At 37.6% G+C, this 61357-nt stretch overlaps 2 protein-coding genes across 2 annotated transcripts; one reads left to right on the top strand and one right to left on the bottom strand.

The window, feature by feature from the left end:
- The first annotated feature begins 36047 nt into the window (after positions 1 to 36047).
- LOC763809 (G-protein coupled receptor moody-like) lies at positions 36048 to 37097 on the top strand. Its single transcript, XM_030993292.1, has 2 exons — positions 36048 to 36753; positions 37087 to 37097. Exons 1-2 carry the CDS (start codon positions 36048 to 36050, stop codon positions 37095 to 37097), a joined length of 717 nt encoding a protein of 238 aa, XP_030849152.1.
- A 4818-nt stretch (positions 37098 to 41915) lies between these two features.
- On the bottom strand, positions 41916 to 49527 carry LOC584637 (galectin-3-binding protein B). The gene is made up of 4 exons (XM_784493.5): positions 49380 to 49527; positions 46227 to 46538; positions 43723 to 43753; positions 41916 to 43086 (listed from the first exon to the last, which is right to left on the bottom strand). The coding sequence occupies exons 1-4, from the start codon at positions 49447 to 49449 to the stop codon at positions 43041 to 43043; spliced, it is 459 nt and encodes a 152-aa protein (XP_789586.4). The 5' UTR covers positions 49450 to 49527; the 3' UTR covers positions 41916 to 43040.
- Positions 49528 to 61357: the final 11830 nt, after the last annotated feature.

Here is a 61357-nt window from a genome sequence, read left to right on the forward strand (position 1 = left end):
TATACGTCATTCGATTTTCTATTTTAGATACTCATACACAAGGGGCTGAATGTATAATTTATTGTCTAGTTGCTTATTTGTCCTTATGTCTTTTCGTTTGTTTATATTTTTTTTTTTTTTTTGTAGGGTAAGTTGATGCTACCGCTGGCTTTTTATTTGGTTTTTCAATAACATTCAAATTCAAATTCAAATTCGAATATATTATAATAGAATCCAAAACTTTGTATTATCTTAAAGGCAGGCTTTACTACTTCAGCTAGAAGGGATTAGACCTCTTAGCGAGCCAGCGAGGTCACTGTGACAGGTGGCTATCTCATTTACTCAGCTCTCATTTAACATAAGAAAAAGAGGATCATGGGGGACCAACATACACCGATTGGGGATTTTTTCTATATAGAGGGAGCAAGTAGCTACAAGTAGGACAGTGTGCCTTTAACTTACAAAATGAAATCGTTGAAAATTCAATATGAGAAGCAAATGGGAATGAATTATGGAAATTCCACAAGTTATAACTAACTCTCACAATGCATTCTGAAATGCCTTGTGTTCAGACGTTTGTTATGATAAAGAATTGAATTTTACTTTTTTGGAACTTCAATCCTTTTGTATTGTAATATTTATATGTATCTTTTGTTCGTTAGTTTTTTGTTTATGATAATTTACCCATAAGTTTCTGTAACTTTTCGATGATCCAACCACGTCGTAATGTATTTTTTATCTTATTGTCCTATCCATATTTGTAAGAAATATCGCATCGTACTCTTTGCATATTTTGTATGAAAGTGGGAAATAAAATCAACTCGATTCAAGTTAATGTTACTTTTGTTTAAATACAAGTTACCGTTCATTTTGTCGAGGTTTTCTTGATATCTATTATGCTTTTATAGATTTGTGTTTTTTTTTGTGACAGTTACGATTAAACGATATGTCACCACAATCATGTCCCGAATTATATTCAGTATTTTCCTATTCCTTTGTTGAGGTTTTGTTCCTATTCCGTGTATCCCAATTTTGTTTTGCTTTATTCCGTTTTTATTGGTTGTTTATTTGATGGTAATCCTTCTATTTAAGGATTTAAATCCTCATTTAAAGAAACTTCACCCATTAACATGCAATTATCTTTACGCTCGTCCACTCCTGGTTCTCTTGTAATTCCTAAAGTTGCAAAAACTTGGGGAAAGATCCTTTGCTCACGCGTGTCCTACCTTATGGAATAGCCTTTGTAAAGACATCAGCACGTGAACAACTCCTGATTCCTTTCAAAATCATGTAAACGCGCTTCTATTTAATTCTTAATGAATTTTAAATGCACATTGAGTACTCTACAGAGTGGATGTGGCCCTTTATAAGTTACATTTATTATTATTTATATCAACAGATCCCGTTAAGTTTGAGCTTTCTTCCTTATCCCCGTTGTTAGTGCACATCTTTACTGAATGAATCAAGCTTTTCTGCTTGGAGCAGTCTTGATGTCTGTCCTAGCTCAAAGGAAACCTAACATCTCCTCTGCAGATCATCGCTGATTAGCTACTTCCCCTCATGTCCCCTAGCACACGAGGAAAGGCGTTGAAACCCGTTGACTTCTCAATTCTCTCATTCCCATAGGCTAAATACAGGGAACACCAGGTTCCAGCACGCAATGGGTTAACACAGCATTATAACGTTTTAATTACTCATACTCGCTGCCCGCATACACGCATGCACGCCTTGGACGTTATCTCGATTGCGTTATTAGGGACTTTTAGATGCTGCATGACGAGAACATGGACTGCCCTTTTAAGGCAATGTGACGTTCTTTTAAGGCACTGGCAGTGACGTCACCTTGCCATAAAAGGGCAGTCCACGTTCTCGTCGTGCACAATCTAAAAGTCCGTATTATACATGATGTACCAGCGCTGATCGATCCGGAAATGTGAGAGTAATATCCCGCTTTCGAATAATTTAATTGTGAAGTGCGTCGGTACAAATTATTTCACTATCCTCTAACGAATAATTGCATTTCAATAGTCAGAATGCGAATTGCATACATTCCGTGTTATTAGGTTTGACAAGCCATAATTCAATTTAATTCAATTGTATGTCATTTCTGTTTCCAACAAAACACTGCAAATCAATTAAGATAATTTCCACAAACTTAGGAATACATATTGGAAACAAACGTCCCGAAAAAGATTCATCTGGACCTTTTGGGTTAAAAGTCTACTGGATCTTTAGAAGAAGTATTAGCTTAAATTAACATGTTTCCGAGAATGAAGAGCCTTCGCTTGGTAATCTTTCCTGTAATGCCTTGATGACGTATATATACTGACCTTGCTGATTCATTAAACCGACTGCATGCCAACTCCAACTAAACCGACCTATTTCGGGCCGTTCTGGGAAATGTAATCGTTTGTTCAGTACGCTCTTGGTCTGGAAATCGTTTCGCGAAACCGTCATAAGTTCAAGTTCACCGCCTTCTCCTAGCCGGCCATTCAAACGCATATCCAACTTTTTTTCTTATGTTTCAATGGGTTTTCGGCGAACTTGAAAATATGATGTCCGTCTCATCGGAGTGACCGGAATATAAGTGACTAATGCGGAACGGTGATAATCGCGTTGATACCTCAATCACAACGCCAGACCGACTCCGACTCATAACGGACTGAGTCAATCCATAATTTCTTTGCTACATATGTGTTTATCGATTGATTTTCTAAGTATACTTCGTTCAAGATATATTGTAAAACAGCATCTTAGGAACTAACACCTCTACAAGCTCTGCTTCTAGTTAGTTCCTCTGTTGTCGTGCTATTTTTTTTATCATGTTTGTCGTTTCATTGCATTTTTTGTGTGTAATATACTTATTCATTGTATTATGTTTTGCATGAGAAATAAAATCATTTGAATCGATTGAACCCACTCTGACTCAAAACCGACTGAGTGTTGGCTCTTGTTGGTTTGATCGGTTTGTTATCGGTCTTGTGTCGGGTTGTTTGGTGTGGCTCGGTCAACAGAGAACTAACAGACCAGGGGGTGTTTCACAAAGATCCTAAGTAGAACTTAACTCTAAGTTGGACTTAAAAATTATGGACGGCCATTGGAGTCTTAAAATGAAATATATTCAAAAGCAGATATTCAAGTATTTTAGACTTTTTTTTATAATTTCCACATCAAGAACATGAAATCTCCTTGATGATAGAAAATATGAATGATTTGAATAAACAATTAATGCCTTTCAAAATAACTTTTACAAAATATTTTCAAAGATGCTAATGGCTGTCCATAATTTTTAAGTCCAACTTAGTGTTAAGTTCTACTTAGGATCTTTGTGAAACACCCCCCTGGTCTGTTAGTTCTCTGTTGACCGAGCCACACCAAACAACCCGACACAAGACCGATAACAAACCGATCAAACCAACAAGAGCCAACACTCAGTCGGTTTTGAGTCAGAGTGGGTTCAATCGATTCAAATGATTTTATTTCTCATGCAAAACATAATACAATGAAGAAGTAAATTACACACAAAAAATGCAATGAAACGACAAACGTGATAAAAAAAAATAGCACGACAACAGAGGAACTAACTAGAAGCAGAGCTTGTGGAGGTGTTAGTACCCCCAGAAAACGGACCGCGTTTTCGTGTTTTGAATTACGTAAACAAAAGAATGTCGTCTTTATCATGTAGCATTTAGATAAAAATTCCGTAATTTTAATTACAAAGAACAAGAATGATGTTGAAAATAAGGAAATCTGAAAATTCTCTCGAGGCCCGGCAATTGGTAATAATCATTATCCAGTTGAGATTATATTTTCTTAAAGATTTGCCTCTGAACACATGCCAATTATATATGGTCTACAAGTTCTATTTTGTGTCGAGTTAATTCTTCGATGTTAGTCATCTCGAAGTTCAGATCTAAGATTTGAAATGTGGCTGAAGATTAATTATGTAGGTGCCTTTTGTTAATCTGTTGGTCTGATCTAATCTCATGAATCATAAAGAGGGTTAGTAGGGATTAATAAGGGATTAGTAGTGATAACCCCCGGATGAGTCAATTGACCAATGCACCGTCTGCCAGACGGGTCAGTGCAAAAGGGTTGAAGTCCAGTGAAATGAGTATAATATATCAAGGACATTCCAGGGTTCTTCTTCTTCTTCTTCTTATCCTATTCTCCTTCTTCTTCTTCTTCATCTTTTTTCTTCTTCTTCTTCTCCTTCTTCTTCTTCCTCTTCCTCTTCCCCTTTTTCTTCTTCATCTTCTTCTTCTATATGTAATTCCCTTTCATATTATTGTAATGCTTCCTCTTCTCCTAATTCTCCTTCTAATTCTCCTTCTTATTCTTATTAATATTATTACTACGACTTTGTCATCATCATCATCAGCATATACCTATTTTTCTTCTATATACTTTCTTTTCATATTCTTCTACTTCTTCTTCTTCTTATCATTATTATGATTATTTTATACTTATCATCAGTTTGATTTTGATCATTTCCTTCGTCATACTTTTCAGTAACATTAACTATTGTTGCTTTCGTTCCCTTTATTTTTAATTAAATGCAGTTCACTAGATCGAGTAAATCCTTCCTGCATCAATGTTCCTTTTTAGCTTAGAATAGTATTTTACTAGATCGATTGCACGCTGTAAATAATGTACTTGTTTATTGTTTATTAAGTTGTTTATGCTTCTTTTATCTACTCATTTATTCATTTATCTATTAAGAATTTAAATGATTGTTTTCGTTTATTTATGTATTAACTTATTTACTTATTGATTTATGCACTTATTGTGTTTTTTTAAACTAATTTAGTAATGGATTCATTTTGTTATATGTTTGTATCTATTTATATATCTGTTTATTAATAGAGGCATATATTTTTTTCTCCATTCGTTTATTTATCTAACTACCTATTTGTTCGTTGTTTCTTGTTATGTTGTTTTTATTTGCTATTGTTACTGCTTTCAATGTTGTTATTTTAGTTCGGTTCCCTCTAATTGGTTTCATGTTAAACTCTACCTCATTAGCCCATTGACTACTGAATGCATTCATTCCCATAAGCTCCATACAGTAGTCACCCAGTTCCCGTAGGTAAAGGGTTAATTAGTGTGCTGTGGTCTTACTGACAGTCTACCTCGTGCTCCTCCTCAGGCTCTGTAGAGCTAGCAGCAAGCCGCCATGAGTCATACCAGACAGGAAGGTGAGTCGCATAGAGACAAGGCCATAGACCACGGTATGAAGGGGGCAACGAGGGAGAGGGAGGGGGTGGTGTAGGGGTGAGAGAGGAAAGGGAGAGGGGTAGGACGGGGAGGGGAGCGGTTGGTCTTTGCCAAGGACGTATGCCTACCTGATATATGTGAAGGGGGCAACTGGGTGGGGGAAGGGGGTGAGAGAAGAGAGGGGGTGGGGAGTGATAGGGAGAGGGGTTGGTCTATATCAATGAAGTACCTGATATAGACCATGGTATGAAGGGGGCAACGAGGGCGGGGGAGGGGGTAGGGGTGGGAGAGGAGAGGGAGGGGGTATAGGGAGGGGTTACGGGGGTGGAGGGTGATAGAGGAGAGGGAGGGATAGGGAGGGGTAGGGAGTGAGAGGGAGGGAGAGGGGGGAGAGGGAGGAGTAGGGAGGGATAGGGGGTAGGGGTAGGTAGAGGGGTAGGGATGGGTAAGAAGGGGTAGGGAGGGATAGGGGAGGGTAGGGAGAGGGGTAGGGAGGGGTATGCAGGGGTAAGGAGGGGTAGGGACTAGGGAGAGGGGTAGGGAGGGGTTGGGGGGATGGCAGATAATGATGATGAGGTATCTTGGATGAAGGAGAAGAGGGTGCTCTGGAAAGGTGAAAGTAATTCTTTTGTGGAAAAGTGTCATAGGAAAAGTGTCCCCTGAAAAGAATGGCCCTTTCGATGCCTTCATTTTGTCAATTTGATTAATAACAGCGGTTGGTTATGCACCAAACAATAATGCCATCAAGTATGTATGTGTAGTCCCATACACGTGTCTATGTACATGTACAGTGCATGTGATATTTAGCTGGACTGGGCCAATTTCATATCATTTTGATGACTCCAAAACGTCATAGTATGCACCAATACTTATCTGCTACATGATCAACTTTTCCTACTCATTTGAAGACGTTTACTTTCACAGTGCAATCGCATGACAAGAACTCATGTTTATCTTTAAAGAACAGTTTTAGCTGTGAAACAAATTGTTAGCGTTCTCATACTTTCTTAGACACTAGCGCGTGGTTATACCATTGCCCTAAATTTGCCACACATTTATTCATAAGAAGGTATATTCAATCAATTATGTATTGCCTAAATCAACATATTTAACAACAAAACAAATCGTAAATATATACAGAAGATGAGAACTGTAATAAGGGTTTCAAGATACTTTAAAAAGCATAAAAATATTTTATGAGCGAGACTGCCCTTTCTATCGTCATTAATTTGAAGCTTGATGTTTATTGACTGAAAAAAAGTCATTAGTCATATTCGTTTGTTTAAGTATCGCTTTTGCTTCGGATGCTATATGTGATATAAAGAGGATATTTTGCAATGCGGAAATATTTTTTAGTTTAGATTGTATTGAAGTATCATAGAAACAGATGCCATCTGTGATAGTATTACAACAAACATTCACACACAAAAACATGTTTACCATATGTTTTCCTGGATTAAAATAAAATAATTATTGGGCATTTCCCGGATATGTGAGTGATAATGCTCTAAGATACTTGAAACATATGATGTCTTCCTGGTCATTGATTTGAGATGATGTATTGATTTCAGTATAATGTACCAGCAAAGCTGTCCATGGGTTTGAGCTTCATGAGTCTTTCCATGATGCTTCCACTGTCTACATTTCTTTCTTTCCTTCTGTCTCTCTCTGTCTCTCTCGCTCTCTCTTTCTATCTCTCTCTCCGTTTTCCACCGCCATTTTATTGTAGGGGTATGCCCCCGTGCCCCCTCCCCGACCCGTCATTTTCAGTATTTTTGTTTATGCATGATACACTTAATTCAAAAGGTAAGTATCGTACTAAAATAATGATAATAATATTCCGCTTTTATACAGCGCCCAATACATCGATACAACGATGTGTCTAAGCACTCCACAGATATATTATTACCGTGGTCATCGGATTCAGGCTATACCCAACGACGTTTCTGTAAGTCACGTAAAAAAGAAGGGAAAAGGGACCTCAATTCGATTTTCAGCTTAAACTTGAGATTAAGCTTATCTGCTAAATATCTAAGCAATGAAGCAAGCATTATCAAAACTCATTACGTTGACCATTAAGTAACGAAATATGAGTCAACACCATAGTTGATTACATTAGCGGTTTGGGATATAACCAATCGTATTCATTAAGCAATGTTAATTAAAAACAAATTATCACTTTAACGTAAGACTTTTATGTCGACTGTATAAAAAACAGTTAACACTGTATAAAATCGGTTATGATTGTATTTGAAATTATACGTTTTGCCTCACAACTTAATAACTGTTTCTTAGATCCATCGTTGTTTTGTATTAGATATGGGACCCGTTTCACAAAGCTTTTTTTTTCGATGACAAATGACCAAAATCAGTGACAAATCTGCTGATAACCAATCAGAAGCAAGGATTTCAGTAGCTTATAACAACAACTGTCACTTTTAACTGATGACAAGTTTCGTGAAACACCCCTGGACTATCATCATAGTAGGTGTGATAAAGTACTCACCGTCTTTTATCGTTATAGCTACACTTCAATCAGACCATGCCTGTATGTATGTATGTATATGCGTGTGCATGTGTTTGCATATCCGTGTTGAAGCAATCATGCCTATTAGATAATCAATTAACAATAGCATTTATAGTCATAACTTGGCAGAAGTAAATTTCTACTCATTAACTTTTGTCGTTGTATAGAATTAAAACTATAATGCATAACATGTATCAAATTCACCAATAGAGTATGATAAATATAATAAAGCAAAGAAAAGATTATCATGCCATTTTTACCGCAAATTGTTCAAATTCGGAGTTTTCTAGTGAAAAAGGGGAGAGGGAACTTATAAACTCGGCGAAATCTTAAACTCATCTGCACGAGCCGACAACAAAGCAGGAAGTAAAAAGAGGCGAAAACGTCACGGTTATTATGAGAAAGACTTACCTCTTTGACGGGTATAAGGCAGACGTCTGAAGACTTATCCTTTTTTGGATCCTGTTCCACGGAAAAAACCGTTGGCTTCACCATGTTGAAAAACTTACTATTTCCCCCGTTCAATAGTCTCACGATCAATTGAATCCACACACAATATAATAGTTTACTATCCAACCCTGTGATGATCGGTGTTATGTGTAATGCATTGCCTTGCGTGCGACGCAGGGGGTATAGAGATGGGAACTATATGATAGGCGCATAGTTGGTTCTGCGCAAGCTGTATTTTCAATGGTTAACATTAAACCCTCTCCGCGGATCAGCGCGAACGTATTAAACTCCCCTCGAAACATTGATTGCTAGTCTCGTATGAACTCGTATTGGAATATAGCCAGACTTTTTTTTCTACACATATCTAGTTGAGCATTCGCTTGCATACATTGAAATATGTATTTGAAATATCCCTTTTGCCTCTGCGGCCTTGATAACAGATAACGGAACATCAGTCGGGTATTTCTGCATGTGTTGTTTCATGTATATTATTGATTTATGGCGCACACTGTGTATAGGGCATGCATTATCCGGTTCATGTTGATCTGTCTTACAAAATCATCATTCTTGTGAACTTACTGTCCCTGGCGAGAAGCGGAGGGAGGTGCGTGTTTTTTGTGACAGGTGCGTGAAAATAAGAGGCATCTTCCTACACTAAAGAGTCAGTTCATTTTTGAGATAAAATATAGAAATCCATAATATAGCCCAACTGACTGTCCGAATATGTAGACCGTTGAAACGAATAAGTAATGGAATAAAGGGAGAGAGAAATACAGAGAGAGAGAAAGAGAGATACAGAGAAAGAGAGAGAGAGAGAGAGGGGAGAGAGAGAGAGAGAGAGAGGGGAGAGAGAGAGAGAGAGAGAGAGGGGGGAAGGGGCGGAAAGGTGAGAGGGAGGTAGAGGGTGGGTATAATATATGTCAATTAAGAATTATCGTTCCCCTACATGTTGATCGGCTTCGAGATTTCCGTAGGGGGAGCCCTTTCCCCATCCGTACACGACTATTATCTGTCATTATGTCATTGTTTATTATGATCAAAATATTATTGTCTTGCATTCAACATCATTACATATTTAGTTCAAGAATGAGAATCAACGAAAAATGGATTGATGTATGGCGATCGTTATCTATTATTTCGTTACTTATTATTATCATGATCCAAATTTCATTAACTTACTTTAACATCAATATAGATATAATTTCGAGTGGTTCATATCTATGCATCCTTCGTTTTAAGCCCTAAGGCACTACCTGTAGCTACATGCTCCCTCTATATAGCAAACAATGCCTAATCGGTGCATGTTGGTCCCCCATGATCCCCTTTTCTTCTTATGTTAATTGAGAGCTGATTTAATGAGATATCCACATGTCAGTGACCTTGCAGGGGGTCTAATCCCTCCTGGCCAAACTTGTTCGGACGGGCTTTAAGAGTAATGATCAGCACAAAAAATGACAATAAACCTGTTATACTCGAAAGCCTGAAATCAAACCATGCTAGACCTCGGTTAGAAGGTGAGTAACGTTCACTTTAACACGAACGAGTCACTAGCCAAACGGATGGATGAGTAATAGAGGCTCAATGATTTACCTCGGGATCGGTAAGGGGACGGAGAGGGGTAAAACACAAAACATCCGGAGGGGTAAGGGTAAGGGCAGAAACTGAGGGAGACGACAAGAGAGAGAGAGAGAGAGGGGGGAGGGACAGAAGGGAAAGGGGACGGAGAGGGGTAAAAGACAAACATCCGGAGGGGTAAGGGTAAGGGCAGAAACTGAGGGAGACGACAAGAGAGAGAGAGAGAGAGAGAGAGAGGGAGGGAGGGACAGAAGGGAAAGGGGACGGAGAGGGGTAAAAGACAAACATCCGGAGGGGTAAGGGTAAGGGCAGAAACTGAGGGAGACGACAAGAGAGAGAGAGAGAGAGAGAGAGAGAGAGAGGGGAGGGACAGAAGGGAAAGGGGACGGAGAGGGGTAAAACACAAACATCCGGAGGGGTAAGGGTAAGGGCAGAAACTGAGGGAGACGACAAGAGAGAGAGAGAGAGAGAGAGAGAGAGAGAGAGGGGGGAGGGACAGAAGGGAAAGGGGACAGAGAGGGGTAAAACACAAAACATCCGGAGGGGTACGGTAATGGCAGAGACTGTGTGAGAGGGCAAGAGAGAGAGAGAGAGGTGGTGGTGGGGGTTATTAGAGAGAGAGAGAGAGAGAGAGAGAGAGAGAGAGGGGAGGGACAGAAGGGAAAGGGGACAGAGTGGGGTAAAAGACAAAACATCCGGAGGGGAGGGTAAGGGTAGAGACTGAGGGAGAGGGCAAGAGAGAGAAGTGGTGGGGGTTAGTAGAGAGAGAGAGAGAGAGAGGGGGAGGAGGTATTAAGGGGGTAGTAAAGAGAGAGAGAGAGGGAGTGGGGGAGGGGGAAAAAGGTACGGAAATGGGGTAAAATAGAGGCTGAAAGTTTGACAGAAGGAGGCAGAGGGTGACAAAGGAGAGAGAGAGATATTTAGAGAGAGACAGAGAGAGAGAGAGAGAGAGAGAAGTAGAGAGAGAGAGAGAGAATGGGGAGCTGACTGAGGTAAACGTTAAAACATTTAGAAAGGTGCGGTGAGAGTGAGAGTGATATAAAGAAGGAGGATGAGAGGTAGGGAGAAAAGAGTAAGGGAGAGGATGCCATGGAATAAAGAAGGGTAAGAGGGGCAGAGGAGAGAGACAGAGGGAGAGAGAGAGAGCGCGAGTGAACGTGGCGATGAACTATGAAAAGTGGGTCAAGGCATGAAAGGAAGAGAGATCTAAAACTAATATTCCAATCTCTTAATATATTATTCTGCGTCTCTTCTTCCTCCTCCTTCTTTTTATTGTCCTCCTCACCCTCTTATCCTCTTAGTCTTTTTCTCTTCTTCTCGATTTTTTTTTCTCCATCTCTTCCAACCTTTTCTTCTTCTTCTTTTTCAAATGTTCCCCCCCCCCCTTTTTTTTCTTGTTCTTGTTCTTGTTCTCCTCTTTTCCCTTTTTCCATCTTTCTCTCTTCTCATCCTACTCCTTTCCCTCCTCCTCTTCATATGATTCTTTTTCTTATTCTTATTTTCATTTTTCTTTCTTATTTGTCACATTGTCAAATTGACCTTCATGAAAAGTCAAACTCAGGGGGACGACGTTGATGGATGTTTAATCAAGGGCTGTGTGACTAGAGCCCCGTCTTAACATGAAAATAAAGTCGCGGTGTCGTCCGGACGTTGTCCGGATGACATTTACCCCCTTCCAGTTAAGACGCGTCAATGATTGACGCGTCTTAACTGGAAGGGGGTAAATGTCATCCGGACAACGTCCGGACGACACCACTACTTTATTTTCCAGTTAAGACGGGGTTTAAAACGCCCTCATTTGGCAGCGTTACCTCTTTAATTTTGATTCAAACGCTTTGTACTATGACGAGGAATAAACAAGCAGTCAAATCTTTACCATCTTAATAAGATGCAATTTATTGTTATGTGTATCGTAACCAACTGACAGTGCCTGTAGTACGTCCCCTACTCTCTCCCCAATTTGCTACCCTTTTGTTGGTGACGTTGTCTCAACATATGGTGCTAAAGATCATCCATTTCCTGTTTGTTACTTCAATCTCAATATTCAACTGTGTATGATTTAGGAAAGGTAATCTTGTACACGACAAACGGCAGAGTTATCCACGACTTCGTCACAATCCATTGACCAAACTGCCGATTTGAGATTCACATATTTTAAACATGTATAGATCTCTTAGTCAGATTTATTTCAAACTTATTTTTCTGCTTTTATATGAACTAGCTTGCTTTATAGGTTAACTCACATGCCCTGGTACGACACTTACCCCTCTGACAATTGCACAGGGGTAATATCGTACAACAATCAAACTCCTAACTTCAACTCTGGACCTAATACTATTATGAGTTTATGAAACATAAACATAACCCTAAACATAACCAAAAGCCAAATTGTCACCCTAAGTCCCTAACCCTAACGATAATGTTTTGACGAAATAAAGTTCGGAGCAATTGTCCCCGAACCAGATGAATATTGTCGATTACGATATCCCTCCTTCGGATATGACACGGTAAACTGCGGTTTTATGTTATAGATTTATTGACTGCTATGAGAGGCATCGCTGTTTCTATAGGCTCAAAGGGACGTTCCATCATGATATAACCCCAAAGCGCGTCGGGGTGGGCTGCGCACAGAGAGGTTATAGCAAGATGCAACGTCCCCGAGAGCCAGTATAGAAATACGTGGTGGAGACTTTTTTTTTTTTTTATGGTCACTTTTTATTCTTTTCTCTCTTGAAACAAATTATAATCATAGTACAAATTACAATCATCATATGTAACACTCACTGCAAATGTGATGACATTATAAATCAGTATAAATTTTTGTCTTACAAACGACTTCAAAGAAAACTTACATAGTTAGTTCCTATACATCATATTCGACACAAAAATTCATATTTTCAAAGAAAACATATGCAGTTATATAATCCAAAATTTTTGTTTTAACAATGTAGCAACTTATACTTCTTTTATACTGTTGTCCTGAGAAAAAAGTTTTCTCTTTTTGTTAACCCTACCCTACCCGACCTCCCCCCCCCCCCCCCCCCCCCCCCCCCCCCCCCCCCCCCCTCTTAACCGGTGGACGACTGGCTCTGGGTTCCAATTGTTTGTCTAGTACTCAGGTTTTCCCATTTCGAAAAATGAATAGTGAGAGTTCCCCTCATTGCTGCCAATTTCCTTTCTTCTACTTTATCCCCTATTATACTATTCTTTATTTCATTAAAAGAGGGTGGTTTTTTAAGTTCTCTATTTCTATAAATCAGATATTTAACAAGAATTAAAACATGATTCATTAATTGATATTTTCCTTTATTACTCTCCTCTTTCCCATACAGAATTTCCTCCAAACTACAGTTGTGTATTTCAAAGTCTAAAAATCTCGTGCACATTCCCCACACTGATTGTGCAAATTCACAAGTATAGAATAAATGTTTATATGTTTCTTCATCTTTTTCGCAAAATGAGCATAACTTAGTCGAGACAAGACCAAAACGGAAGAGGTGATGGTTTGTATATAATATATTATGTATAAGTTTGAACTGAAACTCTCTTAATCGACTGTTAAGTGTACACTGTCTTAGTCTTAAAAATATGTTTTCTATTTCCTTACAGGAAAAACCATAGTTCCTTCCAATTCTCTCAAAAACCAAAGGTTTAAAATCATCTTTCTTTATTAATTGTACATAAATTTGTTTTGATTTTAGATCAGCTATATTAGTTGTTTTCTTCCCCAAAGTGAAATCAGTTCCAGAATTATTTTTTTCTTCTCCCTTTCTAAAATTATTTTTCCAACAAACTGGTAAACAGGCATAAAAGTGCTTGATCTTTTCAATTTCATTTACTTCAACACCTAAATCGATAAAATGCCTGTCACATTTTAGTTTACCATCGTTTTCCAGAATATGTTTTAATTTGTAAATTCCTTTGTCATACAACCTCTTATCGTATATACAACTTCCTTTATATCGAATAAGTTTATTATTAAAAATTACCACATCACCAATGTCTATACTCCTTATATGTCTTGTATTCACCCAATCTTCTAATAAATCCATATAAAATTGTGGAGCTTTCACTTTTAATAAACTTGGTATATAGTCACATGAAAATATCAAATCTCCACCCACGTGTTCAGTGACAAAGTTAAAATATTGTTTCCATTTCATGTCTTCATCTTTGTTTAGAAGTTTTTGAATCCACATAATTCGCTGCGATTTAACTTGTGCAGAAAAATTTAACATCTTTAACCCCCCTTGCTTATAGTCTAAGAACATGGTGTTTCTATTGATTTTATCTGTTTTTCCTTTCCATATGAAATCAAAAGTTAATTCATCCAGTGAATCATAAACCCATTTTGGAACAGGAGTAAGTGACGCCCGATAAAGAACTTTAGAATAAATGTGCACCTTCAATAGTTGAATCTTACCCATAAGTGTTAAATCTCTTTGCTTCCAAAAATTTAAAAGTGTTTTTATTTTACTTAAGATTTCTTTATAATTTAGATCTTCTTTCTTGTGTTCATCGAGGGAAAAGAAAATCCCTAAAACCTTAAGAAAGTCAACTATTTCGCCAAAAGCAAAATCACAATCTAAACGTTGACATAAACCTAACCTTAATATTTTAGTCTTGTCGTTGTTTATTTTCAGTCCAGAAATTTTTTCGAAATCTGCAAATAATACTTTTAACCTATTAATTGATTTTTTATTGCGAACAAAAATTGTCATATCATCCGCATAAGTTACTAGTTTAGTTTCCTTATCTCCAAAATTAATTCCGTCCACCAAATTATCTATTCGTAATTTGTGTGCCATTACTTCAATACACAAGATAAAGAGGTACGGAGAAAGAGGGTCTCCCTGTCTTACTCCCCTTTCTACTTTGAAATAACCAGTGGACCCTCCTTCAGTTAATACACAACTTAGAGTGTTCGTGTATAAAACTTTAACCCACTTTTGAAAGGATGGACCGAAACCAAATGACGACAGAACTTTTTGAAGAAATTGATGTGAAATTGAGTCAAAAGCTTTTTCGAAGTCTATAGCTAACAAAAAACCAGATAAATTGTAACGGGATGTATGAAAAATAATATCATCTATAATGCGAATGGCCTCACCAATATTCCTCCCTTTCATGTAGCCTACCTGATCTCCCATAATGATCTCATTTAATACTTTCTTGATTCGCTTAGCCAAAATTTTTGTTAAAATTTATAATCGACATTAAGAAGGGAAATGGGTCTATAATTTTTCAGTGAAAAGGGATCTTTCCCATCTTTAGCGATTAACGTAATTACAGCTTGTTTTTGAGACGATGCTAATTCTCCTAATCTATATGCTTCATTCAAGGCATCTTTAACTAAATCTCCAATATCCGGCCAAAAGGTACGATAGAATTCTGAAGAAAAACCGTCATTTCCAGGTGATTTGTTCTGTTTTAATTCTTGTAAGATTTCTAGGCATTCTTTATTACTTATAGATCCTTCACAGTTTTCTCGAGATTTTTCAGTCAATTTCGGTAAACCTTGAAAGAAACTATTATAACAATTATCCGAGCACTCGTACTCTACTTTACTGTACAACATGCTGTAAAACTTCCGGATTTCTTCAGTTATCCTTTTTTCATCGCAGCAAATAGCACCATCTGAGGTTTTAATTTTTTTAATAGTACTCTTTCTTTTGTTATTTTGCATTAATTGATTGAAATAACGCGAATCCCTTTCTCCGCTTTCGTACCACGAGGCTCGTGATCGAATCCTAATTCCTTCATTTACATAGCTATAAACTTCCTTTAATTTCTTTTTTGTATTTTCCAATTTTTCTAAAGTATCTGCATTAGTGCTTTCCGTCAATTGTTGTTCTAAACATTGTATTTCTTTTTCTAAATCTGTTCTTATTGTTTTTTCTTTGATCAGCCAATTTTTTTGAAAATTTTTGTGTAAAGCTCCGAATTTTCATTTTTAAAAAATCCCATAACAACCTTTTGTCTTTTATTTTAGTTTGCAGTTCGTTTTTTAATTGACAAATTTTCTTTTTTAACTCTCTAACATAATCTTCATTTTCACATAAACTATTATTGAATTTCCAATATGACCCTTTTCTTCCATTCGTTTTATTGACTGTTTTGTCAAATAAACGTAAAAATATTGAATGATGATCAGGGGCAACAGATGGAATTATATCGCACTTCATAACCATTTCCTCTAGACATTCTGATATTATCCAGTAATCTAGTCTACTTTGCATAAAGGGATTGTTTTGCATATAAGTGAATTGCCTTTTTAAAGAATGCCTACATCTCCAAATATCCAAAAGCTGCAAATCTTCCATGAATTTTTCAAATTCTCGATTAAATCTTTTCGAAATCCTGTTTGAAGATTTCCCGTTATAATCAAATTCAATGTCCCTAATCATGTTAAAATCACCACCTAATATAACCGGGTAGTTATCTTTATTTAACTTAGCCAGATTATTGCGTAATTTTCGAAGAAATTGCAATTGATCACTCTCAAAATTTCTTGTTGGAAAATACACATTGCCTAAAATCAACCTAACACCTTGAAACTTACAGTCTATAAAAATATATCTACCCTCACTGTCTTTTAAGACTTGCAATATCTCAATATCTATCCTCGGCGCAATCAAAACGAGAACTCCTTTACTGTGATTAGAACCATGACTTAAATAAGTAGAACCCTCCCACATTGAAGCCCACTTGTCCTCACAATCGCTAGTACTAAATGTTTCTTGTAGGAAAACAATGTCCGCCCCTTTATCTTTACACCAGAAAAATATGCGTTCCCTTTTATCTCTGTCCCTGATCCCTTTCACGTTGAGGGAGAACAATTTACAATTAATCAGAACATCCATAACCTATCACACACAAGAAAATTTAACCCAGTCCCAGAGCCAATCCCCCACCTTAAAGGACCCCACGAAAAGCAAAAACGAAACCCCGTCATCTGGGAAAGAAACTGATACATGTAAGGCATGCAATATTGCAGCTCTCCCGCCCCACCCCTCCCACTCTAAAAATTTCTATTTAAAGGTAACATTCCCGAAAATAAGGCTATAAAGGATTATGTACCCTCTCCACATTGAAGGTGCTATAATAGCCTGACTTACAGAATACACAAAATAAATGCTTCCTTGCAATTATAAAAAATATAAAAAAAACATGTCATGTACGACAATCTTTGAAGGCTCTTGAATCTATTAATCACAAAAGAATTAAGTATTCAGGAGTAAATTACATTTCAATAATCAACATATAAAAAGGGAACATCCTTAATAATCACAGGGTTGTAAACCAGTATCTTCCCATATAATAGCTTAACTACCAAGTAAATACCAACATGAAAAACATGCAGCTGGTCAACAGCCCTGGAAAAAAAAAGTAATTAAATTTGACTAAGAATAAGAGTTATCCATTTACATTCCAATGCTCTCCGAAACTACCTCTTTTCTTTTCTTATTAAAGAGTGATACATTTCACCTAACCAACAGTCTCACAATAATAACTACAGACCCTTGGAATTTGCATGCATATAAAAAAGTTTTTTTTTTTAAACAAAAAGATGACATTCTTGAGACGCATGTAGTTCGAAGCTTAAATACTTCTCAAACATAAGAAAAATTTGACTTGGCAACAGCCCTGAAAAAAAAATGAAGCAATTATTTGACTAAGAATAAGAGTTATCCATTTACATTCCAATACTCTCCGAAGCTACATCTTTTCTTCTCTTATTAAGGAGTGATGCATTTCACCCAATCAACAGTCTCACAATAGAAACTACAGACTCTTGGAATTTGCATGCATATAAAGAAGTTTTTTTTTTTTTTTTTTTTTTCCCCTCTCCTCTAGAACTGTCAAATAGATTTTCCATTGAGAGAACAAAAGCATTTCCAGTATGCTAATAAGTGTATTGCTTCTCGTGACATAATAGATAAGTACACCTGAAAAAAAAAATGAAGCAATTATTTGACTAAGAATAAGAGTTATCCATTTACATTCCAATACTCTCCGAAGCTACATCTTTTCTTCTCTTATTAAGGAGTGATGCATTTCACCAACAGTCTCACAATAATAACTACAGACCCTTGGAATTTGCATGTATATAAAAAAAAAAAAAAAAAATTTAAACAAAAAGATGACATTCTTGAGACGCATGTAGTTCGAAGCTTAAATACTTCTCAAACATAAGGAAATTTGACTTGGCAACAGCCCTGAAGAAAAAAAAAAAAAAGAAGCAATTATTTGACTAAGAATAAGAGTTATCCATTTACATTCCAATACTCTCCGAAGCTACATCTTTTCTTCTCTTATTAAGGAGTGATGTATTTCACCCACTCAACAGTCTCACAATAGAAACTACAGACTCTTGGAATTTGCATGCATATAAAAAAGTTTTTTTTAAACAAAAAGATGACATTCTTGAGACGCATGTAGTTCGAAGCTTAAATACTTCTCAAACATAAGGAAATTTGACTTGGCAACAGCCCTGAAAAAAAAAATGAAGCAATTATTTGACTAAGAATAAGAGTTATCCATTTACATTCCAATACTCTCCGAAGCTACATCTTTTCTTCTTTTATTAAGGAGTGATGTGTTTCACCCAATCAACAGTCTCACAATAGAAACTACAGACTCTTGGAATTTGCATGTATATAAAAAAGTTTTTTTTTTTTTTTTCCCTCTCCTCTAGAACTGTCAAATAGATTTTCCATTGAGAGAACAAAAGCATTTCCAGTATGCTAATAAATGTATTGCTTCTCGTGACATAATAGATAAGTACACCTGAAAAAAAAATGAAGCAATTATTTGACTAAGAATAAGAGTTATCCATTTACATTCCAATACTCTCCGAAGCTACATCTTTTCTTCTCTTATTAAGGAGAGATGCATTTCACCAACAGTCTCACAATAATAACTACAGACCCTTGGAATTTGCATGCATATCAAAAACAAAAAAAAATTTGAACAAAAAGATGACATTCTTGAGACGCATGTAGTTCGAAGCTTAAATACTTCTCAAACATAAGGAAATTTGACTTGGCAACAGCCCTGAAGAAAAAAAATGAAGCAATTATTTGACTAAGAATAAGAGTTATCCATTTACATTCCAATACTCTCCGAAGCTACATCTTTTCTTCTCTTATTAAGGAGTGATGCATTTCACCCAATCAACAGTCTCACAATAGAAACTACAGACTCTTGGAATTTGCATGCATATAAAAAAGTTTTTTTTTTTTTTTTTCCCTCTCCTCTAGAACTGTCAAATAGATTTTCCATTGAGAGAACAAAAGCATTTCCAGTATGCTAATAAGTGTATTGCTTCTCGTGACATAATAGATAAGTACACCTGAAAAAAAAAAATGAAGCAATTATTTGACTAAGAATAAGAGTTATCCATTTACATTCCAATACTCTCCGAAGCTACATCTTTTCTTCTCTTATTAAGGAGTGATGCATTTCACCAACAGTCTCACAATAATAACTACAGACCCTTGGAATTTGCATGCATATAAACAATAAAAAAATTTATACAAAAAGATGACATTCTTGAGACGCATGTAGTTCGAAGCTTAAATACTTCTCAAACATAAGGAAATTTGACTTGGCAACAGCCCTGAAAAAAAATGAAGCAATTATTTGACTGAGAATAAGAGTTATCAATTTACATTCCAATACTCTCCGAAGCTACATCTTTTCTTCTCTTATTAAGGAGTGATGTATTTCACCCAATCAACAGTCTCACAATAGAAACTACAGACTCTTGGAATTTGCATGCATATAAAAAAGCTTTTTTTTTTTTTTTTTTTCCCCTCCTCTCCTCTAGAACTGTCAATAGATTTTCCATTGAGAGAACAATAATATTAGGTGCACAGAAGCATTTCCAGTATGCTAGTAAGTGTATTGCTTCTCCTAACATAATAGATACAAAATGCTGATCTACTTTTGATCTGCTATAGAAGGCATGATGAACATAAATTACAACCAAAACTGTTAAATACTCTCAGTTCTATATATCAATTTTGTTTTCAGACTCTCATCTTTTCTTTATCTTCTTTATCTTCTCCCTCACACTGTTCAGAGACTGCATCCTTTTCCATCATATTCCTTTACTTACAATAATATTACAATGGTTACCTATTATTGAAGCTTTGGTTAACATAACATTTCTTCACTCAAGGCAGTCAATCAGACTGCAAGTTATATAAGAGACATATCAATCTCAACTTATTATTGAACATGTGCCTGCCTTACGTAGCATCAAATGCAGTTAGGGGTTTAAACTAAATACCTCAAAACTGGGCACGCTGTGAGATAAACCTCAATTATCTGTATCACTTTCATAAATAGAGAGTAACTCTATACTAATATGAAACTGGCATGATAAATTTGCCAACATACTCTAGTGAGATACATTTTATGTATATCATTGGTCTTCTTTTCTTTTCAATCTCTTTTGTTTTTATAATTGTACATCTTGCATCTATGTTCCCCTAGGGGCAGACAAGAAGGGAAAAAAAATATGCATTTGGTCTAAAAGCTTGACCTAATATGAACTCACTGATTGATATGAACTCAAATTGATTTAAAAAAATAAAAATAAAATAAAAACCAAAATACCCTTTTCAGTTCTCTATATAAATTTCTGTTTTTAAGCTTTTGGAATTAAAAAAAAAAAAAATCCTTTTATCTTCAACATTTCTTTACATGGTTCAGGTGCTACCACAGTCATTTTCTTCATAAAGTAATATCGCACTACATAATTCCATTAAACTTTAGTAACATGGCCTTACTTCAGTCAGAACAGTCACTCGATTTTGAAAAAAAGAATTACATATTATAATAGCACATCACAACATGATATCAAGCAAGTATCTACCTTATCTGAAAACAAATGCAGTTAGGGTTTCTAACTAAGTGCAACAAAACAGGGAATTAGTGGAATATACCTCAAATTTTCTAATATCAAATCCTGTTTAAGACTCATTTTTCTTTCTTTCTTTCTTTTAAGCCTAAGTCAACCTGACATTACTCTATTCAGATGCCATTCTTGCCAACTGAAATTCACATTATATAAGACAAGCTTACCATTTTATAACAGGTGTCTACCTTCAATATAGCCTCAAATACAATATTGGTTCCTAAAATAATAAATTCAACCAAAACTGTAACACCTATGAAATAGACAAAAGCTGTATATCAAATCCTATTTTCATACTCTTCAAAAGAAAACAAGTTAGCATATAGTAGACAGTTCAAGACAGAACAGTTATATGTAGTTTGCTCCTCTCTTGTCTAGTTACTTCAATGTTATCTTTCCTGTAGTTTTCCTTTTTCTTTATGTAGTCTGCTTCTCTTTTCTATAATTTCTTCATCTGCATCTTTCTTGTAGCTTTTATTTTCTTCTGATAAACATCACAACATGATATCAAGCAAGTATCTACCTATCTGAAAACAAATGCAGTTAGGGTTTCTAACTAAGTGCAACAAAACAGGGAAGTAGTGGAATATACCTCAAATTTTATAATATCAAATCCTGTTTAAGACTCATTTTTCTTTCTTTCTTTCTTTTAAGCCTAAGTCAACCTGACATTACTCTATTCAGATGCCATTCTTGCCAACTGAAATTCACATTATATAAGACAAGCTTACCATTTTCTAGTAGGTGCCTACCTTAAATATAGCCTCAAATACGATATTGGTTCCTAAATAAATTCAACCAAATCTGTAACACCTATGAAATAGACAAAAGCTGTATATCAAATCCTATTTTCATACTCTTCAAAAGAAAACAAGTTAGCATATAGTAGACATTTCAAGACAGAAAAGTTATATGTAGTTTGCTTCTCTCTTGTCTAGTTACTTCAATGTTATCTTTCCTGTAGTTTTCCTTTTTCTTTATGTAGTCTGCTTCTCTTTTCTATAATTTCTTCATCTGCATCTTTCTTGTAGCTTTTATTTTCTTCTGATAAACATCATTCATCTCTTGCTTGTACGCCTGTGATAATATTTCTTTTCAGCTTTCTTTCATTTCTATCATGTTTTCCTTTTTCAAAGATATTGTTATTGGTTCTATATCTTATTTGATGGCTTCTTACCTAATTTATTACGCAACTGGAAGTAGCTGGATTGGCCTTTCTTGATGCTCTGGCTGAGGTTGCGGCTGCTGGTCACGCTGTCCGGGAATCGGTCGGGAAGTCGGCCTGGGGGTCTGCCCGGGATTTGGTCCTCTGCATTTTTCCAAGAACTCGGCCTGCTTATCAATGGGTAAATAAACCCTATCTACGAAGAGCTTCGAAGGCTCCGTTCTGGAGAAGTAAGCCAGTTTTCCGGCTCCTCTTGCCACTTTCAGAACTTCCATCTGAGCTTTCCTTTTCTGCCTGATTCGGATTGGTAGGTCTTCTGATATATACATCTTTGAGCCTTTTAGATATTTAGCGTTGCTCATTATCAGCTCCCTATCTCCGTAATAAACAAAACGGGCCTTTATTGGCCTCGGCCGCAAAGTCGAGGCCAGTCGATGTACTCTTTGGTATTTCATTTCCTTCACCAACTCCGGGTCCATCTTCAAATGATCCTTATAGAACTTTTGCAAGGTCTTTCTAACATCTTCTCCACCAGGCCCCTCGGCTGACGCCTCTTCAGGTATACCAATAAATACCAAGTTCTCTCGGCAATTATACGCGTTCAACCTATCTATTTCCTCCTCCAAAAATTCTTTGTCATCCTTCATTTCCTTCCTTAGCGTCGGAATTGTGTCCTTAATCACTTTCTCTATGTTGTTTGCGTTAAAAGTGACTGAAGCAATGACATCAGATATTTTGGATTCTATTTGTCTCATCTCTGTTGTAATTCTATTCTCCAGTCCACGACACTCTTCATGAATTTTGTCCCACATCTTATTCATATGGATATCCAGTCTCTCGTCAAGAAGCTCTAAATCTAATCCATACCCTTGCTGGTCCTTGGCCTTCGACTGGGCGGGCCCTTCTGGGCTTGAACGCTGGCGTTTTTGTTGTTTATGCGCCATGTGTGCATGCGCACGTAGAATTGGAGAGAGACAACAGTAAGCTTATGGGAGAAGCGGAGCGGATAAAAGGAACGTCTTCACCCGACGACGGTCATGCTTCCGAGACTGTTAGGTATGACTGTTAGGTATGAATCGATAACCACCTTCGATATTCCATACCTGGCGTACCTAAAACAATGGCTGCTTGTAGACAAGGTTTATTTCTCGTTATTGTTGACATCATCGGTTATACAGTGCGTTCAAGAACAAACGCAACCGAGAATTATCGATGTTTATCATAACTTAATCACAATTATAATTAATAAATGACACATATTTGTAAGGCAGATAAAGTTCTTTCATTTGGTGCAACTCATATGATGCATATTTCACGCATGAGTGATTTAAATGAATTTGAAAAGAGGGTACCAAAAAGTAATTTGGCGGGCGGTATCTGGATTTCAAAGAGAAAATCATATTTCTAGAAAGTTCATTTTCTGCCTTTTCATATGACACCTTAATCAGGAAATATGCGCCAGGAATAAAATAAAAACTTCAATTAGTTTAAAGTAATGCTTGCATTTCCATAAGTTGATTAAACGAATTCGTTTTCACTGGTTGCCTACCGTAGCAACAAACAGAGTTGACAAAATATTTAACTCCGTTTCATTGATGATCAGCCATGCCAAAAGAAGACGAAAGACTTCATGACATTTTTTTCTGGGACGCACTGTATATAAACGGCCTTTTCCTGAACGATGCTCGTAGTCAAACAGACTTCACAAGGTAAATAGTAGCACGAGCACGGAGTCCCTTGCAAGACGCATTGCGCGCACAAACGCACACACGCACACACACAATAAAAATATTCCATTGTCACATGTTGACATATACATTGATGACAGACACGCAATCGAGGACACACACTCAGTCGAGGACACACACTCAATCGAGGAATTAAAGTTGGTGAGCTTGAATTAGCTCTGGATACCAAACAGTGAGTGCTAAAGTGTTCTTGATGATGTACCGACGGCTGATGACTGACGTTGAGATTCCCTGTAACTATGACAATGGAAGAAACGGATATTCATGGAATATATATGAGTTATTGATATGTAAGTGAAGGGTAAGTACTATTTGCACTGAGCGATTCTCGTATTACTTTTCCTTATAGTTGTAAAAAATAAATTTGAAAAATGTCTACTGGTAGGAAGGAATTCCTTTAAATGCTGTGAGCGTCTAAATGGGCAGCCTAGCATAGCCGGGTAATAATGGAGCGCCTTAAGGACCTTGCAAGGTCGACACGTGCGCCATATAAAAATCCAATATTGTTATAATTATTATTACTGAGCTGATTTAATGTTGAAATGAATGTTGTAAACATGGAAGATGGCGCTGAAGTTTTTGTTTATTTTGCACTTGTCTATCTGCTGTGTACGACGTTTTAGCTGGCTAAGCATGACTTGTACACTTTTAGAATAATAATAATTTTCTCATCCGGGGGCGTTTGAGACTAAGGGCTTGAGAGAAGCCCCCCACCCCCCCCCCCCCTCCCACACCCCCTCCACAATTTCGGGATAACAATCACGCGCATGTCGTATTTAGGCAATGGCGTTGTCTCTTGTAAATTTCTAAAGCTTATATTTTCACATCCTAAAAGTCAGGTTAAAGATAAAGTTGAGTTCTGGTCATGTGATTGCATTGTGAAAGAAACGGTGTGGAATTTATCAGAAAAGGTTGATCATCTAGTATATAAGTATTCGTGTGTATTGCAAGGTTCTGGAATCATCAAAATGATAAGAAATTTGGCCAAATCTTGGCAAAGTTACAAGCAATGTACACAGAATGATGTATATGGGACTACACGAGCACATGGGGAAAAAAACCTACCCCGGATTTTTACGATGTTTCATGTCATATTTAGAATATGAAGGCATTTGAAGAGCCATGCTTTTTAGGGAACATGTCTTATCTGATGTTCTTTCACCCTTGCATAATAAGAATGATAACGCTCACAAATTATGTGTTACCTCTTCCCAGAACTCAACCTTCTCTTTAAAGATACTATGTCCCTTTTGCAGTCAACCTCAAATTCTGTAGAACTTTGCAGGAATTATGAATATGTCATGTATGTCCTATTTGTGAAATTTAAATGTTAGCAGTGTCCTAATATTCAAATTATGCAAGGAAACCTGTTTACTTGCTAGACTTCACTTTCAGACAATATTGAGTGACTGACTGGCTTTTTTTCTTCTTTGGTAATAACATACATGAAAAGAGTTGTAAAGGGTACATGAACATTTGTCTACATCAATAACCCACTTCTTGTGATGACCATGATTAAACTGATTGAATCTTTGCGCAGCATAAAACGTATGACCATTCCGTACAATTGTCTGAAAATCAAGACTATTACTTTTGGGCTCTATAGCCCTAAAGTCGATTTGACAACTAATAGCCGTTTTTTTCCCACTTGAAGACATTTTCAAGCCCCATCTTTTTTTAGGGAAGTTCTAAATTACTATTATCTTTCAAATGCAGTTGGAATTTAACTTTTTCATTTTTTTTGGCCTGCAAATGGGACATAGTACCTTTAAGAGACTATGAAATAGGATAACAAGGCACCAATAATAGATTGCGAAGTGAAACTTCTTTTTATTATCTTTTTTTAATTGAAGTTGCTACTACTTGTATGAAGTCAAGTTAGCTGCGTATCGAATATCACTATAATCATACCATTATTAATGAATTCAGTGTATGTTATAATTGAACTTTGTTCAGCGAGGATGATAACAATACACCTGGTAGATGCTCATATGAGATAGTTTGGGATGGACGTGGATAATTAATGATGGTTCGATGTCCTTCTTGGGGAAATTATTTACAAAAATGCCTCTGTCGTACACTTTTTTGGGGAATAATGATTGATTTAGATTTTACAATGAGATAAGCCTATTTTCTATCTCCTGCTCCCTCTTTTTTTATATCATCATTATTATATCTTTTCTATATTTCCCTTCAGCCTTTTAGTCTTTTCATACATGTCATATATGAGTGTGAAATAGATTTAAGCAGATGTTTCCTGTTTAGCGAATGTTATTCATTTGTATATACATTGTAGGTGTACACTGATTCAAGTTTTTTTTAGAAAAATGTATTCATTGTGTGATTATATCTTAAAACGATTTGCTAGATAATTTTACTGTAGTTTATGTTTTTATATTATATTATAAGTGATATTAATTATTACCATTCTTATTACCATAATTATGTTTGTTTGAAGTCATCAGTGCCCGTAAAAATAAATGTTAGTAGAAGAAAAAGTCGATTGGAAAGCAAATTTACCAATTTAATTATGATAAAATCTATTACCGACAAATTAGGAATACGCCATGATAATGTCCTGGCTATGACACGATTCAAACTGAAAGAGGATAACAAAAAGCAAAAGTAGTGAATAAATTATATCTCCCGAATAATCAAATTTGATTAAAAGAAATTACAAAAATATTTGTCTGGGTAACTTTTTTCGATACTGCTGCTCATTATTAAAAGGAATAACACAGCAAGAGGGTAAGACAAATAACGATAAGATAATTTAGACAATGTCTGGAGTCGAAAAGTTTGTCTCACTCAACGTTTTCAGAGCGTTTTCCACCCTAATCGTATATAAAGACAATCTGAATAAAAGAAGCTGAAAATGTACGATTTTTATTTTTCACCTGCAACAAAAGAATATCTTCTTTACAGGGAATCATCTCGTGGTAAATAGGTGCGTGGAATTATAATCTGATTTCAAAAATATTTTTCCAGGTGAATAGGTCTAAAAACAGGTTAAATATGCATTTCTAAGGAAACACGATAGTTCTACATCTAAAAATCCATTTAAGGCAATATCAATAGCCTTGTGCATTACCCATCAGAATGGGCGAACATGACAATGACGTATTATAATCCGAACATAGTCTGTATGGCACATACAAACTGGTATTGAAATTGCCCCAAGGTTGATTTTGAGAAAATAATAGCGATTGTGAACAAATGAGTTTTGCAAATGCTTTTAACCAATTCCTTTTTTAAATGATGGATATATGGATGTATTTTACATTCTTTTTATGCTCACGATGTAGGAGGATGTAGTAGTCGAAATAGTCACCCATATTTCATATTGAGAACAATTGTGTATTAGCATTTTAAGAGGAAAATTCCCCAATCCCCATCTACCCCAGTCTTTTGAGGCATGAAAGAGTTTTTGCAGGAAAACAGTTCCCTTAAAAGAAACGTATACTAAATTTGTTTATATCTGGTTATTGGTCGTCTTTTTATTGGGGGAAGAGAGTGCAAATATCTTGCTTCTCTTCTCTTCCGAGAAACCGGATTCAACCAAAAATGATGTTAACGTGGACAATTTTTGTCAGATTAAAAAAAAAATCCTCCCCCCTTCAGAAACGTCTTTAAAAATCCATTGGTCAGAATTGGTCATCCCGCACTGCTGGACATTCAGCTCCAAGGTCCACTTATGAACCCGCATGAGGCCCATTAAACCACTCATAGGCCCTACAAATCTAAGGTCAATTACATCTTTTACGTTGACGTTACAAGTGTTTCGAGTACTGAAGGCTTTTATGAAATCAGACTAAGCTCCAATTATTTGCTTTTATCTCCGGAATCCTCTCGTTTGGAGAGAGAGAGAAAAAAAAAGAAACAGCTTACGACGTCTATCAAGAATTGAGGACATAAATGAAAGTTAATTCCATTTTAAAATTGAAGTAACGAGGTTTTCAAGTAAAGATGACTTGTTGAGAAAAATCTAATAAGCTCCGGTTATTTTGTCTTACAAGTTTGGAATTGTCTGGTGTGAAAAACCAGGATAAACCAATAAGCATTATGAATTGAAGATACAAATCGTTATTTTTACGCAGAGCTCGAATCGTATGCCATTTGTTATTAGCCATAAATCCTTAATGTTTACGCAAATGTTTCAAGGAAAATTAGCTAAGAAATTCTTACGGTATTCCAACATTTAATTTTCATAATTTCTTTCAATCTGATATTCTTTTGGTGGATTTTTCTGCATTAATTGACAAATCTATTACAAAATATTCAAATAACAATATAAGTGTATAATGTAATTGATATACACACAAAATGCATATTAAAATTGAAAACTTAATAATATGGAGGTAAATCAAAGAATCCAGATAAATGCAGAGACCGAATATCATAAGCATGAATGCTTGAGTTGATAGCAACCGGGAAGGGTGGGGAAGGTATATGACGCTGTTAAATGAAATCGTAGGAGAATATGGAGTCATGTATACAGATTCTTGTTTCTTCATAAAGTATCTAAATACAAAGTGGGGGAAGAAAGAATGTTTAATGATCATATCTTCATCAATATGCCCTTGCATCTCGCCATCTCGCCATCTCAAGCTATGTATGCCTTTAAAAAGATCACAGACAAATGACAAGAACACAAAGAAAGCAGGCAGTCCAGCCCTCTACATGTTTTAGTTCAATTAGTCTATATGGCTTGAGTTCCACATACATCATATTCAATAGCGAAAAATGTTCTTTTGTACACTAAAAGACATCTCCTCTGCTGTTTGTCGAGCGTGATGTGAAGAACACGAAGGTACATTTTCTGATATCAGCATAGCATTTATATACCATTAAAGGGACTGGGTAACATTGTTCAGATGAGAGATAATGGTGCTAAGGTAGTGACTTCAACGCTAGATGTATAATTAAAGACAATTTGAATGAAAACGGTTACCGAGTCACTTTAAAGTGGAATTCACTTAGTTTCAACACTATCGTCCACGGTAATTGCTATGTATTGTGATCAATTGCGTAAGGTGTTTCATGTAATTGAAGGAGTACTCCGATCACTGGAATTGGGAGGGGAAGAGGACTATTAAACTTGATGAAAGGAATGCGATATTACAAGGCCAATAATTTTGAGATGAGTCTTGGAGAGGTCGTGGCATTTCTTCCACAATTTGTTTTCATCTTTCTCCCTCCCTCTCTCTTTCTCTCTCTCTCTCTCTCTCTCTCCCCCTCCCCCATCTCACAACCCTCTCCTCCCCCATTCCCCTCTCCCTCTCATCCTTTTTCTTATTCTTAACACCATCGTCAGCATCATCAGCATTAATAGGCCGACTCTGTAATGACATCAAATGTAATGCATACGTCTTCGTTAAGTGCCTCAAACTGATCCATTCACCTGTATTTTAAAGTGCATATATGTGCAGGTCGGGCTAGTCATTGTGTGTGTCCTACACATCAATACTGTATGCAATTTGCATTCTGACTATTAAAGGAAACCTAAACCCAAAGAATAAGTGTAGGTATTATGAAAAATGAGATGTATTCCTGTCCTTTGATATACAATATTCCTTACGAAAATGTACAAGATATATATATATATAAATGAAGATATTCCTGGCATGATGTGATGCCTTTCATCATGATATGGGCGCAGCCATTTTCTTGAAAATGTGACGTACCTGTTGAAGTTGTACATGTATCATGCACCAAGCTTTAGTTGGAAAGAATTTTTTAATCAATAACGAATCCTTTACTTTTCAATAAAATAAAAAAGTAACTGAGATGACAGAAATTATATTAGGTGAAAAATAAATAAAAGGGGTAACAAAATTCATTTATAAATACTGCACTATAGCAGTTGACAAATCTATTTCATTTATGAGAAACCTTCACCCAAGAAGAGCACTAACTTATTTATGCAATTTGCGTTCTGGCAATTATAGTACAAAGGATAATAGCAGGTGAATGAAATGATTCATCACCACACATGTCTGCGAAAGAAGCATCCATAAATTTGAATATATTCACTTGATAAACGACTTCGCATAGTACGTCACATTATCAAGAAAATGGCGATGCCCATGTCGTGCTGAGAAACTGTACTTTATTTTTGTTTGATACATCTCTCATACACTTTGGTGGGGAATCTTGTAGATTTATGGGCAATAATATAATAAATCTCTCAGAATAAGTAAAGTTATTACTTAGGGTTCGGTTTCCTTTAAGATACAATTATTTGTGACAGGTGAATAAAATAATTTGCATAGAGGCACACATGGGTCACTTTTTCATGAAAAATCCCTAAACACGGGTCCCATTTTTTATAAAAATATTCCTAAAAATGGGTCCGGTTTTTTCAAAATTCGAAACACCCCAAAATTATGAAAAATGGGCTTAACTTCGAGAAAATCCCCCAAAAGGACCCTTAGAAATGGGTAGGGGTTTCGAGGCTTGAGTGGCACACCCCCGTCCAAACCAAATCTGAGTATCCCCCGAGGTAAGATATTCAAAGGTCCACATGCATTGATATTGCTATAAACTTGTATTTAATGTGTTTGGAATCACCATGTAACGTTTTAATCAAATTAGCGTTAGAAAACTATTGTAATCATCCATGCATTATGGCTGGGGTCCGTGTTTGCTCGTCACATTATACATTAACTTGATTGTATTCATCACTTACACTGATGGGCAACCACGGTGGAATGTCACATTAGATAATGATACACGATCAAAGTGTGAAGTCATTAGCATCTGAGGCCCGCTATATTCCATTGGGAGAGGTGTCGCAGTCGAGTGGATTAAGCACTTGACCTGAAATATGAAGGTCGTGGGTTCGTTCCCCGACACCGCGCCAATGTCCTTTGGCAAGGCATTCATTTATATTTGCCACTCCATACCCATGAGAGAAATGGGGACCTGGTAGGATGACGAAAGCCTTTGTGTTGATAATTTCGTTTGTTCTCAAGGTGACCATATGGTAGAAATGCTCACCAGGGAGTGGAGATGGTGCACATTGTGAATCAATCGGATGACCGGGGTGATGATATACGTAAAGCGCTTAGAGACGGCATTTCGTATATAGCGCATCGTAAAAACTAGATTATTATTTGGTAAGCATTGTCTAGTTTTATCCTGTGTGAGATTCCACCTGATTGGTAACTTGGAGATGGCTTTGTATGTTAAGTGGTTCGTTCACTTCACTTTCAACCCGAAGGTTAAGGGTTCGAATCCCAGCCCGGCACTAACTTCATTTGGCAGCACATTAATCCGCAATTACCACTCTCCACCCAGGTATAACTATGTATTTGGCAATCACTAGCTAGGGTAGGAATAATTGCAATGCCCAAAGGAAGAATAGTTTTGAAACTGACGAACCCTCCATGGATAAACAATTATAATCATTAGAAGTTTTGTAATTATTATGATGATGATTAGTAGTAGTAGTAGTAGTAGTAGTAGTAGTACAAGTCTTAGTTTGGGGAGATTTTTGCAGAGCCTGGCTAGTGTCCGATTCCTTTTAATAAATGATACTATCCTAGATTTGTAAGGCGACAATTTTACTATCATGTAGCAAATTAAGAGGGAAATAGTATGTCATGCTAGAGCATAGCATGGTAGGTATGATTGTCAGTAACCGAATTACTGAAATTTATTTATTAATTTATTTATTTCTGATCTTTTGACAGGGTAGCCCATTCACCAGCAAGTAGTGGTCTTCCATGGGGCCCTGAATGAACATATTTACATCGTTTATAACATTTATACAGAACAGTTACAAAAATAATACTCGTTTGCAAAATTAACATATATCATTAACCTAGTAAGCAGTAATGTCAATAGGAAAATATTAATTAAGTCGCAATTATGTGAATAAGACATGTAAATATTACAGAACATGCACGTAGTGTATGTACGGCTGAGCCATTCACAAATTACAACTTTGTTTAAACAATCTCTTAAATGAATTGACAGAGGAAGCCGTTCTCAACGAATTATCTAGCTTATTCCATTCAAATATGGAAGAAACAATTGGGCTACACTTATAACAATCAGTGTGAAATCTAGGCACACGTAAACATCCACTGTCTATTTGCCTTGTATGATGCTCATGTACATCATTAGGATTGATTAAGCCTACCTGAAGGTAAGAGGGTGCTAAGTTATGAACGCATTTATATATCATCATAACGCGACTTAACTCAAACCGCTTGTCTAGTGTCATCCATTTAAGACTTGTGAACAAATCAGCCGACGGTGTGTCATATGTCGTGTTCAATATTATTCTTGCGGCCCTCTTTTGAATTTTTTGCAGCTTAGTTGTATGAGAATGAAATCGGTTCGACCATACAACAGAGCAGTAATCTAATCGTGGCAACACTAGACTGTTATAAAGTAACTTTAAGGATTTTTGAGGCAAAAAACTCTTTGCTCTCTTTATCATGCTAATGTTTTTCTGGGTAAGTTTACTTACGTTTTCGATTTGTTTAGACCATTTCAATTCTTCATCTATCAAAAGTCCTAGGCATTTGGTGAATTGAACTCTTTTGATCAAATTGCCGTTTAATGAAATGGTGAAAGATTCAATTTTCTTGAGATTAGCAGGAGAGCCTATTAACATGACACAAGTTTTTTCAGTGTTAAGAACAAGACGATTTTCCTTAATCCATGCCATGACTCTGTTTAACGCAACAGTTAATTTTTCTTCCACAACAGTTGCATCATTTGCACTGACGGTAAGTGTCGTATCGTCAGCATACATATCTATGATACCTTCAGGAGTACATTCAGGTAGACTATTAACATATATTGAAAATAAAAGGGGACCAAGAATTGAACCTTGTGGCACACCTAATTTGATGGTTGATGGATGCGACTTGGCTCCTTTGAATTGGGTCACTTGTTGTCGATCCCCTAAATATGATTTGAACCAATAAATAGTCCTATTACTACAACCTATACAAGCTAGTTTATGTAGAAGTAGCTCATGGTCAACAGTATCAAAAGCCTTACGAAGATCTATGAAGGCAACTCCAGAAATTTCTTTGTTATCAATATTCAACGACCATTGATTTACAAGTTTTGCAAGGGCAGTAGCTGTTGAATGTTTAGGTCTAAAACCAGACTGATTAGGGTGTAATAATTTATTCACGTCCAAGAATTCACTGAGTTGTTGGTGGACGGCCCTTTCTATAATTTTACTCACGATAGGTAATATCGAAATGGGACGGTAATTATTCAAAGAAGAAATATCTCCAGATTTGAATATTGGTACTACCCGAGCCTTTTTCCATTCACGTGGAACAACTCCTGTAGACAGGGATTTGTTAATGATATCACAAAGAGACTCTGCGATAACATTCTTCGTCATCTTTAAAAGTTTACAGCTGATGTGATCTTCACCAGTTGCTTTATCTATACTCAGATTATCAATCTGTTTCAATACAAAATCCTCAGTAATCAAATTCAAATTAAATTGCGAATGAGTTGGACCAATATTATTGTCCTCGTCTACTCTCAGTTGACACTTATTCCTTCGCAGGTCCTTTGTAATCTTAGTAGCATTAGAAATGAAAAAGTCATTAAAAGCTTCAGCAATATTTGCATTGTCTGACACATTAGCACCATCAACATTTATGCTATTGGGAGATATAGGTAATGACTTAGGCACAAGGTTTCTCAAACATCTCCACATTTGCTTACTATTGTTATGATTTTGCGAGATCTGGTCTGCATTATATTCTCTTTTTCTTTTCCTCATGAGATGAATAACTGTATTCTTTAGATATTTGTAGGTGTCCCAAAGATCATCACTTTTGTTAGCTTTAGCAGCTTTGAGAACTTTATCACGTTCCGTCATAAGCTTAACAATCTCGTCAGATATCCATGGACATGCCTTTTTTCTTATCCGCTTTTTACATACTGGTATGTGCTTGTTGATTATATTATTGAATAGAGTCAACCACATATCCCACGCAACATCAACATTATCTATATCTTTTATGACCTGCCAAGGAGTACTTCTCAATTCACTGTAAAATTTCTCCTCGTCAAGATTTTTAAACGAGCGAAATTCTGCGTATTCGGATTTGTTATGGATCTTTGCACTAAAATCGCGAACCGTATACACCAAATAATGATCACTTATGCTAGTTTCAAATATTCCCCATTCATTGTAAAGTTCCTTGTCTGATACAAATATCAAATCAATTAAAGTAGAAGAGGTATTTGTAACTCTTGTGGCAGTATCAATTAGCTGACTTAACCCGTACATATTTGTATAAAACATTAACTTTTCAGCATTCAGATCAAGTTGGTGTGGCATACAATCACAATTGAAATCACCTAAAATAATACAGCTCATATCTTCCGAGAGAGCAGAGTCCAAATTTCCGTCTAATTCTTCAAAGAAATCAACGTGAGAATTTGGAGGTCTGTAAAACTCTCCAACCAGGATGGGAGACTTATTTGGATAATGCAATTCAAACCAAAGGCATTCTAAAGTAGAAGAAATCAAATCATCCCTTCTTTTATAATTGAACCTCTTGGATATATATACAGCCACACCACCACCATGTCTCGTACGGTCTCTACGCAATAAAATATAATCATCTATATACAATTCAGAATCATCAATCATGGAGTCGCAAAATGTTTCATTTAAACCAATAACATCAAATGATGCATTTCTCAGAAGTAATCTAAGTTCGTCAATCTTAGCAACTAAGCTATGAATATTCAAATGGGCAAATTTTAAGCCCCTGTTTCTAAACGGAGGAACTGAACCACCTTCCAACTGTTTAATGTTACTCTTATTCAGTTCATGAGATTGATCCTGAAGATTATGATGTAGTATGCCAGTACCAGAGACAGAGTTTAACTGCATGTTGCCATGACGAGACGTAGATGCTCGTTCCACCCCTGTTGAGCTTTTGTCAGTGGAAACATTGGAAGAGCAGGTGCAGACTTTAGCCTCCCTCTCGGAGCAATCATCTCGAAATCCTGCGTTGAAGATCCAACAACTTCAGCGTAGGACGTTTGCTGAGTAGGTGTAGGTGGCCCTCGAGGTCGCTCAATAAAGTGGCGTAGATTAGAGGCAAGAACAGCTTGTCCTGCCTTATTGATGTGGACCCCATCTCTGCCAAGGTGCCTGTCACCTATGTTGTCGTTGCCAACGAAACCCCATCTCCTTTCACGGGCAGCTCTTCTCAATGAAAATGTACATTTGTTCATGTAGCTGTAGCAACATTAAAGTTTATTATCTTTTAACTTTCTAATGTCTCTCGCAAATGCATTGCGAGTCATTGATGTAACTTTTTGTTTGAATCACTCATACTTGCCCAAATCCCTAGACCCGAATGGCATTCGTCACTTGTTACATGACATTGTAATGAACGTCCGTAGATCATTGTACGATATATCAATTATGCCGATTGAGTCCACTAATCACAAATCTTCATAGATATAACGAAGAGACGTTTAATTTTCTTGAATTAAACTTTGTTCTTGTTATCTCTCATTTAACATACAGATTGAACCTTACTTAGTTCTTGATGAGCTCGAGTTGACACGTCACTCTGAACCCGGAATCTCGACCGCAAGGCCAAGATTCATATCTACACTTTGAACATGATGAACAGCTGGGAAGGGTCATCTTCTAAACGTAGACATATAGCAGCTCAATCGCGCAACTTTCAGAGAGTTAATTTTACAAGACTTACTTGACAGTTTAATTCCAGTCGTCGTTTATATATACCGACGCAACAGCACAGTGAAATCAGCTACAGCATCAACGAAAAATTCCTTTATAGAGACTGAATTAACTTCATACTATCGTAAAGATTTATCCGTTGAGGAAAGGGTCATGAACCTTGCTACATTGTTGTTATCTTCGTTCGATCTACAGAGTCTCTCAGTCAGTGTATTGGAGTGTCTTGATGAGTGCTTAGCAATATTCAGCACAAATAAATGATTGAGGAGACAGAAGCGAACCTACCATTGCGCGATTAATCAGTCATAACACATCAAATATTTACATTGTATACACGGATGAAATTGCATACCCTGTTTTTTCTAAAACAGGCAATTGTTTACTCTAAATTTCGTGATGATCCAAAAGATGTCATATTGGATCATTTTAACAATTCCCGTTATAAGTGGGATGGATAATCGTTTCAGTTATTTCTTTAGAACAATACATGGTTTCTCTACATCATGAATGTCAAACATTGTTACGCTATTATGACGATCTATTGATTGGAAGGATTACAGTTGCTGATCTTGGGCCCGTTTCATAACACTTTTATCTATAACAAATGCTAAATTTCTATGACAAATTTGTTCTCAGCCAATCAGATGCCTTTATTTCAGTAGCTTATAACAGTAGCTTGTAACTTGTTATTGATATCGAGTTTTGTGAAACAGGGTCCAGGAATGGTTTGACACAGTTGGAAAATGGAAGGTCATAAAATTGCTCTTGCTACTATCTTCGCCATCCTGGCAGCCTTGGGAATCTCAGGGAACACTTTCCTAATCACCGCCGTGTTCTTTTCCAGGAAGCTTCGCAACGTCACCAACGCGTTCGTCGTCATCCTGAGTATCTCCGATATCATCAACTCTTCGACCCTCATTGTGCAGGTCATCGCTCTAGCTGGGGTTCGTACCCAGGCCTTCATGGTGATGTGCAAGATCGTCGGACCCGTGGCTACAACCGTTCTCGGAGCAAGCTCGTTCATCATGACCCTCATCGCGTTGTGTCGCTTTGTTCTCATCACTAAGCAACCACATACCTTTAAACGCGTATTTTCGAAGCCAAACATGGCTGTCATGATCAGCGTCAGCTTTTTATTTCCTCTCAGTTTAGTCCTTCTATTTGTGCTTCTTGATCTCGCTACTGCAGGGCTAAATGAAGATACGATATGCTTATTCTATGATAGTCCTGAATTCAACACGATGTGTGGATGTTTCCTGCTGGTGCTGTTAATAACTGTGGCTGTTATATACGCCAAGATATATCTGTTCCTTCGACGCCATTTTAGACAGCTGCGTAGCCACAGCACGCGCAGAGAGAGTTCTGCGCAGCTAGGCGAGAGGAGCGTGAGCGTCATCCCAGATACCAGCGAATCGCCGCGTATCGCAGTACCTGTACCCGCGCAAGATCGTAATTTAGAACTGGAGTCGAAAATCACTAAGAACATGGTACTTGTATTGTGTGTCTTTGCACTGTGTTTTATTCCATTGTCACTCTCTTTGATTGTGAGTGAGAGCGCCCTCCTCGGCACGTACTGCTTCGCCATTTTTAATTTATCTAGCTGTTTAAATCCGATTTTGTTTGGGTGGAAGCATCCTGTTTTTCGACAGGTTTTCCGCTGCATGTTCCGAAGAAAACTAGAAGATATAGAAGAACCGGCCACGTGGTTGAGAAAGATCACACAGAGGTCCTGAAAAACATGGAAGGAATTGATTCATTCTGATAATGCGTAAACCTTCGTAGGGAGGCCTTAAGCCTCAGTCACACTTTTGCGTATTTGGCTTGCGTATTGCTGCGTATTTTTGGCAAGTCGTTTTTAACATTTCATATGGCTCCGTTTAGTCTCATTTCACAACGCCCCCTATCGTCAGAGCATGGTCAGATTCAGCAGCCTAACATGTTAGCCTATGGACGTTTTTTTTTTAAAAATCGTTAAAAATTCATTTTTTGTTTAAACGAAAAGCACATCCACCCCGACGTACGTTATCACTAGCTCTTTCATTGGAGCCCTCATGTCTCATTGACTTTTGAAAGTTCACCCACCGTAATTTTTCAAAATAGGTTGCAAGCTCGTCATTGCCTATAATACACATGTGAAACAAGTCTAACTTTGGACTCAGTTTACCAAGCGATTTGAAGATTATAGGTCGAGCACACGAAACATAAAAAGCATGAATTATCACAGATCACTTCTGCCTATTTCGTTTTGTCCATTTCATCCAACCCCCCACCGTAATTTTTCCATTTAGTAAAAGCAAACATTTTGCCGAGTTTAGCAAAAACATGAATATTCATGAACGGTCAGACAATACAGCCTTTTAGTACGTAACGTATAGTGAATGGGAATGTGCGATGATCCGTGTAGGAGGTAGAGGTCAGTGGTTTGTGCTGGCAATGTTCACGCGAGCGAAAATGAGACAATCGGAGCAATATGTATTCATATTTCTTGATATCAAGAATTACCATTGCTGTACAACAGAAAATCATTTCTTGATATCAAGAAAAAGGTAAAATATTAAAACGGATTGCCATAAATACGCGGCAATACTCAAGCAAAATATGTATGACTGAGGCATATTAGTGTACAGTCCCCCCCCCCCCCCCCCCCTTAAAAGATTTTAGAATCAACCGGTGCTACATCTAAATCATCTCTTTTAAATATTCTAGAGATATATTGCGGCTACAAAGGTTGTTTTCTTTTAAATAAAATATATTTGGCGCCCATGAAAATCTATATTAATTTAAGATCAGATATTTTGTTTGCATTAAGACAGAAAAGACAAAAGACAAACACAAGTGCGTGTTGTATTAAGGATGGATAAAGACAGAGAATCACAGTGCAAATATAAAGTCATAAATTGCAGAGTTTGATTTTGAAATTCGATCTGACTTTCCACTACTATTACTGACGTCATTCTTGAGTAATCAAATCGGTATTTGAGATCAGTCTTCATTCGGGCATGTTTGAAGTCCACAATTTCATGTTAAATGAAGAGTTCGTTTTAAGTACCCTTGTTCTCATTATGGTAGGCCTACGTCGATGAGAATTTAATATACGATTGCTGTATACAATAAGGGTACGTTTTCGTTTGTTTGTTTTGGAAGGAGTATTATAATGATAACAATAATGATGATGATAATGAGGATGTTGATGGGGACGACATAATGATATTACTACTACTACTACTACTACTGCTACTACTGCTACTACTTTTTCTATTTATTATATTAATATAACTAGTACTGATCATAATAATCATAACAAGAATCATAATTATCATGGTAATAATAACAACATAATGCTATTATCATTTTTTTTTTTTTTTTTTTTTTTTTTTTTTTTGTATACTTTATTTCATTGTTAAAAAGAGCGTTATATATTGCATTACGAAAAACATAACAATGATTATTTTTCTTAATTTGATAAAGAAGATTGAATGGTAATGATCGACTGATATAGTGCATTAATATACAAATAAGACCAGTGAGGGCATTAGTAAGAATTTCCCACACAAGATACCTTTGGAACAGTCTAACACGCCCGAGTCGATAGCTGAGGACGTTTGGACTGTTTTGAAGGTACCGAGTGTGGGCAATTTTACCAATACCCGAACAAAATGATGTGTATTATTTGTTTTATTAGATTACGTTTTTTTTTATTTTTATATAAAATGATGTTTTCTAACGTGATTTTGATAATGACCGGTCATTACCATTGGATAATGACCGGTCATTACCCAAATTACGCGGGATTACGCGTTAGGCAAAATGAATGCCTGGTCACGTGTACGCTTTTAATCAATCATTTGATCAGGATCCACGTCATCATCTTATAAACCATGTTAATACGATGACTTTCCATTGTTAAAATGAACAATAAATATGTACTTTATAAACCCGATTATTTCATGATACGTTCCATTACGATTTGAATGAATGGCTTCCACGGTATTGTGATAAACAACATAAATGGGATAGTATGTAACCCAAAGGGGGAAGGGGTAATAACTGCAATGTCTGCTGCTATGCTTATACATGCATTTGTTTTATCTCGATTAAAAATTGGCAATGCTCTTCTTTTCAATATCATTTCACGCAATCTTGACAAACTTCAACATGCTCAGAAAACAGCTGTCACGGTTTTATCAGGGACATCTAAATATGATCACATTTCTCCTGTTCTCAAAAAGCTGCACTGGTTACCAATCAGCAACAGGATATAATTCAAAATCCTTCTCCTCACATGGAAAGTTGTAAACGGATAAGTAACTATTTACAAAACCTTGTTTAATATAATATACCTTATACACCAGCTCTAAGTCTAAGATCATCACACCAGCATCTTCTCAAGATCCCAAAGACACGGGTAGCCTGTGGTGAAAGGGCTTTTTCATCTGAAGCACCTTGTCTTTGGAATAATTAACCATTTAATTTGAGAATCATTACTTCCTTAAAGACCTTTATATCCAAGCTAAAATCTTATCTTTTTTAACAATACCTGTACTTGGCAGCATGAAACTCATCCAAACTCTCTCATTCTTTCTATTTTTCTTATGCGCCTCGGAATAGAATTGTCTAGATAGACCGCGCTATACAAATGCCTATTATTATTATTATTATTATTACAATCATTTATCGGGTAACTTCTTGCAGTAGAGATACAGTTTGTTAAAAAAAAAAACATCTGAGGCACATTAGAACCGCAGGATTTTAGGTGAAAACAAGTTTAATTTGATTTAATAAAAAATAAATAAAAGATATTCGTTTAACGTTTTTAAAAGAAAGAGTGAGCGTTTTGCTTGAAGAGATACTGACATATAACCATATATCAACATCTTTTCCATTTCATTCTTTATCAAAATGTATCTAATTCCTGTGATTTATATTTTGTCTTTGCCCCCTGCAACCCCCATACCCCCCCCCCCCTTGCCTTCTTTTCACAAGATCCTGGCTCTGATCCTATGACCAACAACAATTTTCAATTTTCAAAATATCAATATTTTATTGGATTAACGAGGCAAACAAGGAAAAGAGCTAGGACCAATTTTGAACGAGCTTCATACAATATATACCGCCTCCCCTTTCCCCTCCTCCTTCCCCTCCTCTTCCCCTCCTCCATCAGCGACCAAGACAGTTGATAATGACATCTGCCCATCACTGCTGACTCGTTTCCCAGGCTCTGTTTAATTGTAAACATTATAAGTGGGAGCTAGGTAAATATTAAACATACAATCAGTTATGACCGATGCGTAACAGCAAGACTTCCTACTTCGTATACTCAGGTCAATTAGCATGTTTGATAACTTCACTCACGATGAAAGTCCATTTCTCAAAGACATACAGTCTCTCTCTCTCTCTCTCTCTCTCTCATTCTCATACACACGAACGCACACACATTGTGTCTCAATCGCTTCCACTACCTTTCTTTCCTTCTCTCTCTTTCTATCTCTGCTTCACAAAACGCGTACTATCCCCATCCCTCTTTTTATAATTCTCTTATAGTTCACACTCACACACACGCTTACGGGTCTTCCGTAGTCTTCTCTGGTGACAGTTTAAATCCACTCCTCTCCATGTTCAATTACATCAATCTACTGACACACTTCGTTTATATAACCATTTTGCCAGATCTCCTCATGCCTTTTGCACGCACTTCCTTTCTTTGAGCAATGTTGGCTCGATACTCCCTGTCCGTCATTCTCTGTTTTCGAAGCATTTTGCGGTTCTCAGTTTTCATAAGTTTTCATTTCGCTGATCATACTATTGGAGAGCTCATACCGCGTTTCATATCGAGATGAATCACGTCGCATTTATACAGCGAAACATCATCTCAAGATGCCCCTTACTCCCTCAGCAATGTAGTCTAGTTCTGGACCCTTTTATTGAATTTTGTTATTCGCCGACTATAAGCGTTAAGCCGAGTGATCGCGCGATCCTTGACGAATGCGCGATGCCCGAGAACGCGACTCGGCTTAACGCTTATAGTCGGCGAATAACAAAATTCAATAAAGGGTCTAGAACTAGACTATCAGCAATGCGGTGTAAGCTCTCACAACGTATGGACAGTGAAAGAAAGGCACCACCACCGTTACTCACAACCCGCTCATCCATCTTAAATGTGTGCGCGCGTGTGTATACGTGCGTGCGTATTTGTGTGTATATAATATATATATAATTGTTTTCCTGAGTAAAAAATTCCTACCCTATTAAGATGAAACCATGAACTTTTATTCTAGGGCTATTTGTGTGAGACATTGCCGTTTTCAAAATTTGCTTTATTTTGCACCCCTATTCACGGTTTGAAGCAGGGAGTAATATACGCATGACGGTTTTCCATACAATCAGCTGTGTTGAACGCATAAGTCTATTGAAATAACATTAGATTGATAATTTAGAAGTCTTTGCTATCACGTGATTCCAAAAAAAGCAATGATAAATAATAATAATGATAAACTAATAACAATGACAAATAATCAGAATAAAACAAAAAACATTTGTATCAACCCAATGCCTTTGTGTACATCAATCATTACTCATATGAGGACAACAGAAAATAGTAAAGCAAATAATGGTTCTTCTTGCAATGAATATATCATGTTTAATAAAAGAGTTAGTCAATACAGGGTAGCAAAATCTGGTGAGTTACATAATCATGTCCGTTTGAGATTAACCTCTACAAAAACAAAGCAACGAATGATATCTTCTATATAGTAAAAAATATCAATATGATAAAACCCTGTTTATATAATGTATTTTAGATGAACTTTAAAAAACAGAAAGAAATGGAGAAAGAAAGAGGGATAGAGAATTCTGTTTTTATACAGGCTCGTTTAAATATGACACGGTAAACCGCCGCATAAATTTAAAAAAAAATACTGCTTCGCGTTTTTACCGAGCTATGTGTTATGGGATACGAAAAAGTGACGCTCTTTACATTTTACGTCAACATAACAAAAGAAAAACGCCCAATTTTGCCGCATCATTTCTGAACGAGGCCTGATAAAGATGGTTTCTCTTCAAAGGAATTATAATGTGGGTTAAAGCAGTTAGCAGAGTGGTTAGAAACCTATAGGGTTAATAACATTTAGGCAATCCGTCATTTAGGGGGTACAAACTAGTGGACGGCCCTAGAATCCAACTTTTGTCAAAATATGTTAAGTCTCTAGCGGTGGTATCACTCTTATCGATGTCGTGTGCGGCACAAGATAGTTATACATTTCGCGTAAAATGGGTGATTTGCGGGAATGTTCGCGGAGTTGATTTTGTTTTAAAAAACATAACATTTGATGAAAAGGGGTCATATTTGTTCGCGAACATGTAAATGAGTATATTCATTTTTTTCCTCGAAAACAGGCTACTTTTTAAACTGTGTACCCGATAAGTTAGACATACACATTTTTTCTAGAGCCTCGTCTTTGTACCAGTTCTTGTGCAAAAGGGATCATGTTTTCAGTATATTTTGGGGGCAAATGTTTTTGACTATATCGATCACGCGTCAATATGAAGTGACATCACCTGCTCGTCCAGACCCAACCGCGAATGAATAAACGGCCGAGCGAACGTGCAGAAAAAAAGGCTCTATATATCTAACAGCTCCTAGTCCGTCCCAAGTTCAGTGTGTCCGCTGCCTTATATTTTCTATTTGTCGTCGAGTTCGACCAGGAGATCATATAGGGCCTGGAGGACATCTTTCTTCTTCAAGTTAGCATCTTTTTTGTCATCGGATCGTTCTTTAGCAGCCACCTGTTTGTAAGAAGAAAAAAACTTTGATAATGATGATGATAATGATGATGATGATGATGATACTCCTACTGCCAGCGTGAGCCATGCATAAAGTCTTTCGTCTACGCTTGATTGTCAACGAAACGGAGTTAAGTCTTTTGTTAAATCCGTTTGTTTCTACGGCAGGTAGCCAGTGAAAATGAATTCGTTTACTAAAATTATGGAAATGCAAGCACTCCTTTAATAAACAAGCAGAACTTTGTTATTCCTAACTCATTTTCCTGACTGAGGTGTCATATGAAAGGGCAGAAACTCGGCTTTCTAGAAATGTGATTTTCTCTTTGAAATTCAGATACCGTCCGCCAAATTACTTTTTGGTTTCCTCTCTTCGAATTCATTTAACTCACTCATGCGTGAAATATGCATCATATGAGTTGCATCAAATGAAAAAGGATGATCTAAGCTTTCCAAATATGTGTCATTTATTGATTATAAATGTAACTAAGTTATGATAAAACATCGACAATTCTCGGTTTCGTTTTTTCTGGGACGCACTGTGTATATATATATATATATATATATATATATATATATATATATATACGTACACACACATGGTGCATTTAATTCAAATCTGTCTTTAAAAATGATCCTTACCTTTCCTTTTTTTTTCCATATGAGTCCCAACCTGAAAAGGGAGATATAAACAAAAATTCAATTCATTCTTGTTGCATTATTTGTATTTAGAAAAAGATATTATTCTTTCATTCAATAGAATAATAATAATAACTAGATTTGTAATACTTGTTTGGAACAAGTATAGGTGGGCTGATCCAACAAAAAATTGAGTCAAAATTAAGGGTACATCTGAGATAGCTTTTTGTCTCAGCTACAACATACTCGAAGTTCAGTTTAAATGAAGCTACAACGACGTAGATAATGCTCGCGAAAGACGGGAATGTAGAATCAAGTTTTGAGAAAAAGTCATGTCCCATAGAGAATACACGCAAAATGTGAAAAATTGACATGCCTCCTTTAATCGCAAAAATACGCCATGATGCCTTTCTCAAAATGAAAAATAGTGGAGACTGGATATGTAGAAAATTGTCTCAGCTAGAACATATCAAAATTTTGAAGAAAATCGATCAATTTTTACAAAGATACAATCAATTTTCCAAAAATATGCTGACGTCATAATATGCAAATTGAAATTTTGAGTTCGAAGGCCATTATGATGACGTCATGAGTTAATTGAGGGTCAAATGAGACATGATATCATATCTCCGATTCATACTAAATCAAAATATGAAAACAAATTGGGGTCACCTTGCATCCTAAAGAGCTACAATGGATTTTGCATAGGCATGTTTTTGCCCATATATGCAATGTATTACAAGAGCTCGCGCGCACAGAAATTTATGTTTAACGGTCGATCATTCCGTCATTAATAGTCATAAAGAGATAAACATGCTATCAATTTGTTTATAAAAATATGTGGAATATTATGAAAGAAAAAAAATGGCGATTCTATGTTGTGCAACAGTTTTATGCGCGAAAACGCGCACGCATGCGCGTGTGTGCGATTTTTTATAAAATGCTTAGAATGGCCTAAAACGTATGCAAAATGATTTTGAGACGATTTTGAGCATTTCAAAATTTTACGCGCGCATTGACGCGCAGACGTACGCGCACGCGCGCGTTATTTGACCTGCAATTGACCGGACGGATATTGACCTTGATCATGATAAATATGAATGAGAAATACCTTTTGGTTATGAAGATATGATCATGAGTTGATTTTCGAAAAATTTTACAAAATGGCGCCTAGATGACGTCATCAGTCAAGGTCAAGGTTTAACAAATTTCTGTGCTTTTTACATTCCATATTGGTCAAAATATTGGTCAAAACCAAAATGGCCGCCATCTGAGTTACAGGTCAAGTGTAGTTATGAAAGGAAATGGGCTAGTATGATAAAATGTTATATATTTATGGGGTTTTCTGGGTCAGAGAATCTGATTATGATGTTCTTTCATCGATTTGAGATCTCCTCGGGTCATACTGGTAATATTGGTCAAATCCAAAATGGCCGCCGTCTGATAGTAACAGGTCAATAGTATTCTCTGACCCCGAAAAACCCCATAAATATATAAACTTTTATCATACTAGCCCATTTTCTTTCGTAACTACACTTGACCTGTAACTATCAGATGGCGGCCATTTTGGATTTGACCAATATGACCAATATGGCAGCCCCTAGGAGACCTCAAATCGATGAAAGAACATCAAAATCAGATTCTGTGACCCCCAAAACCCCATAAATATATAAACTATTATCATACAAGCGCTTTTTTTTTGGAACTACGCTTGACCTTTAACTCAGATGGCGGCCATTTTGGATTTGCCCAATACGGCATACCCAGAGGGTGCCCTTCTTGGCGTCCGGCAGAAATCGTAAAAGTATGGTATAATCTACCTCTGGGCCAAATTTGGTGCTTTTAGAAGAATCTGCACCAAACAACCCCTTTTTTAGCCCTAACACCCCCCACTACAAGTCAGTATGTTCCCTTAAATGTATGCTCCCTTTTAAATACTAAGCGAAGAATGAAAACAGATTTCATGGCGGCTACAAAGTATCATCATCACCCTAGCTTTATACCAACTGCCCTAAGAGGGTTCAAAGCATTCAGGGGTATACGGTACACCCATTTATTACACCTGAGTGGAAGGTGGCAAATTTAGATTAATGTCAGGCCAAAAGACATTAGCGCCGCGAGAGGACTTTTCTTCGCCCTTTGACCCCTTATGAGTTTGTTGCGCCCCATTCCTGTGCACCCTCTCTCCCTCTTGGCAAATAAATGGTCAATTAACCCATTGTTTACTGGAACGTGGTGGTCCCTGTGTTAAGCCTACGGGAATACAATAATGCAGTAGCCAACGGGTTAATAGGGACTTTTAGATTTGCACGAAGACAAAGGTGGATTGCTACGATCGACGTGCTTTTAATGCACTGCCTTGAATGGACGTCACACGTATCAGTCCACGCAAATCTTGCGTGGACTGATACATGTAACGTCCATTCAAGGCAGTGAATTAAAAGGACGTCGACCGTAGCAATCTACGTTGTTGTTGTGCAAATCTAAAAGTCTCTAATGACACTAACCTAGGCATGACACTCCTACGTCCTGGTCATGAGTGCAACCGAATGCCCCATTATTTCTCACATGGCACTCCTTGAGTTGAGCCTCTTTGCCGGTACAGTCCATGCCGGCGACCCAAATCGTTCCTGAGCCTTTGCCGAATTTCTTGTACAGTCTCTCAGGATCAGCACCATCAGGGAAGCCCAACTGTTTGCAGACAACATTAGCGTCCTCAATATCCCAGCCAACGTCGCAAACTGTTCCCCATTGTTCGTTCCAAGAGATCTCTACCCGTCCCATTCGCTCGTTGTTATCTGGCCCGGTAAGCCGCACATCTAAAAGAAGCATAGGGAGACAAATGCAAGTCACACAAAAAGACAAAGATAACATTCGGGGATAGTTTGCAGGCTAAGCACAAACCCTTGCCATTTGTAATGAATAACAGAGGGTCTGAGCTAGGAGACTATACTCAATAGACCCTGCATGCATTGGATAAAGCAGGGCTCCCACTTAGCCGAGTTGGAACCTCGAGTTGTGGCGAGCTGGCGCGATCTTATGGCAAGCCGTTTTATTATTAATTGATATCAAGAAATCAATTCTTGATATCAAGAAATAATTTTACGTTGTAAAGCTATGGTAATTCTTGATATCAAGAATTCGACTTCGTGATATACGAATTGAATTCTTGATATTAATATGTTTTAATGATAAAACTGCTTGCCATGAGATCGCGCCAGCTCGCCACAACTCGAGGTTCCAACTCGGCTAAGTGGGAGCCCTGCCTTAGTCCAGAATCTGGCATATCTAATGTTGATCTCCACCACACCAACGCAATATATGGGGCCTCCCGCTACTTACTTGCTGTCAGCCGAAGATGACATGATCATTAAATTAGGGCTGGTGAGCATAATTATGAGTTCGTTGATAACGCCATCTTCGGCGGCTTGAATCAAGTGTGTAGGGAATATAAAGAATCGGCCAGATTCTGGACAAGCATGACCAGGCGCGGATCCAGGGGTGGGGGGGAGGGGGGCAGATCGGGCCTTATTTCATCTTCAGAATAATGAACCTTCAAGTTATTCAACTTTCGGATTAACGAACTTTTAGAATTGTGGACGTCCGAAATAAACGTATCTTCGGAATTAGCCATTTCGGAGACACTATCTGCGCATGGGCAGATAAAAGTCATTTGTACAACACTGTAAAACCCACCGCGACTACTACTTGCTAGGTGATCGTGAAAGTTGTGTAATCGTTTATTTATCCATCGGCGATACATTCTACGATACACAGGTCGAATCATTATTTTCAAGAGGGTAAAGAAAAGGTATTCATGAAGCACTTCCATCAATTTGGCCGTGATTATTCTAAAATACACAAAATGGGACGTCTCCATCTTATTCTGGTCCTCACACTCATTGTCCGATTTGTCAGAATTTTGCCCAACTTTGAAAATGCAGATTTAGCGAGAGCTATGCTTCTCTTGATCTCTGTCTCACATCTGGCATCCTCGGTGATCATATGCTGCCGACGTAGTTAAATGAGGAGACTGTTTAATAATCTGTTCTTTCAGCCCCGAGAGAATGTCAGATCCCCAGAAAAAAGTCTGTTGTCTAACGTGTTTATCGGAAATAAACACCTGTAAATCTAATGCAGGAATTCAAGTCCAACGTGTTTATCGGAAATGAACAACTGTAAATCTAATGCAGAACTTCAGGTCCAGGAGTTGTTTACCCGTTCCTGGCATACTATCGGAAACAAAGTTAATTCTGTTCAGCTTTAGATGTATACAAAGTCAAACCAACAACCATACAAATGATCAAATTAACCCAACTCCTCTGTTGCTATAGCACTCCCTTAGATCAATGCTTTGCCCAAATCAGCGTACCACTACATTAAAAAGAGAGTGCAATCGCCAAATTTATATTAAAATTGTATGTTACTTGATAACATATCAATTTTGTGTTTCTCTTCAAATTGTGTGATTTCTTAGCGCTATAGTAATTTTGTTTTTAGTGCTGTTAAATAATCGATAATATTAGTAGTTATAGTAGCGTTTCAAAATTTCAAAATTCATTCTAGATTGTCTAGGTTAGTGCAAACCCTAAAATACTTCTTTGTTATTCACTGATTATTCTTAATTATTCTTAATGATTGATTTAATGTAATAAATTATTGAGATTTAAATGGGGCCAAACTTGACAAGCTTTGTGAGAGTGGTGGTTATTTTACCCGACAGCTAAGAAAGCAATAAATGCTCATTAGTAAGCAACCAGAAGACCGACGGCTTTAGGTCCTCTCCTATGGACCTGGTAATGAGGATTATTAGGGACTTTTAGATTGAGTGGACGAGAACACGACGAACGCCGACTGATCATGCGTGTCAACGTACTCAACTGCCCATGTTGACTACAATTAGAAATCTTTTAGATTGCACTCGACGATATACATGCATGCAGGAAGTAACACTATGAACATGACGGACAAAGAAAGATGACAAAATATACATTTCCTCATTCTACCCTCAACAATTGCTGTGGTAGACAAAAGAACATCCCTTCACTGCTATTATGTAAAAATGTGTAGAACAGGTGAATATGCATGTGACACCTGTTCTGCACATTTTTACATAATAGCAGGGAAGGTATGTTCCCGTGTCTACCTGAGGAACTGTATATTGTATGCGCACGCGGCACACTAGTACCTTGAGCATGTTTATGTAAAGGCGGCAAGGCGCTATATAAATATCAATATGTATGTATGTACTAGATTTAGGAAAATCAAGTTGTTGTTGTTGTTGTTGTTGTTTTTTTGTTGTAATGGCAATCAGTCAAAACCTGACTATTATCACCAACGCATTCTCTGTCGCCGACTGAGACGACGTGACGCATGCACAGTGCCTTAAAATGACGTCACACGTTGCAGTCAAAGCTGTCGACGTGCAAATCTAAAAGTCCCTAATGCCTTACCAAAGGGCACTAGCGCATCGACTTGGTTTCGAACCCGGGTCACCGGATAACGAGGACCAATGCTCTACCGACTGAGCTATCGCGTCTCCATTTAACTAATAGTTGGCCCTAATTGTAATAGTTTTTGTCATGATGAAATGCAACGTATCTGACATTTTGGCAGTAAATGAATGAATGAAAAGTGAATGAAAGAAATGCATATCTCACCATAATTGGAAGCGGCGCTTGCCGCACTGAGGCAGAGAAGAAGTGAGAGTATAGTGTAGCCTTCCATCATAGCACGATTCAACCAGGACCTTTGGATACGATGTAGCGATGAAAAGTGTAGCTAATTCTTGAAAGAGGTGCGTTTATATACCGGTAGTCACATGTTAACAAAAGGAGTCTCTCCTTCAGAGATTTGAAAGGACTCGAGGTATTTAATCTTTCTCGTAAAGCGGTCGACCGTGGTGCCTGTAAAAAGAAGCAGGGGCCCGTTCCTAGAAGCCGTCATAAGTCTAACTTCTTGACTATCCCATTGAAACACGAGTTAATCCTATAACACGTTTCAATGGGATAGTCAAGAAGTTAGACTTATGACGGTTTCTAGGAACGGGGCCCAGAAAGATTAGGTAAAGTATAAAAGGTCTCTCTCTCTCTCTCTGCTCTTGTCGTTTTCGTTACTGTTTGCCCCCCTCCCCCCCCCCCCCCTCACGGGTTCTAACTCCACTTTTACTAACCAATCCCAGCGAATGTATTAATTCTATTTAGACCGTTATATGTTGATATGTAAACTTCTGAATTTGTTTTATAGATTCTTAAATATGTGTTGAAATATTTGTTTTTCAAACTTCAAAGCTCCACCCCCAAAAAAACCTCCAGATCTCATTCCCCTTATGACATCATCTGTCAGTCATTAATGAGCTAACTTGAGAAAGTGGCATGTAACTTTGCCAAAGTTGACCACCTGTTACAATACCACAAACAATAGCAACATATAAGTTGCTATGTCAGACATGTCAGACTAAACTAATATTCTAGAATAGACAATGGTATGTAATTTCCCCCAGTTTAGCACACGTTCATAATATAATTGCATGCTTCCATATATATTTTCCTTTGTCTTCCTAGTGATGCTACAGCATGTCTGACATAGCAACTTGTACGTAATTAAATTGAAATTTATTGTCCCTTTCAGGAAATTCTTTTTTTCATTGGTTTGACAGTCTTTGTACAAATAAACATAATACAAGAGGAATACAAAATACAATAATATCAAATGTACATCGTTACAGTATTATGAGCCCTAACGAAAATTAAATTAAAAAAAAAAAAAAATTTAGACCAGTATTTACGTTTGAGTTCCAGACCTCCGGGCTTGTGCATTTAAGTGGTGAATGGCGTTGGGAACAAAAGATTGCCTGAAACAGGTTTTCTGTGTGCGCGGTGCGCACAGACGTATACCTGAACGGCTAAATTTAAAGTTCTCGTTGAGTGGGTGGGTGGAAACCTGTCTTGATTTAGATGAAACTCTCTCTTGGTACAGATTATCAAGGAGTGGCAAATCTATCGCTAGTATACGTTGAACTATTTCCCCTGGTTTATTGAGTTTCTTCTGATCAGTTTTTGTTGCATTAGCGTAGTAGCACACTATGTTGTACATGGAGGTATAAACAACTTTTAAAATAGATTCATTTTTAAAATATCATAGAACTAAAATAATAAGAAAAAAACAATCCCCCTGGTTAAATGAGTCAATTTTTTTTCTTTGAAGAAAAATAGAGATAAAATTAAAGAGAGAGTTATCATATACAAAAATGAAAATATTTGGAAAGAATATAGCCGTTTGAGGAATAAAGTAACATCAGAAAATCGAAAGCTTAAACAGAAATATTATACTGACTAATCATATGAATGTCAAAATGGAACTCAATCTTGGAAGGTTTTAAAATCGCTTAGTACAAACGACCGCTCTTCATCAACTAGTCCCATATTCTAATTAAACCCGGACTGCTGCTAATAATTTTTCTTGTTATTGTGCAAATGTAGCGAATGACTTAATCAATGATTTGGCCGAACAGCATGTAAGATATTCTGTAAATACTTCTAATCCTGATAATTTGTTCATTTTACATACAGTAAAGGAAGATGATGTTTTAAAGGAAATTCTGAAGTTAAAATATAAGAAATATGTTGGTGTTGATGGTATATCCACATTGATCTTAAAACATGTGTAAATGAGTTGATCGAATCTATCACATATCTAATCAATAAGTCGATTCTAGATCATGGAAAAGTGCCAACATCATGGAAGGTAGCTAAGATAAGCCCTCTACAAAAAGAGGGAACAAATCAAATCCTGATAACTGTAGACCAAATTCTCTTCTTCTTTGTATTTCTAAAATCCTCGAGAAAATCGTCCAAATTCAGCTACTTAAGTTCATTCAAGTAAATCAAATGTCAGTAAGAGAGCAATCAAGATTTAGAGCTAAGCACTCAACCACAACAGCATTAGGGACTTTAAGATTCGCACGAAGACAATGGGGATTGCTACGATCGACGTCCTTTTTAATGCACTGCCTTGAATGGACGTCTTACGTATCAGTCCACGCAAATCTTAAATCCCTATTGTTAGAAGTAACTGACGACCGACCGGCTCCAAGCCATGGATAATGGACATTACACCGGCGCCAGGGTAGCCTATAATCTAGGCGGAGTGCCGAGCTTTTTTCTTTGCTGCTAGACTAACCTTAAGCAGAACGTCTGATACGGCGAGACTACAAACCGTGAGCCGCGAAGCGGCTCACCGCCTATAATCACTGGTCTAGCTTTAGTCGTTGTTTTTTTTATTATCGACATTGAATCCGTGGCAGTTTTTCGTACGAAAAAACCTCATGAATACGAAATGAACTCAACCAATCAGAAACACGTATGGAGAATGGACGAGCGCAATCTTTTTTCGTTGCGGTTTCTTATATCTGATTGGTCGAACGTAACATAGGTGTACCTTATTTGGTAGGGCTGTCGAATGATTCATAGATCCGCCATTTTGAATATAATATATGAATATTGAGTAGCTAGACCAGTGATTATAGGCGGTGAGCCGCTTCGTGACTCACGGTTCGTAGTCTCGCCGTATCAGACGTTCTGCTTAGGGTTAGTCTAGCAGCAAAGAAAAAAGCTCGGCACTCCGCCTAGATTATAGGCTAGCGCCAGGGCGGTATTCATCAATTTACATAAAGCCTTTAATATGGTCATTCGCGGGTACTTTTATCTAAGCTAGCTCGGCTTGGTATAGTTAGTAAATCTTTGGACTGGTTTTCAAGTTATTTGTCGAAAAGAAAAATCCCTACTTTTTTAAATGATATATTTTCGGTTGAAAATTCTATTAATAACGGGTACGCAAGGGGAGTTTGATTTAGCCAATTATCAATTATTATTTATTAATGACTTAGCTTCTGTATTTGACAAATGTGCATTTCATTTTCATGCAGATGATACTGCTTTATAGTTCTCTGATAAAGATCCAAAAGTTCTTGAAACAACTTTGAATGCCCCTCCCCTATTTTATAAGACGCTCCGCCGCCCCTGCATTATGCTACTTGGTGGTGATGCGGATTTTGTTCTGACCCCCAGTTTTTGTTTTGCTCATTACGCCACTGTCAAAAAGTGCTAAACAAGGTCCCCCAAATCTCCCTCGTTCTTTCTCTCCCCCTCTCTCTCTCTCCCCTCTCTCTCTCTCTCTCTCTTTCTCACTCTCTTTCTTTCTGTTTTTGAAACGGTCATCTAAAATACCACTTTATAAACACGTTTTTATTATGGTGATATTTTTACCATACAGATGATATCATTCTTTGATTTGTTTTTGTAGAGATTCGTCTCAAACTGAGCAGACTTCCCTACCCTGTATTGACGTGCTCTTTCATTAAAACATGATATATTCATTGCAAGAAGAACAATTATTTGGTTCATTATTCTCTGTTGTCCTCACATGCGTAATGCCCGATGCACACAAAGGCATTGGGTTGAATTGTTTTTTTTTTTAATTATTAGTTTGTTATCATTATTACTAATCATTACTTTCTTTTCTATAATCACGTGATAGCAAAGACTTCTAAAATATCCATCTAACGTTATTTCAATAAGGGAGTTTACAGATACAATCTGCGCATGGGCAGATAAAGGTCATTTGTACCAAAAAGGTAAAACCCACAGAGCTGAATACTGGATATGCGCGCTCATGAAAGTTATGTAACATTATTCATTTATGCACCAACGGTACATTCTATGATAAGGCCCGGTCACATAGAGAGGACGCATGGGGAACACACGGCCAGCGCATGGGAAATTTGCAATTTTGGCCAGTGCGTTGTCGTGCGCCCAACTTTTGTCGAAGCTACAGCGAGCTGACACCAAATGCACAGCGTGTTGCTAGCGCGCTGAGCGCATACAGAGCGCACACAGTGCGCATACAGACCTTACGCAGAGCGCACATGATAACAACTTTCACGAATGCACAGCGTGATGCTAGCGCGCTGGACGAATGGTCCACGCATGCACCGCGTTCTACGACGCACGGCCCGCGCATTGGAAATCGGAAAAGGCCGTGTGCCTAACTTTTGTCATGATTTTGGAAAAGGTAGCGAGCTAACAAAAAATGCACAGCGTGTAGCTAGCGCGCTGTGCGTATACAGGGCGTGTGCTTCGCGTATGTCTGGCGCTGGTCTAGCGCGCTCCACGCATGTATGGCGTGCCTTTGTCGTGTACATTCATGCGTCGAGCTCCGCGCACACTTTTGAGCATGCTAAAAAAAAACGACGCACACAGCGAATGACGACGAATGCATAGCGCTGGTCCAGCGTTGGCCCAGTGCGCTCGACGAACAAGTAACGAATGATGACGCACGCCTAGCGAACGACAACGCACTGGCCCAAATTGCAAATTTCCAATGCGCTGGCCGTGCGTCCCCCATGCGTCCTCTCTGTGTGACCGGGCCTATACGCAGGTGGAAGTATTCTTTTCAAGAGGGCAAACAAAAGGTATTCATGAAGCACATCTAGGACTTTGGCAGTTATTATTCTAAGATGCTCAAAGTGGAACTTCTCCATGTGTAAAAGATCTGTGGATATTTGGGGTCATTTGTACCATGCGCTATCTGTAAACTCCCTTATAGACTTGTGCGTAATCTATTGATGCGTTCAACACAGCTGATTGTAGGAGAAGCCGCCGTGCGCGAATTTCTCCCTGCTTCAACCAAGAACAATGTTGCCAAAACAAACAAAAATATCAACAACAAAAATATTTTGAAAACGGCATTGTCTTACACAAACAGCCCCAGAATAAAGATTTCTTACCCCGAATTAATGATCTTAGTGTCAACTTGATAGGGATGGACATTTTTACTCAGGAAAACCAAATATATCTACTACACACACACACACACACGCACATATACTCACAAACTATCTCGTGCGCGAGCGCTCTCTCTCTCTCTCTTTCTCACCCTCTCTCTAACCCGCTTACTACCCCCCCCCCCCCTCTCTCTCTGTCCCTCTATTTACCTGGCTCTCAATTCCTATTTATCTCATTTCACTTTACTTTTATTTGAGACATGTTAACATCAAACAATTTTCTATATTTATCCATTTCTCAACAAAGAGAGAATTTCTCGGTTTATGGAAATTATAATCGAAAACCCAACCACTCACTCCTAACCTCATCAAAAGAGTGACGCCATTTAAGCAAACAATTTAAATAGTGGATGGACTTGCGAGTGAACGGTGGTGAAGGGGTCTAGTCGTTGATCATCAAAATGGCCTTCTTCTTTATCAACTGACAACGCTAGCAATTACAACTCAAGGATACTGCTACAAAAAACTTCAATATTAAAGCCCCACTGTACTACGTGTAGCTACTTGCTTCCTCTATATAGAAAACAATGCCTAAGTGGTGCCCGTTGGTCTCCCATGATCCTCTTTTTCTTATTTTCATTGAGAGCTGATTTGATGAGATAACCACCCGTCAGTGACCACGCTGGGTGGTCTAATCCCTCCTGGCCAAACTAGTACAGACAGGCTTTAAAAACATTGGTATTTGAAACCTTGATACTTCCTCGCTAGACTACTACTACTCTCACGTACACAAACTCACACACCCACGCACACATACATACAGAAAGATTAGGTAAAGTATAAAAGGTCTCTCTCTCTCTCTCTGCTCTTGTCGTTTTCGTTACTGTTTGCCCCCCTCCCCCCCCCCCCCCCTCACGGGTTCTAACTCCACTTTTACTAACCAATCCCAGCGAATGTATTAATTCTATTTAGACCGTTATATGTTGATATGTAAACTTCTGAATTTGTTTTATAGATTCTTAAATATGTGTTGAAATATTTGTTTTTCAAACTTCAAAGCTCCACCCCCAAAAAAACCTCCAGATCTCATTCCCCTTATGACATCATCTGTCAGTCATTAATGAGCTAACTTGAGAAAGTGGCATGTAACTTTGCCAAAGTTGACCACCTGTTACAATACCACAAACAATAGCAACATATAAGTTGCTATGTCAGACATGTCAGACTAAACTAATATTCTAGAATAGACAATGGTATGTAATTTCCCCCAGTTTAGCACACGTTCATAATATAATTGCATGCTTCCATATATATTTTCCTTTGTCTTCCTAGTGATGCTACAGCATGTCTGACATAGCAACTTGTACGTAATTAAATTGAAATTTATTGTCCCTTTCAGGAAATTCTTTTTTTCATTGGTTTGACAGTCTTTGTACAAATAAACATAATACAAGAGGAATACAAAATACAATAATATCAAATGTACATCGTTACAGTATTATGAGCCCTAACGAAAATTAAATTAAAAAAAAAAAAAAATTTAGACCAGTATTTACGTTTGAGTTCCAGACCTCCGGGCTTGTGCATTTAAGTGGTGAATGGCGTTGGGAACAAAAGATTGCCTGAAACAGGTTTTCTGTGTGCGCGGTGCGCACAGACGTATACCTGAACGGCTAAATTTAAAGTTCTCGTTGAGTGGGTGGGTGGAAACCTGTCTTGATTTAGATGAAACTCTCTCTTGGTACAGATTATCAAGGAGTGGCAAATCTATCGCTAGTATACGTTGAACTATTTCCCCTGGTTTATTGAGTTTCTTCTGATCAGTTTTTGTTGCATTAGCGTAGTAGCACACTATGTTGTACATGGAGGTATAAACAACTTTTAAAATAGATTCATTTTTAAAATATCATAGAACTAAAATAATAAGAAAAAAACAATCCCCCTGGTTAAATGAGTCAATTTTTTTTCTTTGAAGAAAAATAGAGATAAAATTAAAGAGAGAGTTATCATATACAAAAATGAAAATATTTGGAAAGAATATAGCCGTTTGAGGAATAAAGTAACATCAGAAAATCGAAAGCTTAAACAGAAATATTATACTGACTAATCATATGAATGTCAAAATGGAACTCAATCTTGGAAGGTTTTAAAATCGCTTAGTACAAACGACCGCTCTTCATCAACTAGTCCCATATTCTAATTAAACCCGGACTGCTGCTAATAATTTTTCTTGTTATTGTGCAAATGTAGCGAATGACTTAATCAATGATTTGGCCGAACAGCATGTAAGATATTCTGTAAATACTTCTAATCCTGATAATTTGTTCATTTTACATACAGTAAAGGAAGATGATGTTTTAAAGGAAATTCTGAAGTTAAAATATAAGAAATATGTTGGTGTTGATGGTATATCCACATTGATCTTAAAACATGTGTAAATGAGTTGATCGAATCTATCACATATCTAATCAATAAGTCGATTCTAGATCATGGAAAAGTGCCAACATCATGGAAGGTAGCTAAGATAAGCCCTCTACAAAAAGAGGGAACAAATCAAATCCTGATAACTGTAGACCAAATTCTCTTCTTCTTTGTATTTCTAAAATCCTCGAGAAAATCGTCCAAATTCAGCTACTTAAGTTCATTCAAGTAAATCAAATGTCAGTAAGAGAGCAATCAAGATTTAGAGCTAAGCACTCAACCACAACAGCATTAGGGACTTTAAGATTCGCACGAAGACAATGGGGATTGCTACGATCGACGTCCTTTTTAATGCACTGCCTTGAATGGACGTCTTACGTATCAGTCCACGCAAATCTTAAATCCCTATTGTTAGAAGTAACTGACGACCGACCGGCTCCAAGCCATGGATAATGGACATTACACCGGCGCCAGGGTAGCCTATAATCTAGGCGGAGTGCCGAGCTTTTTTCTTTGCTGCTAGACTAACCTTAAGCAGAACGTCTGATACGGCGAGACTACAAACCGTGAGCCGCGAAGCGGCTCACCGCCTATAATCACTGGTCTAGCTTTAGTCGTTGTTTTTTTTATTATCGACATTGAATCCGTGGCAGTTTTTCGTACGAAAAAACCTCATGAATACGAAATGAACTCAACCAATCAGAAACACGTATGGAGAATGGACGAGCGCAATCTTTTTTCGTTGCGGTTTCTTATATCTGATTGGTCGAACGTAACATAGGTGTACCTTATTTGGTAGGGCTGTCGAATGATTCATAGATCCGCCATTTTGAATATAATATATGAATATTGAGTAGCTAGACCAGTGATTATAGGCGGTGAGCCGCTTCGTGACTCACGGTTCGTAGTCTCGCCGTATCAGACGTTCTGCTTAGGGTTAGTCTAGCAGCAAAGAAAAAAGCTCGGCACTCCGCCTAGATTATAGGCTAGCGCCAGGGCGGTATTCATCAATTTACATAAAGCCTTTAATATGGTCATTCGCGGGTACTTTTATCTAAGCTAGCTCGGCTTGGTATAGTTAGTAAATCTTTGGACTGGTTTTCAAGTTATTTGTCGAAAAGAAAAATCCCTACTTTTTTAAATGATATATTTTCGGTTGAAAATTCTATTAATAACGGGTACGCAAGGGGAGTTTGATTTAGCCAATTATCAATTATTATTTATTAATGACTTAGCTTCTGTATTTGACAAATGTGCATTTCATTTTCATGCAGATGATACTGCTTTATAGTTCTCTGATAAAGATCCAAAAGTTCTTGAAACAACTTTGAATGCCCCTCCCCTATTTTATAAGACGCTCCGCCGCCCCTGCATTATGCTACTTGGTGGTGATGCGGATTTTGTTCTGACCCCCAGTTTTTGTTTTGCTCATTACGCCACTGTCAAAAAGTGCTAAACAAGGTCCCCCAAATCTCCCTCGTTCTTTCTCTCCCCCTCTCTCTCTCTCCCCTCTCTCTCTCTCTCTCTCTTTCTCACTCTCTTTCTTTCTGTTTTTGAAACGGTCATCTAAAATACCACTTTATAAACACGTTTTTATTATGGTGATATTTTTACCATACAGATGATATCATTCTTTGATTTGTTTTTGTAGAGATTCGTCTCAAACTGAGCAGACTTCCCTACCCTGTATTGACGTGCTCTTTCATTAAAACATGATATATTCATTGCAAGAAGAACAATTATTTGGTTCATTATTCTCTGTTGTCCTCACATGCGTAATGCCCGATGCACACAAAGGCATTGGGTTGAATTGTTTTTTTTTTTAATTATTAGTTTGTTATCATTATTACTAATCATTACTTTCTTTTCTATAATCACGTGATAGCAAAGACTTCTAAAATATCCATCTAACGTTATTTCAATAAGGGAGTTTACAGATACAATCTGCGCATGGGCAGATAAAGGTCATTTGTACCAAAAAGGTAAAACCCACAGAGCTGAATACTGGATATGCGCGCTCATGAAAGTTATGTAACATTATTCATTTATGCACCAACGGTACATTCTATGATAAGGCCCGGTCACATAGAGAGGACGCATGGGGAACACACGGCCAGCGCATGGGAAATTTGCAATTTTGGCCAGTGCGTTGTCGTGCGCCCAACTTTTGTCGAAGCTACAGCGAGCTGACACCAAATGCACAGCGTGTTGCTAGCGCGCTGAGCGCATACAGAGCGCACACAGTGCGCATACAGACCTTACGCAGAGCGCACATGATAACAACTTTCACGAATGCACAGCGTGATGCTAGCGCGCTGGACGAATGGTCCACGCATGCACCGCGTTCTACGACGCACGGCCCGCGCATTGGAAATCGGAAAAGGCCGTGTGCCTAACTTTTGTCATGATTTTGGAAAAGGTAGCGAGCTAACAAAAAATGCACAGCGTGTAGCTAGCGCGCTGTGCGTATACAGGGCGTGTGCTTCGCGTATGTCTGGCGCTGGTCTAGCGCGCTCCACGCATGTATGGCGTGCCTTTGTCGTGTACATTCATGCGTCGAGCTCCGCGCACACTTTTGAGCATGCTAAAAAAAAACGACGCACACAGCGAATGACGACGAATGCATAGCGCTGGTCCAGCGTTGGCCCAGTGCGCTCGACGAACAAGTAACGAATGATGACGCACGCCTAGCGAACGACAACGCACTGGCCCAAATTGCAAATTTCCAATGCGCTGGCCGTGCGTCCCCCATGCGTCCTCTCTGTGTGACCGGGCCTATACGCAGGTGGAAGTATTCTTTTCAAGAGGGCAAACAAAAGGTATTCATGAAGCACATCTAGGACTTTGGCAGTTATTATTCTAAGATGCTCAAAGTGGAACTTCTCCATGTGTAAAAGATCTGTGGATATTTGGGGTCATTTGTACCATGCGCTATCTGTAAACTCCCTTATAGACTTGTGCGTAATCTATTGATGCGTTCAACACAGCTGATTGTAGGAGAAGCCGCCGTGCGCGAATTTCTCCCTGCTTCAACCAAGAACAATGTTGCCAAAACAAACAAAAATATCAACAACAAAAATATTTTGAAAACGGCATTGTCTTACACAAACAGCCCCAGAATAAAGATTTCTTACCCCGAATTAATGATCTTAGTGTCAACTTGATAGGGATGGACATTTTTACTCAGGAAAACCAAATATATCTACTACACACACACACACACACGCACATATACTCACAAACTATCTCGTGCGCGAGCGCTCTCTCTCTCTCTCTTTCTCACCCTCTCTCTAACCCGCTTACTACCCCCCCCCCCCCTCTCTCTCTGTCCCTCTATTTACCTGGCTCTCAATTCCTATTTATCTCATTTCACTTTACTTTTATTTGAGACATGTTAACATCAAACAATTTTCTATATTTATCCATTTCTCAACAAAGAGAGAATTTCTCGGTTTATGGAAATTATAATCGAAAACCCAACCACTCACTCCTAACCTCATCAAAAGAGTGACGCCATTTAAGCAAACAATTTAAATAGTGGATGGACTTGCGAGTGAACGGTGGTGAAGGGGTCTAGTCGTTGATCATCAAAATGGCCTTCTTCTTTATCAACTGACAACGCTAGCAATTACAACTCAAGGATACTGCTACAAAAAACTTCAATATTAAAGCCCCACTGTACTACGTGTAGCTACTTGCTTCCTCTATATAGAAAACAATGCCTAAGTGGTGCCCGTTGGTCTCCCATGATCCTCTTTTTCTTATTTTCATTGAGAGCTGATTTGATGAGATAACCACCCGTCAGTGACCACGCTGGGTGGTCTAATCCCTCCTGGCCAAACTAGTACAGACAGGCTTTAAAAACATTGGTATTTGAAACCTTGATACTTCCTCGCTAGACTACTACTACTCTCACGTACACAAACTCACACACCCACGCACACATACATACATTGTTTCTCACTCGCTTCCACTACCTTTATTTCTTTCTCCCTCTCTCTCTATCTCTGCTTCACAGAGAAAATACAATGCGAGCAATGAAATTCAATTTCGTAACTTGGATGTTTACGATATATCACAGAATTCCGACCGATAGTAATTCCAATTTATATTCAATGTATTTTTAACTTTCCCCCAAACTAAGGAGAAAAAAGAAATATCCATATATTAAGTGGATGTGATTGTAAATATTTATAGAAATATGGAATTCAACAAAAACTCCCAATTTCGTAATCACGTTTTGGATAATCATGATCATAACAGTGGCCAAGTTGACGGCAGCAAGCAGCAATATAATTTGCCACTCTAAAGATTGAATTAAAAATCCCGTGCCATTAAATTACTATTGGATTTTCATAATTCATGAAACCAAAAAATGACAGTAGTGACAACACCGTTTTTTCTCTTAAAAGGTACTTCTTCCCGCAGTAACAT

This window comes from Strongylocentrotus purpuratus, unplaced genomic scaffold (genome assembly GCF_000002235.5).
Source record: "Strongylocentrotus purpuratus isolate Spur 01 unplaced genomic scaffold, Spur_5.0 spur5_scaffold_20, whole genome shotgun sequence".
Lineage (NCBI taxonomy): Eukaryota > Metazoa > Echinodermata > Echinoidea > Camarodonta > Strongylocentrotidae > Strongylocentrotus > Strongylocentrotus purpuratus.

What these genes read in the sequence shown, in the direction of transcription:
- LOC763809 (XM_030993292.1), top strand. Translation starts at nt 36,048, where the DNA reads ATGGAAGGTCATAAAATTGCTCTTGCTACTATCTTCGCCATCCTGGCA.
- LOC584637 (XM_784493.5), bottom strand. Translation starts at nt 49,449, where the DNA reads ATGATGGAAGGCTACACTATACTCTCACTTCTTCTCTGCCTCAGTGCG. An exon ending in AAGCGCCGCTTCCAATTATG is followed by an intron (nt 46,539 to 49,379) that starts GTGAGATATGCA and finishes TGCTTCTTTTAG; the next exon opens with ATGTGCGGCTTACCGGGCCA. An exon ending in CGTAGGAGTGTCATGCCTAG is followed by an intron (nt 43,754 to 46,226) that starts GTTAGTGTCATT and finishes CTCCCTTTTCAG; the next exon opens with GTTGGGACTCATATGGAAAA.